The sequence below is a fragment of the Callithrix jacchus genome, chromosome 21 (assembly GCF_049354715.1).
Source record: "Callithrix jacchus isolate 240 chromosome 21, calJac240_pri, whole genome shotgun sequence".
NCBI lineage: Eukaryota > Metazoa > Chordata > Mammalia > Primates > Cebidae > Callithrix > Callithrix jacchus.
Window position 1 is genome coordinate 47,368,320 of NC_133522.1, and position 72,089 is coordinate 47,440,408.

At 48.8% G+C, this 72,089-nt stretch overlaps 1 long non-coding RNA gene across 1 annotated transcript; it reads left to right on the forward strand.

Moving 5' to 3' along the window:
- Positions 1 to 2,897: 2,897 nt before the first annotated feature.
- On the forward strand, positions 2,898 to 39,060 carry LOC118149882 (uncharacterized). Its single transcript, XR_004737624.3, has 4 exons — positions 2,898 to 2,968; positions 29,758 to 32,242; positions 33,364 to 33,543; positions 33,911 to 39,060. It is a non-coding gene; the product is annotated as an uncharacterized LOC118149882 (long non-coding RNA).
- The last annotated feature ends 33,029 nt before the right edge of the window (positions 39,061 to 72,089 follow it).

Consider the following 72,089-nt stretch of genomic DNA (forward strand, 5'->3'; position numbering starts at 1 on the left):
TTCTGACTGTCGGAAAGCTGGTTTTCATGCTTTTTAAACAGCAAGTGGCTGATGTCAGATTGCTGTGCTATTTAGATTCCACTGGATACATTTTGAAAGATGGTGTGCATCTTATCTGAAATGTCAGTATTCAAAATGTGCTGATACCCTTCTTGACTAACTAAATGTATGACGGAAGTGTTTAGATGTCAGCTTTAGAAGTACAAAAGGGCTGTGGCCTTTTGAAACATTTTAGAAATTCTGTAAGTAAAGATCTGAAAACTGCTGCCCCACGAGTGGGTGCAAGCGTGTCCTCAAGGTGATTCTCAAAGGCTGCTAGCCACGGGAGGTTGCGCGTGATCCCATCGGCAGCCCAGTCCAGGCAGAACTGGAGGACAAGAGGCACCCCTCAGCCTGGTGGTCAGCCCTCTGGCCGGGAGGCTGCAGGTGACTCCTGTGGACTGACAGGCTTAGTACCCACGCCTCTGCCCCTCCTGCTAATGGAGGTGCCTGCCGCTCAGGTCCCAATCCCTGGGTGGGGGACTATTGCAGTGGGGGAGGAGGACTGTTGGGGGATCCGGGCCTCAGGAGGATTTTCACCTCCAGGTGATTCCCAGGTAAGCCAAGTTTGAAAGCCTCCACTGGTAAAAAGGCCCAGAGCACCAATGAGCAAAGTGTTTTGTTTCTTGGTTTTGTTTTTGGTTTTGACTTTTATTTTAGGTTCAGGGATACGTGTGTAGGCTTGTTACATAGGGAAATTGCGAGGGAGGGGGTTGATGTGCAGATTATTTCACCACCCAGGTAATAAGCATAGTATCTGACAGCTTTTCCGTCCTCACCCTCCTCCTTTCCTCCACCCTCAGGTAGACTCTGCTGTCCGTTTTTCCCTTCTTTGCGTCTGTGTGTAATCCATGTCCAGCTCCCCCTTATAAGTGAAAACATGTGGTATTTGGTTTTCCATTCCTGTGTTAGTTCTCATAGGATTATGGCTTCCAGCCCCACACATGTTGCTGCAAAGGATACAACCTTGTTCTTTTTCCTGGCTACATAATATTCCGTGGTGTATATGTATAACATTTTCTTTATCCAATCTACCGTTGATAGGCATTTAGATTGATTAATAGAGACTGTTCAAAAGGAGACATACACATGGCCAACAAGCATATGAAAAAATGTTCAGCATCACCACTCATTAGAGAAATGCAAATCAATACCACAGTGAGATACCATCTCACGCCAGTCAGAATGGCTATTATTAAAAAGTCAAAAACAGGGCTGGGCGCGGTGGCTCAAGCCTGTAATCCCAGCACTTTGGGAGGCCGAGGCGGGTGGATCACGAGGTCAAGAGATCAAGACCATCCTGGTCAACACGGTGAAACCCCATCTCTACTAAAAATACAAAACATTAGCTGGGCATGGTGGCGCGTGCCTGTAGTTCCAGCTACTCAGGAAACTGAGGCAGGAGAATTGTCTGAACCCAGGAGGCGGAGGTTGCGGTGAGCCGAGATCCCACCATTGCACTCCAGCCTGGGTAACAAGAGCAAAACTCTGTCTCAAAAAAAAAAAAAAAAGAAAAGTAAAAAACAATAACAGATGCTGGTAAGGTTCCAGAGAAAAGGGAACGTAAATTAGTTCCATAAATTGGTTGTGGAAAGCAGTTTGGCAGATTCTCAAAGAACTTAAATCAGAATTACTGTTTGACCCAACAATCCGTTATTGGGCAGATACCCAAAGGAAAGTAAATCATACACCCAGAGGAACATGAATCACAAGCACAATTCACAGAAGTGTTTCATTTTGCGTTGTTTTTGCCACACTGTAGACGGTCGGCCTGAGAAAAAAAGAGGGGTCACTTTTCGTTACTAAGTGAACCCAAACCCTCAGTTGCCTCAAGTTTCCCCTTTTCCTACTTTTCTTTCTTAAGATGGAGTTTCACTCTTGTTGCCCAGGCTGGAGTACAATGGCGCGATCTCAGCTCACCGCAACTTCTGCCTCCCGGGTTCAAGAGATTCTCCTGCCTCAGCCTCCCTAGTAGCTGGGATTGCAGGCGCCTGCCACCACACCCAGATTTTTTTTTTTTGTTTTTTTTTGTATTTTTTAGTAGAGATGGGGTTTCTCCATTGTTGGTCAGGCTGGTCTCGATCTCCTGACTTCAGGTGATTCACCTGCTTCAGCCTCCCAAAGTGCTGGGATTACAGGCATGAGCCACGGCACTAGGCCCCATTTCCTACTTTTCTCAGGTAGTTTCTCTCCTTTAGCTCATTCTGTCCCGAGAGTGACGTCACTCCCCAGATGTTGACCCATCTGTAGCAGGAATTCTCCAAGTGGGGCCCCTCCCCCGCCTGCCGGCACAGATCTGGGAGGAAGCCCGCAGGAAGAACCAGGCTGCTTTGGGTTTTCACCTGAAAAAGAGGCAGAGTTATTTTGATTGTAGTTTGTGTAAAGCAATGAGCTATGTGCCTATGGCCTGTGAAATAAATTATTAAAGATTGCTACGAATGCTATGTATTCCCTAGCTAAAATGAGCAACCTTCCACTCTACAAAAAGTTCCCAACAAATGCCCTGACAATGCCCCAGAGTGCTTCCCGCTTCCCCTGTGTTCATGGAGCTGCCTCACATCCTTGGAACTTGGCCACACTGGCCTTTAAAGAGACTGTCCTGTGAGAAAATCCACAGCCAACGTAACAATGTGGATGAGTCCAATCTTTACTTAAAATATAAAATGCATTAATTCCATGACACACATTAAAAAGGTCAGATGCCACGTGTGCATATAAACTCCAATTTGACACATTGTTTATACATTGTTTTTTTCCCCAAGCTCTCACCTGATGAAGCCATTCCATTCTAACTCTCCTTCCCTCTGTGACGTACAGTCTCCCTGTCACAGACGTCCCTTTTGAGCTAATCTTTTCCCAGAGAACATTGTAAGGTCTTCAGTTTCCTCCAATTTCTTTGAGTTCTGCTGACTCCAAGACACTGTCACCGGTAAGTCCTATTTATATAACATAGAACGTTGTTTCTTTTTCATTCTTCTTGGAAGAGGATTCACACAACATAGACAACCTATTGCTCCTAATGTGGTCTTTACATGGCTTTTTTTCTTTTTGAGATGGAGTCTCACTCTGCCACGGAGGCTGGAGTGCAGTGGCGCAATCTCAGCTCACTGCAGCCTCCAATAAGGCTTCTTTGTAACACCCTACACCTCTGAATATGAGGTCATACCTCCTGGAATCATTCAGTCCGTGTTGAATATCTTTCCTTCTTTATCTGCTGGTAGTGATTCACCCCCCTGGCCACTCTGAATGTCCGCAGCAAGTGCAAATTGGGGTCAATCCAGGCTACTGTGCCTCCTGAAAAAAGAAACTGGCTTTTTGTAGAAAACCAATTGATGTTATGTGTCACAATAAAAACATTAGTTTAAAGAGCAAGTGTAAGAATGCCTTATAAAAAACTTCCTGAGAATTTAAGTGGAAAGCAACCTAATGGTTTCGGTGAGGGAGGCTATTGAGGACCACATTCAGTGATTGTGATTGTTGAAGGTTTTGAATTCGTGATATCGTTAGTGTGGTTTTGAGTTGGCTGTGGTTTCCATTGCTGCTTCATGCTTTCTGCTTATAAATTACTCAATATCAGCCTTGGTATCGTCATATAAATTACTCAATATCAGCCTTGATATCGTCAATTTGATTTTACTCTTGAGTTAATTAATTATTCATCAACTTGTGTTGTTTGGTTAACTCAAGAGTAATATGTTAATAGAATTGTCTAGGATTTTCCAGTAACTAAACCTGAAGCCTTATATCATTGCAGGTCACGTGTGTTACCCAGACTCTCTCTGCCAGATTAACACGTGTGGATGCGGCCCAATCCCACAGACCTTACTGAGGCATGAACGAAGTGCTACCTGTAAAACCACAGATGAAACTATTCGCAACATTTTCTCACAATAAGTATATTAAAATTATCAGAGTATTTGTAACTGTATAGAGTGTTGTTCATAATTCAAGAATTATATATAAGTCGATATTCTCTTCTAATAGAAAGCACAAATAAGCCATTCATATCATTTCTAGGGAAAGCTGAATATTTCCTTCTCTCCATTTTGTTATCACCAAATTATTATTCTGATGCAGCATGGGCAGATGTTGGCAGACCTCTGGGCCTTTTGCTCTAAGTTCAGAGAAGGTGATTTGAACTTCTTTGAAACGTGTTCTATTTTCTGGCCGCATAATATTCCATAGCATATATGTACAACATTTTCTGTATCAAATCTACTGCTGATAGCCAATTAGGTCGATTAACAGACACTATTCAAAAGAAGACGTACACGGAGCCAATAAGCAAAAAAGATGCTGCATTAGTTGACCTCTAAATTATATCTAGTTTTGATTTCTAGGCACTCAGGGGATGTATGCAGTTGGGTGTGTACGACTGTGCACTCCCATGCACACAAGCTCACACACTCAAGTCACATGTATACATATCAATCAGGAAGTCACAAGGACACACATGAACATGTAGACACACACCTTCATAAAGCCTCTGTCATCCTTTGTTTTCTTCTCAACAATTCCATTCTCCAGGTCAAGATTCACTTCAGTCTCTACTGATGGTAGAAGGGAAGGAAAGGGGGTGAAGAATCATTGCAAGTTTCATGTGCTACATTAAATATTCATGTTTTTATAGTTTTGTAATCACAGAATGATCTGAAATGATTCATATAATCTCTCATTTCTCTTCTCAGGAAATGAAAATGACTTAATAATGAAGTCTGAAATAAAAACTGTCTGAGATGGGCTCACGCCTATAATCCCAGCCCTTTGGGAAGCTGAGGCAGGTGGATAATTTGAGGTCAGAAATTTAAGACCAGTCTCACCAGCATGGTGAAACTTCGTCCTACTAAAAATACAAAACTTAGCTGGGTATGGTGGCATGTGCCTGTAGTCTCAGGTACTTGGGAGGCTGAGATGGGAGAATTGCTTGAACCCAGGAAGTGTTGCAATGAGCAGAGATCGTGCCACTGCACTCCAGCCTGGGTGAAGGAAGGGAGACTCCATCTCAAAAAACAAACAAAAAACACATCTGAGAGCCACATTGCACAGAAAGCGGAAAGGGAGGGTGTGGTACTTGACCCTCAGTTGACCCTCAGTTGGTATCTGACCCATCCTGAGCAATCCCCCAGCCCTCACAATGGCCCTCTGGAGTGTGGTCAGACTTTGGCTCATGGACAAAGCAGGTTGGGAGGAGCTGGTCACAGAGCTGCGTGTGCCTAAACCAGGCCAGCTGCCTCCCCACTTGGGGTGAATGACACACGATCTCATTTAATGCTCTTTTAGTGCTGGTTCAGGTAAGGGAACTGAGGGCATTTGGGGTCTGGATAATTGTCTTGGGTTGTCTTGGACGAAGGTTTTAGGGGCCGTTACTTTCAAATAACAAATGCCTTTTGCATTGTAACAAGTGCCTTCTGAATGTCTGTAGACTGCCAAGCAACACGGCAAAGGGAAATGCACAGCAATCATCAAATCCACGCTCAGGTTCACCACGTCATCCTCTGTCCTCCCAAACGTAGCAGAAAGGACAAGGTTTCCCTAGAGGATGGATCTCAGCACCAACGAATTTAAACCAACCATTGAAATTCCAGCTTCCTTGAATGTAATTACTCAGAGGCCCCAGGTCTAAGCCAATCAACACAAGGCATTTCTCTGGTAGCTAGGAATAGACTCAGAAATGGACAGGTGACCAGTTAAAGCCAATGAAACATCAGGGAGGTTGTCTGGAAGCTGCTGGAAAAAAAATCCCTTGCTCTGTAAAGGGATGGCGTGTTTCTCCGTCACTGGATATTACCATGTGTATCGCCCATTCCTACTGCGGCCATCTGTCAACCGACCACTTCTTGGATGAAGCTTAGAGACACAAAAATACCTTGATATTTGGTGGCCTTTTAAATTAATCAAAGTCCCAGTAAATGGCACATTGAGATTGGGAAAAATTGGGAAAAGTTTAATAAAGTGACTATTTTAAAAGGTATAAAACAGATAAGGGCAGTACTTGCTTGAAATTAGTGACTGTGGGAAGAGATGTCCACATCCTGTTCTGTGGTTCAGAACCACAAAGTTCTGAACGAGAGGTTGGGAGGTACCTTCCCAGAACCTGGAGACTGAGAGCCTCATGGATAGGCCTTCTGGGAGGAGGCTGCAGCAGCCTAGTGGTGGGGTGCCTGCAAGGAGACAGCTGGGGAAATAAACACCCAACCTCACTTTGCTTTCTGCTGTGATCACCTGCTGATGTTCCCCATTTGCCGAATTCAAATGGAACTCACCAGCTTGCTGGTGTGGAAAGTAGAAGAGTTCCTTTTTAAAGTTTCCTTTCTTGTTAAAGAGTAAGTGTGGTAATAACTTCGTGAAGCCCTATCCTACGTAGCTGTTAGACATGCCGTGCTTACAGGCACGTAGTCCATTCTATGTCCGTGTACATTAACCAAGATATCTGTGCTGGACGTGCTCACAGGCATGTCCCAGATCTCCATTGCTTTCACCTGTTTAGAAAAGTGCTAAGTCTTTATAGCCAGTAGGGTTTTCGTTTAGATTGTGAGGTCTGGCTCCAGCCAATGGAGATCAGACACAGCAGTGAGGACGGCCCCAAATATGTAAGAAATAGATTTGTGTGTTTTCCTTTGTTCATTGTACTCTCGTGGCAAGATGGCTGGTGAGGGTGCCCTTCCTGCAGTCCAGGAAGTAAATATTGCGTTGCCGGAAGATCCTTTGTCTCAGTGCTGATTTTTCTCTGCAGCACTGAGCATCTGTTTCCAACACCAGGACAGAGAGGGCTGCAGAGGCAGCTGGAAGGATGAGTGCCAGCTAGGCGCGCCGCCTCCTAGAGAGACCACACATGGCTGGATGTGCAGCTGCATGACACCATCGATTGCTTTATTTTAAAGTCACTTTGAATTGCAATGTGTTTCTTGCACTCGAAAGTATCCTACTGTGCATACAGAAAACATTCTAGGCCGGGCGCAGTGGCTCAAGCCTGTAATCCCAGCACTTTGGGAGGCCAAGGCAGGCAGATTACCAGGTCAAGAGATCGAGACCATCCTGGCCAACATGGTGAAACCCCATCTCTACTCAAAATACAAAAATTAGCTGGGCATGGTGGTGCGTGCCTGTAGTCCCAGCTACTCGGGAGGCTGAGGCAGGAGAATTGCTTGAACCTGGGAAGTGGAGGTTGCAGTGAGCCGCGATTGTGCCACTGCACTCCAGCCTGGTGCCTGGCAACAGAGTGAGACTCTGTCTCAAAAAAAAAAAAAAAAAGAAAGAAAAAGAAAACATTCTAATACGAAGCCATCCTAAAAATAAAAAATGTTACAGGCTAGGAAGGGAATGGATATGCACAGAAGGGGCAGAGAAAACCCACAGGACTATTGGTCTCCAGACGTAGAAATGGGCAGAGCCACCAGGATTCCCGCTTCTGAATGGGAAGGGGCACCCTTGTGTGTGCTTCAGGAGCCTGGAGTCAACCTCCTTAGGAAACAAAGACACGAGGCAGGAGGCGGGACTTTGCTCCCGGGAGGAAAACGCCAGGTCGCTTTGATAAGGACTGCTTGTCTGACCTTGGAAGGGGATCAGGTTAGAGGTGGAGTTAAACACAGGCCTGCCAGCCACAGGGAGGTGAGAGGAGAAGGATCGCTAAACAAACCGAGCACTGGGAACTTACAGAATAGCATTTCAAAGCCGGGGAAAATAAACAGCCTGAAAAAATTTACAGTGAATGTGGCAAGTTGAAGAACGCTTCTGAGGAAATCTGAATAATAGACCAATCATCAGAGGATTTATTTAACTGTGTGTGATCTTCAAAAAGGCCAAGGAAGGGGACGAGTGCACGAAAAACAAATAATCAGGTGCTGTGAGGAGCTGGAGCAGCCGTCAGTAAGAAGACGTGGCTAAGATCAGTGAGAAACTGGAGGTCCCGAAAACACAAAACTATACATGTTGAGATGAACAATCAGCGAGCAAACGCAGTTAACGAGAGAAAGAGCAGATCGCACCGAGGAATTGATGCTGACGGGACAGAGAGACAAAGAAGTGGAAACGTGAAAGACACAAAACAATATGGAAAACAAGATGAGACACTCCCACATGCACCTAATAGGAGCTCCAGAACTGGAGAATACGGGAAACGCTGGAGGAAATATCCAAATTATAATACCCGACTGTTTTCTAAAATTGAAGAAAGACATGATTTTTCACATAGAAAGATAACACTGAGAAGCAAGCAGAATAAATGAAGATAAATTCATAGTCAGATGCAGTGCATTAAAAATGCAGGCTATCAAGGAAAAGGAGAAAATCTACAGGCCACGAGGGTGAAAAAGATAAGAAAAAAAAAACCTACGCAAAGCCTGGGAGGTTAGACTGAGAGCTCACATCTCAACACTACAAATGGAAGGTGGCTCTTCAGGAGGCTGAGGCAAGAGGATGGCTGAGTCCCAGGAGTTCAAGTCCAGCCTGGGAACACAGTGAAACTGTGTCTTAAAAAAAAAAAGAGAGAGGAAGGTGGTGAGTGAAAACATTCAGAAGTCAGAAGAAAATGACTTTCAACCTAGAATTCTGTAAACCACCACATTTTTATTAAGAGTGAATTCAGAATAAAGACTTCAGACTGAAAAACACTGAAGAGTTTACCATATGGACTTTTGATAAAAACTATTTACTCTTGTTGAGAGTAAATCAGTTGCTCTCAACCTTGCATGCCCATTAAAGCCACCAGGAACGTCAAAAAATTCCGGTGCCCAGACCACACCTGGATGCAGGTGGTAGAGGCTTTTAATCTTCCCAGGTGATTCCAAGGATCCGCCGGGGTTGGCATCACGGCTTCACCTAATAACTCGGGAAGAAGAAACCTAAATTCAGGAGAGGCTTCCAACAGCACCTGGATCAGCCACCTGCCAGTTAACAAGGAGCTGTTCTCTGGGGAGGGGTCCTCTGTGTGACACTTTCATTGCTTGGCGTGAGAGGTTTTATACAATTTGAATTTCATTTGTCTTGTTCTTTCCCAAGTGAGTTTTTCCCATTCGTCTTTCAAATCACTTAGGTTTGCTTTGGGGAGAAGGGCTGGTTGGTAGCCTAATGTTGTTCACAGCAATGGACTGCAGTCTCGCTGCTGGGGAATTCTTTTAAACTACTGACCCCCGGGGCTCAGTCCCTGTGGTTCTACTGTAATCTGTAAGCAATGAGGCTCACCTGCAGGGCCAGCCTGGGGCCGCTGAGTTTGAGAACCACCGAATTCGTTCTCTGAGTCAAGGACACCAGGAGAAGCAAGGAGGAGGAGGAAGCGTTGAGTCTACCGCGCTGCTGGGGAGACCGCTCAGAAAGAGCAGCGCTGAGTCCTTTAGAAGGCACGGATTTGCTCATTTTCACAACTGTCTGAGATAAGGAATCCATGCATTAAAGAAATCAGTGTTTTCTGAACAAACTGGCAATATCAAGAGTGTGTCAGTAATTTCGAAAATTGCTTCTCTTTATTTCTTCTTGGCCTATTTCTACTCCTCGCATCTGGAATGCTCAGCTCATCGGAGGGTGCTGCTGGTTCAGAAATCTAGTCTCAGCCAGGCTTTTACTGGGGGGACTTTGGCCAAGTCAGTTAATAGTTGGGTGGGGTTACTTCCTCAACGGCGGTGGGGAAACCCAACCAATCTCGTGCGTACGCATGTTTTACGATTTGATACCGCGCTCTGGGCAAGGCACTGGGCGGTTATTGGAAGATAAGGTAATTGCATGGGGCCTCCTGGAAAGCCTAGTGACCTTCATTCAAGTATTTCATTTTTGTTCATTTCGACAAACATTACCTGGAGCAGCTGTTACACGTTCGCCCGGAAGCCCAGGATGAGTCAGACACCATCCCTGCCCCGAAACTTGAAAACTGTCTTAAATAATTATTCTTGGAACGGGAGTTGCAAATGTAGACCCCTAGGGAACAAGATGGTGATGCTGTAAGTCCAGAAGGCACTGAACAGGAAGAGAGTGATTTATGTGAGCACAGAAAACCAGGCCACCTGTTGCTCATTAAGCCACCTGTCTAAACAAGGCCATCTGAAGTCCACTGGGTGAGACCTTATCACTGAAATAAAAGCTGGCCAGCTCTGGAGGAATTAAAGTATTCCCTTCTATAAGCAAGCTGCTGCCCAGCCTCTCAGGGTTTTCCACACTTTCATATGCATGAAACCCACTGGCACGCTTGGTGTAAAATGCAGATTCCCTGGTCCTAGCCACACAGATGCTGTGTCAGTGGGTCTGAGGCAGGGCCTGGGCATCAGCATTTTAAATCAGCTCCCAGGAAAACGGTTGCAGGGGTGAGGTCACCCATTGTTAAACCTGGCGGGTGTGGGCACTTCTTCCCGCAGCCCCTTCCTCTAACCGCCGGGTGTCTCTTCAGGGTCCCTTCTGGCCCACCTCCTCCGGGCAGAGCCACTTCTCTACTGACCTGCAGTCCACCGCACAGCTCAGTAATGGCCCTGAGAAACTGGGAATTCTCATCTATTGATTCTTTCCTGGAAAACGTTATGATCATCAGTGAGTTGTCACTGTGAAGGCTCATTCTGTCACAAGGCAGGAAGCCTCCCCGGCCGTCAGCAGAGGCTCAGGGACCCATTTAGCAGTGTCCTGCTGGCAGGGCCAGGTGACTAGTGACCTGCAGAGTGTCTAGGTAGGTGGGCTTTAGAGAGCCTCTGGTTTGATTCTCTCATTTTACATATGGGGAAACAGAGGCTGTAGAAAGGCCATGTGCTTCCCGGGGTCCCAGCACTGAGGCAGAACCAGGCTCCACTCAGGCTTCCTGCTCCCCCCGTCTCTGTTCCATCCTGCTCCAGCCCCTTTATTCTCTCGCTTTACCAGATTCTGCCACGTTTGGGGGTGTTTGAAGAGTGCCACATTTTGCGGGCTTCTCTGTCACCATAGAATTCCTTTGTGTGTTGTCTCAGGACAGCTCCCCTGCCCAGTGCCGTGCACCTCGATGCTCAGCTCCCTAAGAACAAGAGAGCCCTGGCTTAGGCTCCCGAAGCTGAGCAGCTCATTAGTTCTTCTGTTTCACAGAAAAAGGTTCTCTGTTTCTCTCTCCCAAGCACACGACGCCCGGTATTGAGCTGGTGGCAAGCATTTGATAACTATTTCATTGGTATTAATGATTGGAAGATGCATTTTCACATGGGAAGCAAGTGAGAGTGTCTGGGCTCACATGGCAGACTCAGGTTGATGCTGCTTGGCTGCTCTCTGTTAATACCTCATGGTGCAAAATCCTGAGCACACCCTGAACGGGATGCGGCGTGGTCTTTATTAATATTACTTCACATCATCGTTGCTAAGCCCCACAATGCTATAAGATTGTCAATATTATTTCCCATTTTACAGGTGATGGAATTGTGTCTTAGACGGTAAAAATTCATCAGTCACATAGCCAAAAAAATAAAAAAGGAATTCCTTTGTGTGTCAGCTCTCAAGGCCAGCACACCTGCACCACTAGAGATGGGCCTGGAGCCTGGCTCTGTGGCCCTAGAGCAGAGTGGAGGGGACCCCAGCTTTCTCCCCACCTGGGGAAGAATCACTCGTCTGACTTGCAAGGGGGATAGAGGGCTGGTGCTCTCTCTCTCACTCTCTCTCTCTCACACACACACAGACACATGCACGTGCACACACACACACATACACACATGCACGCATACACACACACACACACACACACACAGCCCTCACAGATTAGGCGCACCATTAGGTTGGTCTGCTCAGGCCCAGGTCACAGTCAGAGGAGGGGAGGAGACATGACTGGTGACAGCATCACCATCAACAGCTCGTCCACCGTGTGGCACCATCACCGCCCCCAAAATGACAGACAAGGGAGGGCCAGGACTTGGCTTTGGGGTTACCACTCTAGGGGCCAGAATGAGCCTTCATCACCCAGGTTTGCGAGGTGTGGGGCAGAGGAGAGGCGGCAGGAAGGGCTGCAGTAGGACCATGCAGGGGGCAGTGGCTTGAGCTGCCCAGACGCAGAGACACGTGGCAGGCAGCATGTTGAATTTTAACCAGAATTTAACATAGGCACGTTTTGTTTTTTGCCTTAGAAGTAAGAAAATAAAAGAAATGAAAACGAAACAAAACAAACTACCACTCAACAGGATGAGAGAAGTGCCAAACGGGGCTTTGGGCTTCACCTTCGTGACCTGGCCCAGGCCCTCCAGCTTCCCAGAGGTGGGCAGCTGGCAGGCAGATCCTGGCCTGGAAGGCTCTGGAGGCAGGTCTCATGAAGGAGTCACCTGTTCTGCCACTGAGTGTCTGTGCAATGCTCCTCAGTGCTCCCCAGCTCTGCCATCGCCCGGGGACATCCCCAGGACAGAGCTGCGGCCACTGGTCCCCTTTGGCCTGGAGTTAGCCCAGCTTGGGGCAGCATTGGGTAAATGGCCTGGAACCCGAATGTCCAGAGGCCTCACTCAGCTGTACTTCCTCCTGTCACGTGGCCTCTCTAAGGAGTGAATTATGAAGTCATCCTCAGTCCGGCTCCTCCACCACCCCAGCTCCTAAAGGGCTGGCTTGGTCAAGCTGCCTGGGAGGGTCACCAGCCAGGGGATATGACACCTACAGGTGGCGGGCACTGCCCTGGAGCCACACCATTCCATCCGCTCTGACTCTGTCTCACACAGTCTCCTTCCTCCCTTTCCTGGCTAAACTTCTCAAAATAGCACCTGCTGCTGAAAGCTTCTCACTGCCTCCTCATCTGCAGTGCCCTGAGGCCTGGAGTCCACCTAGAACCCTGCAGCCGCTGCTCTAAGAAGGCCCACGCCCTCCCGTTTTCGCCACTGGCCCTGGAGTTGCTCTCACCTTCAGATTTGGTAGCGCATACCCCTTCTTCAGATCGTTGCCTTCTTTTCCACCGGGACACTCATTCCCCCTCCATGCCCCCAAGTGCAGGCACCTGAGAAGTTTCCAGCTCTTTGCTCCTCATCTCCTCCCCCTGGGCACTCTGCGTGCTGGTGTCTGCCCCTCTGAGGTGTCTGGATGAGTGACGCTCCATCCACCCTCTCTCCTAAGCTCCATCAAGCCACCTTGGGACCGGGAAGTTTGTCCTGCTGGATCTTTTGCTGAGTTGCTGGGGCGAAAAACGAGATGGCACGGGGACCAGCAGCAGCAGCACAGCCCAGTCTTTGGGTGACGGTGCTGAACAGGGATCTCAGGGGAGCTGGAAGAAAGGCCAACCAGAGGGGGCCTGCCTCTACCTCCTCTTCTTCATCCTCCTCTTTGCTTCTCGGCCTGCCTAAAAAAGACCCCTGGGTCTATGGCCCCTGGGTCTGGACAGCTGGGCCTCTGGCTGCCCTAGCAGGAAGCTTGTGGCCCTGGAGTCCGAGGAGTCCAGACTGGAAGATGTTTACCCTCCAGCTGTCAAGCACCCTGGGTGTGTCCAGGTGGCAGAGAAGGAACTGGTTCTTGAAGGAAGATGTCCTTCCAGTCTCTTCCATCCCAAGCAATTTCCGCTGAGTTCTAGGTAGATGCCAGATGGCAAGACGCAGCGTACAGGGGGGCAGTGATAAGCTGCAATAGCGGATGTGATTCCGAGCAGTTAGACAGGGAAAGGTAGGAAAGAGACCCTACAAGGACTGGAGGGAGCCATGAGTATGAGAAGGGTGTGTGGAGAGATTGAAGGGGATGGAAGAGCCCGGAGGACAGAGAGCCCAGAAGGTCCCGGGTGCTTCCCCTACAATCCGAGCGAGAGCCATGGAGGGGCTGCGGCCGCAGCTCAGGGTTGTGTTTAAAATTAGCTGGCAGAGGACAGTGAAACCCCTCTCTATGGAAAATACAAAAAATTAGCCATGCATGGTGATGCACACCTGAAACCCCAGGTACTCGGGAGGCTGGGGCAGGAGAATCGCTTGAACCCGGGAGGCGGAGGTTGCAGTGAGCCAAGATCGCACCGCTGCACTCCAGCATGGGCAACAGAGCAAGACTCCATCTAAATAATAAACTTAGCTGGCAGAGTTCCCTGCTGGGCACTGGATGTCCTGCGAGTGGCTCGTGATGCAGGATGCAGAGGCTTTTCCACAGCACTGTCTGGAGCCGTGTGCCTCTCTCCCTCCTGAAATGAAAGATTAGGGAAAGGTGACGATGCCAAATGTTCTTCTTCCTCTCTAGATATTCGTTCTCCTACATTTGATGGAGCTTCCAGGACAAAGTAGAAAGTGTCTAATATTCTCTTTGATTTCAGCTTGAGGATCCTGATTTCTCTCTGTAAGTGAAACGTGGCTGGGCACAGTAGCTCATGCTTATAACCCCAGCACTTTGGGAGACTGAGGTGGGCAGATTGCCTGACCTCAGGAGTTTGAGACCAGCCTGGCCAACATCTAAGTTGGCCATTTCTACTAAAATGACAAAAATTAGCTGGGCACTGTGGCAGGTGACTATAATCCCAGCTACTTGGGAGGCTGAGGCAGGAGAATTGCTTGAACCCGAGAGGCTGAGGTTTCGGTGAGCCAAGGTGGCACCAGTGCACCCCAGCCTGGGCAACAGAGTGAGACTCTGTTGCAAAAAATAAGATAAAATAAATAAATAAAACATGTAAGAAAGTGCACTTAGGTATACCAGGGAATGGTTCACGGTTGCCCTTTAGAAAGCAGCAAGGCAGAAAGGCATACGGAGTTTGCAGTCAGATGGACCAGACTGGGTTTGAACTAGGGGTCTGGTCGTTACCCAGAGGTGACCCCGTTGCCTTCATTTCTCTGAGTCTCAGTTTCTTCCTGAGCATCATTAATCTTTCCAGGTTGGGCATAGTGGCTCATGCCTGTATTCCCAGCACTTTGGGAGGCCACAGCAGAAAGATCACTTGAGCCCAGGAGTTCAAGGCCAGCCTGGGTAATAGAAAAGCCCCATCTCTACAAAAATGTACAAAAAAATTAGCTGGGCATCGTGGTGCAGCAGTAGTCCCGGCTACTCAGGAGGCTGCGGTGGGAGAACCGCCTGAGCCCGGGTGGGCGGAGGCTGCAGTGAGCCTTGATCCCACCACTGCACTCCAGCCTGGGCGACAGAGTGGGACCTCTCTCAAAATAATAATGATTGTTCCAATAGTGCGGGAGCTGCCGAGAATCGCACTTGCCCATCTGTAACACCTTCCTGCATTCCCGCTGCGTTTAGCAAAAGGCTCGGTTTCCAGTGAAGCTTGTGAGTCACTTTTTCCTGAAAACTACAGCGAAGCGTTGCTCCCATATGCTTGGTTGTTTCCTTGTTGTGTGTTTTGGTTTTTTACATCTTTCTTCTCAAACAACGTCTGGAGGATATTGAGGGCTGCATACGCTTCCTGCAGGCTGCCCCTCTGTTCTCTCACCCCCCTTATCTCTTGTGATCTATCACCTGACAAGCTACTGAGATTTCCTAGTGTCCCAGAGTTCCCTTCAACCAACACACACCACGTGCCCACATAGAACCTTCACCTAGTGTTCATTTCTTCCATTATAGAAAATCTTATTATCCTCCTGTCCCCAAAACTTTTCTGTAAAGCCCCCTGACATTCTATTCAAATGTCATTCATGAGACTGCTAGCTTTCACAAGACTGTGTGAGTTCCCCCAAAAATAGTCAAACCGAATTGTATTATGTGAGATCTCCTATAGTCCTTCACGCAATTGCCAGTGTATCTTTTCAGTTATGGTTACCAAAGGTTGTGTTTAAAATTAGCTGGCAGGATTCACTGCTGGGCGTTGGGATGTCCCACAAATGACTCAAGATTCAGTGTTGTTTAAAGTATGTGTGTTCTGGAATGGGAGTCACTTCGTCTACTTTAGAAGTGATTTACTAATGTTGCCGTGTGATAAAAGTGATGACAATCTAGGCTGGGTACAGTCCCAGGTCTTTGGGAGGCTGAGGTGGGAGAATCACTTGGGCTCAGGAGTTTGAGACCTCCCTAGGTGACATGGTGAAACACCATCTCTACTAAACTACAAAAAAAAAAATTAGTAGGGCTTGGTGGCGCCTGCCTGTAGTCCCAGCTACTCAGGAGGCTGAGGCAGGAGAATCTCTTGAGCACAGGAGCCAGGACTGCGCCTCTGCACTTCAGCTTGGGTTACAGAGTGAGACTCTGTCTCAAAAAAAAAAATCACAATCTAATGAAAATAGTTGGGAAAATCTCGATTTTAGGTTGATTTTTAGATTTAAAGAGGGAAGACAGCAGCATGGGGGGAATGAATGAACTCTGATATCTAAACAAGTCTCCTTGTTAAAGCTCAACAGTGGTTAGGAATGGGATAAAGCCCCTGCCTTGAGTACATGCCTGAGCTCGCCCAGCTCTCCCTCACTCTGCCTCCTGCCTGCGGAACGTGGCACACTTGTTCCTTTTACGTGGATGCTTTTGCCTCCTCTTTGCCTGGTTAATGCTGCCGAATCCCCCTCAACTCTGGCCTCAAAGCTCTCCTTCCTCCATGGAGCTTTCCCTGACCTCTCTGATGGGCTCACATCCCAGAGCTCATGTTTTATAGCACCCCACATCCCTGCAGTCGCTCTGAGGAATGAGCTGATGTCTGCCTGGTACCTCCAGGAGCCTGTCTCAGTGCCTGCTCTGTCCGCCTGCTCCTGCCCAGGTGACCCAGGCGTGGGTTGTGCCGAGTGAAGGACTTGCCATCCTAAGCACTTTGCAAGTGTATCACAGTGAGTTTACATGACCAGCCTGCAGAGGAGGCGCCGCCACCATCTCATTTTATGGAATGAGGAAATTAAAGCTTATGGAGCTTAAATACGTTGTCCAAAGGCCAGTGGCTAGTAAAGGATAGGTTTATCATCAAGCTAAATATTTTTTAATATTTCCAGAAAATTGTCCCAGACTTGACTTCCCTGGGGGCAGCTTGAACCCTAATTTGTAATCCAGAGGGCAAAGGGGCCACAGAGCCCTCCAGGGAAGCTCCTGGAGATGAGGAGCCCAAGAGCTGACTTCCGGTTTCCTCTTCAGTCACCTGGGTGGGGCTTGGCTGGGGGAGTTGGAGAACAGCAATCAGGTCCCCCCGCCACCAGGAAGCCTTGCAGAGGGTAGGGCAATGGAGAAACCCGTCCCACTCAGAGGGAAAGCATGGCCCGTGTCCTGCACAGGAAGGCAGCAGCTGATGGCCAGGAAAGGACAGGAGTTTCCTTTGCGTCTCCAGCCAAACAGAATAAATGAACGAATTATGAATGGATGGGTGGATTCTATCAGCCTTGCCAGTCATGGCTTGAGCACTGCTTTTAGAGACTGGTTTCCATGTTCACTGGGGCTCTCTCATGAGTTACTACTCTCCTTGTCAGTCTTTCGTGCCTGAGTGATGTAGGTGTCAGCTCACCCCTGTCCTGACTGCTAAGACAGTTATATAGAAAGAAGGGTCTTTATCAGCTGAGGGCTTAAAGTGCCAGGACAGAGCAGAAGAGCCCTGCAGACAACCTGTGTCCAGGGTCTAAACTTTTCTGTCAGCCCTGCCCCAGTTGCAAGCCTCAGAGCAGCAACCTGGGAGAGCAGAGCCATAAAGAGGAGGGGCTCCTAGAAGGGACCGAGCCTGGCCTCAGGATCAACTCCTCTGCTGGGGCAGACAGTGGCAGTGGCTGAGGTCCTAGCGCATCGCCGTGGGTGTGTGTGAGAGGTCCTCCTGGGGACCCGGAGGGGCTTTGTGAATGTCTGAGCTCTGCTCCTCTCTGAGGTCTCTTCCTGGAGGGAGAAGGACACACCTGCAGTTTGTCGCCCCAGGCCAGGCTGGTTCTGTCGGCCTTGCTCCCTGTCCCACTTCCTCATGATGGAGTACCAAAGGCATGGGCCACTTGTGCCATCAGCAGTTGTTTACATGCCAGGCACTGTCTGGGCAGCAGGATGTTGCCATGAGCCCTCTCCAAACACCTGCCAAGGGTGTGCGGTGCCCTCATCCTCTCAGTGGCTCAGTGGGTGGGTCCAGTCCTTCCAGCCCTCACCATCATCCCCACCACAGATTCTGCCTCCTGGCACCTTTGCCTTGCCCAGGAGGCTGCGAGGTTTGGCATAGACGCTGTCACCCACCCACATCCTCCTAATGTGACTGTACATTGCCTCAAGCAAAGCTTTAAGAACACACACCCTCTTTGGTTCTTGGACCAAATACTTGCTCACTTGGTCTGGATTTGGGATATAAATTCTTTGGTTTTGAGCATTCTGGGACCACAAGCCCGTTGTAAATGCTGATGACAGCCAAAAAAGCCCAAAACAGGAGGAACACAAAGAACAGGAGAGGGGACAAGTGGCAGGCGGCTGGCAGGCCCTCCAGGCGAGGCTGGACAGGGCACTGCATGGGTGCTGCAGGTGTGGAGCAGAGCCAAGACCTGGGAAGGCACAGGAGGGACCAGAGCCCTTTGGGAGAAGTGGAAGCAGTTTGGCATCGCTGGCATTTTCTGGGTATCTCCAGATGAGATGCAAGCTGACATGATAAGACAGAATTTGAATTGTAGCTGGGAGTTCAGATATTTTACGATGCTTTAAAAGTCTAGCTTTGTTTCGCAATGTTCCTACAAGCAGACAGGGAGCACTATTTTCATTTTATGCACTGAGGCCAACCACACAACCAGCTCACTCCCAGTCACGTAGCGTTAGAGAATCAGCAGAGATGCAAACTCCGCAGCTGCTGCTTCCCGGCATTGGCAAAATTCACAGGATGGGCTCTTCTAGCCTGGGCCCTTGGGCTTGTCACATCCTCCTCTCCAGACCCCACCCCAGCCTTGTGTCCCCTAGGATGCGAGGGGGATGAGCAGAGGGGCCCAAGGAAGTGGGCGACACAGCTAAACAAGAGGAGCCGACAGAGCCGATGGAGGCGGGAGAGGAAAAGGCTCAGCCTTAGCCCAGGAAGCATCGGAGGCTCCCAGACTGCAGGGACAACATCTTCCAGGCCACTCTCGCTGGCCACCCACCCCTCAGGTGCACCTCCCTGCCACTGATATGAAGCTGGAACAAACAGATATCCATATATTCCACATAAGAAGATACACAAAAAAATGAGACTCCTCTCCCTTATACCAGATATGAAATTTAAGCAAGTGAATTATTGACTTAAATGTAATAATGAAAACTATAAATGCCAACATTTGCACAGGCAGCACAGAGAAAGCACTAGACTTTATCAAATAAAAATTAAGACAATTAGGCCGGGTGTGGTGGCTCATGTCCCCAGCACACTGGGAGGCCAAGGAAGGAAGACTGCTTGAGGCCAGGGTTTGAGACCAGCCTGGGAAAGATGGCGAGATCCTGACTCTACAGAATTTTTTTTTTAATTAGCCAAATGCAGTAGTGCACTCCTTTAGTCTCAGTTACTTGGGAGGCTGAGGCAGGACGATCCCTTAAACTCAGGATCATACTACTGTACTCTACCCTGGGCAACAAAGAGAGATCCTGCCTCTACAAAAGAGAAGAAAGCAGCCAAGCGCAGTGACTCATGCCTGTAATCCCAACATTTTGGGAAGCCAGGAGTTCGAGACCAGCCTGGCCAACATGGCAAAACCCTGTCTCTACTAAAAATACAAAAAATTAGCTGGGTATGGTAGTGGATGCCTGTAATCCCAGCTACTTGGGAGGCTGAGGCAGGAGAATTGCTTGAACCCAGGAGGCGGAGGTTGCGGTGAGCCGAGATTGCACCATTGCACTCCAGCCTGGGCAACAGGAGCAAAACTCCATCTCAAAAAAAAAAAGAAGAAGAAGGAGAAGAAGAAAGAAACTTAACAGGCAACACAAAGACTGGGAGAAAACATGTGCAATACATATAGCTGACAAAAGAATTGTATCCAGAATATGTAACACACTGCTACAACTCGAAAATAAACAAAATAACTTAAAACTTAAAAACACAAGTGACCCCGTGAAACTATGGGCCACAGGACAGTATTCCACATAAAAACATACACAAATGGTCAATATGTGAAAAAGCGGTCTTGGAAGAACAATTTCGTCTTTCCAAGCTTCAGTTTTCATATCTCCAAAATGAAGATAAAAATAGCCACATTGTTCAGCTCGTAGTTTTTGTTTGTTTGTTTGTTTGAGATGGAGTCTCACTCTGTCGCCCAGGCTGGAGTGCAGTGGTACGATCTCAGCTCACTGCAACCTCCACTCCCCAGGTTCAAGCAATTCTCCTGCCTCTGCCTCCCTAGTAGCTGGGATTACAGGCGCCCACCACTGTGCCCGGCTAATTTTTGTGTTTTTATTTTGTTATTTAGGAGTTTGAGACCAGGCGATCTCCTCTTGACCAGGCTGGTCTCAAACTCCTGACCTTGTGGCCTACCTCGGCCTCCTAAAGTGCTAGGATTACAGGCGTGAGCCACCACACCTGGACAGTTTTTTTTAAATTGTGGTACTAAACACACGACATAAAATGTACCATGTTAATCATTTTTAGATGCACACTTTGATAGCGTTCTGTTCACATTGTTGTACAACAGATCTCTAGAGCTTTATCATGCCGTGAACTGGAGCTCTACATTAAACATGGACTCCTCACCCCCCTCTCCATTCTGCTTCTGTTTCTGTGGGGTTGGCTACTTTAGATCCCTCATGTAAGCAGAATCGTAACAGTATTTGTCCTCCCGTGGCTGGGTTATTTCACTTAGCGTCATGCACACAAGGTTTGTCCATGCCGTAGCATGGGACGTGATTCCTTCTTTAAGACTGAATAGTATTCTCTCCTATGCGTATGTCACAGTTGGTCTATCCATTTATCTCTGCATAGACAAATGGGTTGCTTCCACATTTTACTGTTGTGAATAATGACGGGATGGATGTGGATGTGCAAATATCTCTTCAGGACCCTCATTTCTGTTCTTCTGGGTAGAATTGCTGGACCCTATGGTAATTCTGCTTTTTAAGTTTTGAAGGAAACTCCATACTCTTTTCAGTAGTTGCATCATTTTACATTCCCAAGAGGGCACAAGGGCTCCAATTTCTGCACATCCTCACCGACATTCGTTATTTGCTGTCGTTTTGATAGTAACCATCCCAGTGAGTGTGAGGTAACATCTCACTGTGGCTTTTGGTTTTTATTTCACTTGATAAGTAATGTTAAGTGTCTTTTCATATGCTTCTTGGCCGTTTGTATATATTCTTTGAAGAAATGTCTATTGAAGTCCTTTGCTCATTTTTAAATCAAGTTATTTGGGGCTTTTTTGTTGTTGCTGAGTCGTAGCGATTCTTTACATGTTCTGGATTTTAACCACTTCTCACATATGCCATTTGAAAATATTTTCTCCCATTCCACAGGTTACCTTTTCACTCTATTGATTTTACCTCATAGGATTTTTTAAATGGCTGTATCGAGGTATTATCAGCTCACAGTAAACTGTGCACATCAGAGGCACACAGTTTTGTAAGTTTTGACATATGCATGTTTCGACATAAAGGTTCTTTTGATGACAGGACACAACCCAGTGACACTCAGATAGATGAAAGCAGCAATCTTTGCAACTTCCAAATGAAAGAAGCCTGTTAGGCAGGGCCACATCGAAGGTTGCCTTGGGACAGGGTAACAGCAGGCTGGAGCTGTGGGGGCAGTTTCCGTATTACATCAAAGTGGGGGTAGATGGTGTTAAAAGAAAACCTTCAGACAAATTAAACATAGCAGAGCTATGGGAGCAAAGAACAATTCATGAACTGGGCAGCACTCAGAACCAGAGGGGGTTCACAGGGCTCTGCCCGGCAGTGTGAGCAGCAAGATTCTATCGGCTGAGCTTTTATAGGCTGAACATGGAAGCAAAGTAAGGAAATCACCTGATTGGCTATAGCTAGGCATCTACCTTTTGTGGGCATGGTTGCAGGAGTTGGCTGCCCATGACTGGCTGAGCCTCAGCTGTTATACTCCTAAGTTAGGTTTCAGTTTGTTTATGTAGTAAGTTAGGTTGTAATACATTATGCAAGAACTCTAAGTATGAAACAGCCTCAGGCAGTGGCCTCCTACTTATGTAATTTCACACTAGGGTTTGGGTGCTCCTTGTGGACTGGCTAATTTGAACAGTTCTGCAGACTCTAAGGCACAGGGGCTCTCCCCAGTTGTCTGGTACCTGGCTCTGGGGTGATAAGGGCAGATATACAGCAGGACCTGAGGGTGAGAGCCTAATCAGTTGCTTAAGAAGGGGAACTGACTGGCCTCTGGCCAGAGCCTCAAAACTGGGGCAAGACAGCATTTTTCCAAACACATGCATATATGTTATACAAAATATATATCAATGTATTTATATGTAAAACTCTCACTGTAGTCAAGATAACGAGCATATCCACCAACCCCAGCAGTTCCTTGTGCCCCTTTGCGATGCTCCCCTGCCGGCTCACACCTTCTCATCCCTCATCCACTTCCTGTCACTGCAGGTGAGTGTGCATTCCCTATCATCTTGTGCACACAAAACCAGACAGTAGGTGCTCTCTTTCTGCTGGCTCCTTTCACTCACCACAATTGCTTTGAGACTTGTCCACGTCATCTGCTGCATCAGGGATTCATTTCTTTCCATTGCTGAATAGATTTCACCGAATGGAGACATCATGTTTTTATTCACTTGTTTAAGAACATTGTAGTTTGCCTATAAGACTTTGCATGAACGTGTGCTTTCACTTCTCTTGGATGGATGCCTGGAGTGGAGTGGCTGGATCATATGGTTGGAGTATGTTTATTTTTTCATGGTACAGTCTCTAGATATGAAGTATGTTTTTGTTTTTAAGTTATTATACAGTAACATTGAATTTGGGGGGTGACATACACCCCTACACATATTAACAGCTGTATAAATTAATGTCACTACCACCCCATTCAGGATATAGAACATTCCCATCATTCCAAAAACTCCCAAATTATTCCCCTCTGATAGTCGATTTTTTTCCTTTCCCCAAACTCTGGCAGCCACTGATATGTTCTCCATCACTATCCTTTTGTCTTTTTGAGAATTTCTCTTTAAATTTTTTCACCACTGATCTGAAGGCAGAGAATTTTATTTAAAGGTAATTGGGGTCATGTGTGGTGGCTCACACTTGTAATTCCAACCCTGGGAGGCCAAGGTGGGCGGATCACCTAAGGTCAAGAGTTTGAGACCAGCCTGATCCAACATGGTGAAAGCCTGTGTCTACTAAAAATAGAAGAATTAGCTAGGCGTGGTGGTGCATGCCTGTAATCCCAACTATATGAAAAACCTGCACATGTACTCCTGAATCTAAAATAAAAGTAAAAATAAAGCACACACACAGTTTCTTATCAGCTTTGCTTAAAAATTAGCTTTTAAATTAGCTGGGTGTGGTGGTGGGTGCCTGTATTCCCTGCTACTCTGAAGGCTGAGGCAGAAGAATTGCTTGAACCCAGGAGGCAGAGGTTGCAGTGAGCCAAGATTGTCCCATTGCACTCCAGCCTGGGCGACAGAGAAAAACTCCATCTCAAAAATAAATAAATAAATAAAAATACAGGGAATTGGGCAGCACGCGGCATTTAACAGGCTTATTTCACTAATTCTTTGACGTTCAGCTTGGTTGGTGGGTGCACCAACAGTTTGTTCTTTTTTATTGCTGGGTAGTATTTCACAGTGTGGATGGACCACAGATTGTTTGGGTTGGTCCAGCTTTTGGCAATTGTGAATAGAGCTGCTATAATAAACTTTCATGTTCAGGCATTTGTGTGAACAGAAGTTTTTAATTTTATGGGGTAAATTTCAGCAGTGAGGTTGCTGGATCATGAAGGATGTGTATGTTTAACTTTTTTAACAGACTTTATATTTTGGACAGATTTAGGTTCACAGCAAAATGGAGCAGAAAGTACAGAGACTTCCTGTATACTCTCTCCCCATCTCCTCCCTGACATGCACAGCCTCCCCCACTATCAATGTCCTGTGGCAGAGCATGCATTGTCACCAACTATGGCCTACATTTATACTTCATAATCATCCAAAGTCCATAGTTTAGGGTTCACACTTGTTATTTGCATTTTATGAGTTTTGACAAATGGATCATGATGTGTCCACCTGGATACCATTACACATTCACTGCCCTAAAATCCACTGTGCTTCACCGATTCATCCCTCCCTCCCCACTCTTGGCAACCACCAAGCTTTTTACTGTCTCTGTAGTTTTGCCTTTCCCAGAACGTCATGAAGTTGGAATCACACAGTATACCACCTTTCAGACTGCCTTCTTTCACTGAGTAATATGCATTTAAGTTTCTTCCATGTCTTTTTATGGCTTGATAGCTCATTTCTTTTTAGTGCTGAGTAATATTTCATTGTATGGATGTACCACAGTATATTTATCATTTACCACCAAAGGACATCCTGGTTGCTTTCAAGTTTTAGCAATTAGGAATAAAGCTGCTATAAATGTCTGCATGAAGGGTTTTATGTGATCATAACTTTTTTTATTTTTGAGATGGAGTCTCACTCTGTTGACCTCACTAGAGTGGAATGGCACGATCTTGGCTCATTGCAACCTTCACCTCCTGGGTTCAAGTGATTCTCCTGCCTCAGCCTCCAGAGTAGCAGGGATTACAGGCACCCGCCACCACACCCAGCTAATTTTTGTATTTTAGAAGAGATGGGGTTCAAGGCCAGGCTGGTCTCAAACTCCTTCTCTCAAGTGATCTGTCCACCTAGGCCTCTCAAAGTGCTTGGATTACGGATGTGAGCCACCATGCCCAGGTCATCATACATTTTTAACTCATTTGGGTAAATACCAAGGTAAATACCATGAATGTTGGATTGCATGGTAAGAGTATGCTTAGTTTTAGAAGAAATTGCCAATCTTTTTCCAAATTGGTTGTAGTATTTTGCATTCCCACCTCCTCATCAGTGTTTGGTGGTGTTGGTGTTTCAGATTTTGGACATTCTAATACATTTGTAATAACACCTCATTTCGTTGTAATGTCTGACTCTTTAAGGACCTATGAAACTGTCTTCCAGAGTGGCTATACCACAAGCAATGCCCAAGAGCTGCAGGTGCACCACATCCTTGCCAATATCTTGTGTGGTTGCTCTTTTTAAATTAGTTTCTGTCCATTTGACCCAGCAATCCCATTACTCGGTATATACTCAAAAGAATATAAATTATTCTACCATAAATATACATGCACATGTTATGTCCATTGCAGCTCTAGTCACAATAACGAAGACATGGAATCAACCTAAATGTCCATAAATGATAGAGTAGATAAAGAAACTGTGGTACATATACACCAGGGAATACTATGCAGCCATAAAAAAGAACAAGACTGTGTCTTTTGCAGGAACATGGATGGAGGCCATTATTCTTAACAAGTTAATGCAGGAACAGAAAACCCAATTCCTCATATTCTCACTTATATGTGGGAGATAAATAATGAGAACATATGGACACATAGAGGGGAATGACACACATTAGAACCTACCTGATGATGGAGGGTGGGAGACAGTAGAGAATTGAAGAATAACTATTGAGTACTGCGCTTTTGTACCTGGGTGATGAAATAACCTGTACAATAAACCCTGTGACCTGAGTTTACCTATATAAAATACCTGCACATGTACTCCTGAACCTAAAATAAAAGTAAAAAAATGAAAAAGAAACACAGTTTCTGATCAGCTTTTTAATGCTTAAATAATAAATAGAGCTCAGGCATGTTTCACTGAGTCTTCTGCCTGGGTCTCAGCCAGCTGTAATCCAGGTGTCTGGCTGGCTAAGTTCTCAGCAAGCTTTAATCAGAGAGATCTACTTCTGAGCTCATCCATCTTGCGGGCAAGAGTCAGTTGTTTGCAGCTGTTGGACTGAAGTCTTCAATTTCCTGTGGGCCAGAAGCCACCTCAGCACCTCTTATGAACTCCCCATAAAATAAAGACATACATTATGTTCTCAGCTGCTAGCCCCTCGAGTATTGCTTCTATCCATTTTCTTTCTTCTCTCCTTCTGAAACACTGGTCCTTTCACCACGTCTTCCAAATCTAATATTTTCTCTTGTCTTTCTCATCTTTAGTCTCTGCTTGCCTCAATCTAGCTATTTTCCTGTGGTCTATCTTCCAGTTTAATAATCCTCTCTTCAGCTGTTTCCATTCTGCTGTAAAACATGGTTCTTGTGTTTTTAATTTGTCATTGTATTTTTCAGTTCTGAATTTTTTTTTCCCCAAGCTGCCGTAATTTTCACAGATGAATGTGTTTGGTATTGTAATGATATTTTAAATCTTGTTTTTCATATCCTTGAACCCATAAACACAGTTATTTTAGGGACCATGTCTGATATTTCTTTTATTTTGGGTGCATATGTGCCAGTTCTTTCTGCTAGTTCTAAGTTAGATTGTCATGTCACCTGTGCTTCTGGCTATCTTTGATAAAATGCCAAGCAAATATTTAAGAGATTGCTCAGAAACGATTTGTGGCCTGGTAGGATGTTGTTTCTCCAAAGATAATTTTCTCTTACTTCAGCCAGGAGCCTGGAGAGACCATCAATCTGGGATTACCTTAACACAATTTCAGTGATGGTGTTTCTTAGGGCCACGCAGGTGACTTGAAGCTGAGACGAGTATATGTGAGAACAGGTTTACTTTTTGCTCCTCCTTACTCCTCACTCAAAGGAGTTGGGCTCCCAACTCAGTTTCAGGGCGTTATGAAGGCCTTAATCTTGGCAAGACTTAGACTCCTGCACTTGACTTTTTGCCTCATGACGCAGCCAAAAGTGTTTCTCGGCTTCCCATTCCAAATCTCATGTTGAAATGCCCCCTCCAGTGTTGGAGGTGGACCTCCTGAGAGGTGCCTGGATGGTGGTGGCAAATCCCTCGTGAATGCCTGGTGTGGGCCTCCTCTTCCTGAAAGAGCAGAAACCCCCCCGGATGCAGTCAGCACTTGGTGCCAGCTGCACTTCTCTATATTTCTTTCTTTTCTTAAATCTTCGTCCAGACAGTTTTACCACCTTGTTACGGCTCCGATCCCTTTAAACACTTTTAAAAGACGTTTTATCCAGCTTCAGTCCAAATAGCTAGAGGTGGAAATCACTTTAAACTCTGATGAATAAAGATGAGTTGGGCCGGGTGCGGTGGCTCACGCCTGTAATCCCAGCACTTTGAGAGGCCGAGGCAGGTGGATCACGAGGTCAAGAGATCGAGACCATCCTGGTCATCATGGTGAAACCCCATCTCTACTAAAAATACAAAAAAATTAGCTGGGCATGGTGGCGCGTGCCTATAGTCCCAGCTACTCAGGAGGCTGAGGTAGGAGAATTGCTTGAACCCAGGAGGCGGAGGTTGCGATGAGCCGAGATCACGCCATTGCACTCCAGCCTGGGCAACAAGAGGGAAACTCCATCTCAAAAAAAAAAGAAGAGTTATCATATGTCCTTTTTCCATGAATATATTTCTCCCAAGTCTCAGTTTTAAAATGTTCCATACTTTAGGCCAGGCGCAGTGGCTCATGCCTGTAATCCCAGCACTTTGGGAGGCCAAGGCGGGCAGATCACGGGGTCAAGAGATCGAGACCATCCTGGCCAACATGGTGAAACTCTGTCTCTACTAAAAAATATAAAAATTATCTGGGCGTGGTGGTGTGTGCCTGTAGTCCCAGCTACTCAGCAGGCTGAGACAGGAGAATTGCTGGAACCCAGGAGGAGGAGATTGCAGTGAGCTGAGATTGGGCCACTGCACTCCAGCCTGGTGTCTGGTGATAGAGCAAGACTCTGTCTCAAAAAAAAAAAATCCTTACTTTAAATATGTACACTTCCATTTACAATCTATAACCATCCACTTTAACAAGCTCAGAGTCCCAAGTGTTAATTAGGACTCACGCCACAGCAATTGTTCTTCTAATTTTATTCTTTGCCATCCATTCAGCATCATTGCCCATAACCTGCATGTCCTCAAACAAGAAATGAGGTTCATTCCAACCCAGAAAAACACTGAGACGGATAAACAGTTGTGACACAGCTGGGACACAGCTCAGAGTTTTAAGGGAGGGTCTGTAACGTGAACACACCCATGCACAGCTCTGCTGTTAGATGTGAGTTGTGTAGAATCACAAGGAGGTTCTGGCTTTTGGCATGGCACAGGCAGTCTTCACCAGGTATGGGGAGTGGGGAAAAGAGGGCTTGAAGTGGATGTATCTGACGGTAATCGACAGTCTCAGGCCGTGCCCCTCCCTCATCTCTCTCTTCTCTGCTCACAGAAAACCCGTGCCTGCCCCATGAACCCAGCGTTTCTTCCCCAGCCATTGGCAGCGCGAATTCATGGCACGCAAAGCTAAAGGCGGTCAGAGGTTGGAACTGAGGTCTGGGGTGGGGTACAATAAAAGGGCCTGGCTGCCAGAGCAAATGCTCTTCTGAAGTGGTGAACTGACATGAGGAGGCAGCGATCTGTTTCTGCGATGTGGGGAGAGTGGCTTTGGCAGCTGTGATTGTGCAGTCAGACAAGGCGAGGAGAGAGTCCTGTATTCAACAGCATTTCATTTTGCAACAGTAAGGTGTGGGTCCCTAAAGGGAAAATATAAAAATGTGGGATTCCCGTTCAATTCAAGGGTCTTTAGAACTAGTGCTAAAGCAAAGCCCCATCTAGTCCAAGAAGCGCAGTGCAGGTGGAGACTCAGACTTCTGCAAGAAGATGGCGAAACCAATGAACAAGTCTCTTTCCTGAGGACTCTGGCTGATGACTTGCCCTTTGCATGACTTTTGGGATCCATGGCATGGTGCCTCCATGAAGAGGTTTACAGGAAGGCCAGCATGGCCAGCAGCTGGGGATTTCGGGGAGTCTTCAAGCCAGGTGCTGAGAGGGAGGAAGAAAATGATGAGGCTTTTAAGTAGTTTTTCTGTGTGCTATGGGATACTTGTTTTATGAGAAGGTACAAGGACATACGGAGTGTCTTCCTTTCTTCCTGTTTACTTTCAGTCACCCGCCAGTGCCTTCTGAATACCAAACCTTGCAAAGATGAGTGTAAGGAAAGGACTAGGAAGGTTCTAATTTGGAATTTTAACATTATCGTAAAAGGCCTGGATGCCGCAAATGAGTCCCCTGGAGGGTACTGTGTAAAGACCTCAGGACTGCAGCAGACAAATAGATCATAAAAGTCAAGACCTATGAGAGGAAAATGATTAAAAGGCCATCATAACAGTCTAGAAAGAGGTGACAAGCTTGGATGGGCAGGGCAGGAGGGGTGCAGAGAGGGGACGATGTGAGAGTCCGTAGGAAGATGCCTTCTAATTGCAAAGGTGCTCGGCTGTGGGCATGAGGGACAGAAAGGGGTCGAGCCTGTCACTGAGATCCTCGGTTTTAGCATGGTGCCTTCATTTACGCAAGAACATGAAAGAGGCGCAGGTTTGGGGGATGATAAGAAGCCCCATTGCAGAAATCCGGGATCTGAAGAGTGCCTGGTCTTCGGCTGGCGCTGCCCAGGAGAGCACTGGAAGAGCAGACATGGCTTCTCAGAGATGCTGGACCAGGGTTGAGGACACTTCCAGTAGCAGGGCAGGGCTCTGCTGCACTCAGGGTTTTCTAGTGACTACACGTGACATTGGAGCCCATCACTCCATCTTTAACTCCCACGGTGTCAGCTAAGTTTGCTTGTAGATGAGTGAGAGATAGTCAGAGCAGGGCAGGCTCCGGAGAGCAGGTGCACGTGTGCCGTGAGCTCCCCTTGGCGGGCAGGGCCCTGCAATCCACATTCTGCCGTTTCCCTGTGACCTCCGAAACTCACCTGTGACACTGCTCAAAGTACTATTTGCAATTCCTTTCCTTATAGAAAAGGTTTACAGTTCATATGTTTTCATAGCTCGTGTCACTGCAGTGTTCAAAACCTAAAAAACTGGTTCATTCTTTCATGTAGAGTCACTTGTTCTTCAAGAAAGTGCCCAGGCTCACCTCCTCTGCTGTGTTGAGATGAATTCTCGGTGGAACCACCCAGCTGGGGAGCCCAAGTACCTCCGGATGGGAGCCCCATATGGCAGGGAAGTACCTGTTTTTTCCGAGTTCCTGTCGCTGTCTCGGGGACGGGAACAAGGCTCAGCACTTGCAGCCTTTGCAGAATTCTGGAACAGAGGCCAGCCACACCCCAGGTCTGTTCATGGGTGGCTTCTCTGGGACAGGGGTGGCAGAAGCCAGAGGCACTTGGGCTGTGGGGGCCTCTGGGGATCGAGGTCGAGGAGCAGCTGCTCCCCGGTTGCTGCCTTTCCCCAAGGACATGACTCGGGGAAGAGGCTGGGTCATTCCTCCTGCAGTTGTGCCAGTTGGGCTCAGCAAACCCCACCATAAAATCTTGGCCTGAGTCCAGATGATATTACTTGGACATGTTTCGCCTCCAAATCTCATGCTGAAATGCCCCTCCGGTGTTGGAGGTGGGCCTCCTGAGAGGTGCCTGGATCATGGTGGTGAATCCCTCATGAATGCTTGGTGTGTCTTGTTGTAATGAGTGAATTCTTGCTCTGCGCTCACACGAGATCTGGTTCTTTAAAGAGTCCAGGCTGGGCACAGTGGTTTATGCCTGTGATCCCAGCACCGGGAGGTTGAGGCAGGCAGATCACTTGAGGTCAATTGTTCAAGACCAGCCTGGCCAACATGGTGAAACTCCATCTCTATCAAAAATATAAAAATTAGCTGGGCTTGGTGGTGCACGCTTGTAGTCCCAGCTACTTGGGAGGCTGAGGCAGGAGAATCACTTGAAACCAGGAAGCGGAGGCTGTAGTGAACCAAGATTGTGTCACTGCACTACAGCCTCAACAACAGAGAGAGACTGTGCCACACACACACACACACACACACACACATACACATATACACATACACACAAAGACATATACACACATACATATATACACACAAACACACATGCATGCACACATACACACATACATATACACATACACACATACACATCTACACACATACATACACATACACACACATATACACATACACACACATACACATATACACATACACACAAAGACATATACACACACATACATATATACACACAAACACACATGCATGCACACATACACACATACATATACACATACACACATACACATCTACACACATACATACACATACACACACATATACACATACACACACATACACATATACACATACACACAAAGACATATACACACACATACATATATACACACAAACACACATGCATGCACACATACACACATACATATACACATACACACATACACAAACACATATACACACATACATGTATACACACAAACACGCACATGCATACACTCAAACACACATACACACACACAAAGACAGAAAACAAAGTCTGGGACTGCCTCCCCGTCTTGCTCCCGCTCTAACCCTGTGCCATGCCCGCTCCCACTTCGCCTTCTGCCTTGATTGTTGGCTTCCTGAGGCCTCCCTGAAGCCAAGCAGATGCTGGCACCTGCTTCCTGTGCAGCCCACAGAACCATGAGTCAATGAGACCTCTTTCCTTATAAATTACCCAGCCTCAGGTATTCCATTACAGCAAGGAAAGAACAGACTAACACAACATGTTGGTGACTTCTGAGGCTCCCCTTCCTGCTGTCTGTGGGGACCGGTCCCTCCTTTGACCACCTGCAGAAATTCATCCTAACCACTGCTCTGGTGCCAGCGCGTTGCCACCACAGGTGCTGGGGTTTTTGGTTTTCTTGAGAGCACACTAGCAGGCTCTGTGGGCCGCGGGACACCAGAGGACCCTCTTTTAGGAAGGAGCTGTGGGCCGCGGGACACCAGAGGACCCTCTTTTAGGAAGGAGCTGTGGGCCGCGGGACACCAGAGGACCCTCTTTTAGGAAGGAGCTATGCAGAACAGCTTGGGCCACCGCCAGCCAGGACGTCCCCCTTAGGAGCTGGGCTAGCACGGCAGGCATGAGATGTGCAGGGAAGGGGCCCCTCCCACCAGGTCAGAGGAGAGGCAGGGAGGCCAGCCCCACCAAAGCCAGGCCTCCATTTATTTGTAAAGTGAGAGCTGGAACTTCACAATCACAAAAGGTTTTTCCCAAGAACCAAAAGGACGTAGTTTCTAACAGTTCTCCTCCCTCTCCTTTGTGGCTGACAATGAATGACCTAATCCGCTTCCTTTCTGAGTAATTCTCCTGCCCAGTGACTCACCCAGGTGCAGCTGAGACACACGGGCGCAGGGCTGCCACCTGCAAAGTGCAGAAACGATGGAGCAGACGGGTCCAAGAGCCTTCGGCATCCCAAATGAATCAGGAGGGACACGCAGGCTGCGTGACGTCTGCCCCTGAACCAGGAAAGTGTGGCTGCTTCCTCCACACCCCGCCCGCCGCCCCGGACCCAGGGCCCTTCTCAAAAGTGAGCAATGTGTGGTTCTTTAGATTAATTTTATATGAAAGTGCATCATGCTCTAAGAAGAGTCACCAGACTTTCTGTTCTCTAATGGAGCCTCCCCACACCCCACATCCACACACTGTGGCTGTTTCCCAAGACACAGCAGGAGGCAAATAACCACTGGGAGCCAGGGAGTCACAGGGAAAGGACGCAGATGCTTCTTGTCCTGGAACTCCACGGGAGCTGTTTGAAATCATCAGGAATTGACACCCAAGAGTCTATAAGGGACCCCGGAGCAGGGGGCTGGATGAGAGCGGGTAGGCAGCCACAAAACAGGATGGCGAAGGCCGGAGGCCAAGGCAACTGGGGTAGCACTCGGTCACCAGGAAGAAGCAAACAAGTTCCCTCCCTCCCTCCCTCTCTCTGTCTGTCTGTGTGTTTTTGTCTCTCAATCTCTGTTCTCTCTCTCTTTCTCTGTCTGTCTCCATCTCCCTCTCCATTCACACCCTCTGATGGTGGTTGAGTTTTGAACCGAAGATGCCAGGTAAGGCAGGGGGAAGCGAGGCGAGGCCTGGAACATACCAGGCAAGGGCCTCAGGAGGATAGCACAGATGTGGCGCACTCAGCAGACCAACCGCAGACACCCTCCCACACCACGGGGCCCACCCCTCTGTGCAAAGATGCCCCCACTTGACATTCTCAATTCTTTGAGGTTAAAATTTTATTAGCATTCCCTGAAAAGTGGGAGAGCTTAGCAACAAGACTCTATCATTTTTGCAAGATACAAAGAAAGCGCTGCTGGATGGCATGTGCCAGCTCCCTCGCCACGCTGGGCGCTTTTACTCACATCTCATCCTGCAGAGATGCAAGTCTCCTCACCCACTCACTGGGGCAGACATTATTAGATGCCAATGCAATACCCATTCCCCACGTCCTAATAGAACTCCAGTTGTGTCCAGGCAGGTGACGTGCCCAGCTAAAAATGCTCACCTTTTCAGACTCCCTTGAAACTAGCAGTGGCCACATGATACTTCCAGCAGAGAAGACATAGACAGAGATCTTCTGGGGCTTCTGGGAAAACTTTTACTTCCCTGAAACAGGTATCACCTTCCTTCTCCCATTCTTTCTTCTGTTTTGAACTGTAGAAGCAATGCCCGGAGCTGCAGCAGTCATTTTGTGATTGTGAAGCCATGAACTGGGGAATGAAGACCAGCATCAAAGATGGCAAAACAGAGAGAGGTAAAGAGCAATCATTCCCTGATGGCATGGCTGGGCCACTGCTCCAACCCTGTGAGGCCACATGTCTCCATATTACATGAGCCAAGGTTAGTCAAAGTTTGTGTTATCTGCAGGTGAATGCTCAGAGATTGTACAAAAGGTTATAGGGGAGGCTTTGGAATGCAACAGAAATAGACCCGGGTTAAAGTCAGGAGGATCTTCTGGCTCTTGCTGGCATCATTGCCGATAAGGACACAAGAGGCCACCACTAATGGGGCCTCCAGAGCAGAGCCGTGTTGGGAGTTTTCGCTTGTCCAGAGCCTACACTTGTGGCTGCCACAATCATGAAAGAGAAATGGTCATGGAGCTCTGTGGGGTTTGCTGATGAGTAGGGCGCCACGGAGGCAGAATCTCAGCTTCTCTGGACCCCAGCTGTCCTCCGTTTGATGCTCTTTTGTTTTTACTAAACATTAGGCTGTCTTCCGCATCTAAACTTCTCTACACCCAGCTCGGGGTGGCACCGTGGCCTGGAGATGCAGTTGGAACGAGGAAGAGATATCCCACTGGAAAACTTTTTCTGACTCTGATGAGGTGACCTTGTATCATTGGGGTTGTGGGGAGGGCTTGCACATACACAGAACACTATTTTGATCAGAGAAGTGTTTTGTTTTTCTTCCTGTTTTACAAGAACACACACTAAGTATATCTGGTATTTGTATGGACTCAGTCACCCTGAACCCAAATATTGACATTCCAGGTGAATTAGTCCTACACTTGGGTCTGCTGGCTCACCTCAGGTGCCAGCATGTTTTCGGGAAAGAGTGCCAGGCCCAGGCAGAGAGGCCCAGGGCTCCCGTGGATGGCTGCACAATGCCTGGCCCTACCCAGTGGGGCCCTGGAGAAATTACCGGTGATTCTGTCCACGGTCCTCGCTCTGCCAGCACTCAGCCCCGGGCCAGCCCCACTGCTGCATTCCAGCTGATGGAACAGCAGGACAGGTGGCCACTGCTCACCTGGACAGCTGTGGCTGCTCTCATGGTCTTGCTGTAGGGCAGGAGACAGGGCAGAGAGACTGGGGTTTGCACCTCTAATGCCAGAGAACCAGACTGGCTGTGTCTCACCCCGGGTCTGGCTCAGCCCTGCCGGGTTGTCCACCCTGAGGAGGTCAGAGCTGAAGTGTTAATTTTGTATGTCTGGCTAGAGGCACAGTGCTTGCATACAGTAGGTGCTCAGGGTTTGTTTTATTGAGATATTTTTTACTATTTGAAATATGTACACACTTTTGTCTTTGAAGAAAAGAGTTCTTTTTGTTAATGAAATGCAAACAGATACCTGGTGAAGTTAAAGCATTTTAGGCACTTGGTTTAACGTCAGGTTTTTAAACTGTTCACATCACCTGGTGTTCGGTGTTCACGGTGCGCACATTTGCAGCAGAGTCTGATACACACAACACACACATCCACCCCACACACACATACACACACAGCACACACACCACACACATCCACCCCCCACACACATATACACACACCACACACCACACATATACACACACCCCACATACCACACACACCACACACCACACATATACACACACACACCATACACATCCATGCCACACACACATATACACACACCCCACACACACATATACACACACCCCACATCACACATATACACACACACACCACACACATCCACCCCCCACACACATATACACACACCACACACCACACATATACACACACCCCACACACATCCACCCCACACACACATATACACACACCCACCACATACCACACACATACCACACACATCCACCCCCCACACATATACACACACCCCACACACACATATACACACACCCTACATACTACACACACCATACACCACACATATACACACACACCACATACCACACACACCACACACCACACATATACACACACACCACACACATCCACACCACACACACATATACACACACCCACCACATACCACACACATACCACACACATCCACCCCCACACACATATACACACACCCCACATACCACACACACCACACACACCACACATATACACACACACATACCCACACATCCACCCCACACTCACATATACACACACACACCACATACCACACACATCCACGCCACACACACATATACACACACCACACACCACACATATACACACATACCACACACACCACACACCACACATATACACACACCTACCACATACCACACACATATACCCCCATATATGTACACACATCTCACACCACACACACCACATATCACACACACACCCCACACACACATACCACACACATCCACCCCACACACACATATACACACACCCACCACATACCACACATATATACACACACCACACATATACACACACACAACAAACACATCCACGCCACACACACATATACACACACCCACCACATACCACACACATCCACCCCCACACACATATACACACACCACACACCACACATATACACACACACCACATACCACAAACATATACACCCATATATGTACACACACCTCACACCACACACACCACATATCACACACATGCATGCACCCCACACCACACATACTCACATGTATATACACCACAAACCACACACACCACACATACACACACACCACATATCATGCACACACCCCACACACATATACATGCACCCCACACCACACACACTCACATGTATATACACCACAAACCACACACATCACACATATACGCATATACCATACACACCATACATATGCACACACACCCCACACCACACAAATACACCCCCCACACACATACATATACCCCACACCACACACACCACACAAGCCACACACATGCCATAAACACAGCCTGCACAACACACACTCCAGACACTCCTCACACACATACACACACACACCATAAATATACCACACACACACCCACATGTCACACACAAACACATATACTGCACACAAACCACATACCCCATATGCACACCCACACACCCCACCATACACAAACATACACATGCCACACACACCAGACACACACAAACACCACACATACAAACCACACACACACATGCCATACACACAACACACAGGCACATATAGACACACCACACACTCACACATCACATACCCAACACACACAAACACCATGTAAACTACACTCACATACCCCAAACATATTATCTATAAACACAGCACACACATATCACACATGCAGACACCACACACACATCATATACAGCACACATGACACACATGCACTCACCACACACACATCACATGTAGCACATGCGACACACACACACCACACACCCAACACACAAAAACACCACATACACTACATGGACATACCCCAAACATACCACATATAAACACACCACACTTGCACACACCACACACACATCACATATACATATGCCATACACACACCATGTGCACACGCGCTCCCCACACACACATACAACTCACACACAACATATACAACACACACATCCTCACATACACCATACAAACATACATACCACACACACCCATGCATACACACATTACACTTGTGTGCCACACCCACATACATACCCCATACACACAAACATACGATATGTACATATACCACACAAACCTTGCACACACATCCCACACACACCACACACACGCATGTGAGACAGGTCACACATGACCAAGACTGACGTCGTGTGTGGTCAGATCTCCATTATTTGATGCACCTCTCAGCAAAAACGGCAGCCGCCAGCTGAGCTACTGTACATTCTTGCTTAGAAGATGTAGCCCTGGGGCTGGGCTCAGTGGCTCCGCCCATAATCCCAACACTTTGGGAGGCCAAGGTGGGCGGACTGCTTGACCCCATGAGTTCCATACCAGCCTTGACAACATGGGGAAACCCCTTTTTTACCAAAAACACAAAAAATTAGCTGGGCGTGGCGGCACACCTTAATTCCAACTACGCGGAAGGCTGAGGCGGGAGGAGCTCCTGAGCCCAGGAGGCAGAGGTTGCCGTGAGCCGAGATTATACCACTGCCCTCCAGCCTGGGCAACAAAGTGAGACCCCGTCTCAAAATAAAAATAAAAAAAATAGAAGATGTATCCCAGTTTCAGACATGTTAAAATACAACCTTGAGTCAATGAAATATGGTATTTCTTTATCTTGCATTTATGGGTGATGTCATTTTGGAGAGATTAGAGTTATACACTGAAATACATTTTAAAACCCAGACGATTCATAACAATGAATTCATAACGGCGATACATGTCACAGGAGCTCTGGAGGGAGAAAGGTCAGCTGGTGCTAAGGGTCAGGGAAGTTTTCAAACAAAGTTGATCTTACCAGATCCCGAAGATGAAGTTCCGGACTAGAGGAGAGCAAGGAAATGGCATCATGGAAAATATCCTGAAGGATGTTTCGTGGGGGGCGACCTGGGAGGCACCATGCTCCTGGGCATGCTGCTCCCCTGGACAGGTCACCTGGCAGGTGGGCAGCTCTGCACACACCTTATCCCACCCCTCCCGCCGCAGGCCTGGAGTGAGTCGGATTCCCCAGAGGCAGACCTGAGATGGGGACTCATGGACAAGTGATACATTCAGGAAGTGCTTCCAGGGAAAAGCAGTAAAGGAGCAGATGCACAGGGAAGAGGCCAGGTTGGGCCAAGTCCTGGCCTCAGCCTGATCCCACAGTGGGCACTGGAGTATAAGTGATGCCTCGGAGTAAGAAGCCGGGCGCACACCTGTCAGGCTGACACCTGTCGGCACAACTGACGCTGCTGTGAGATTGCGGGGGTGTGAATTCCCAGGCACTTCGGACTCCTGGAGGTACCTGGCCAAATGGCCTCGGCAGCCTGAGAGCTGTCCCCCAAAGGGAGTGGTGGGTAAGGGCTGTCAGAAGCAAACACACGCAGAAGCTGGGCAGGTGTGCAGATCTGGGAAAGGGGATCGGTGTGGAGCCCCACGGGGTCAGCCACTACCCTGTGATAACCCCTTTATAGGTGGAGTATCTGAAATACATGGAGGGTAATTAATGTCCCTAAGGGGGTACACTGTTAGGAGTCAGAGACGGGCTCTCTGGCTCTGAAGAAAGAAAGCAGTTCATGCATGTATCCATTCAGTGAATAATTACCCATTTTCCTTCTCACTCTTCCTTATATCCAACTGCGGAGAAAAGGTTCTGATTGCATAATAAAGAAACATGAATTAAAATGGGAAAAGCAGAATCATCCATGAGTCAAATTTCTCAGCACCCTTTCATTCCCTTTTTTCTACATTTAAAACACACAAACACACACACACACACACACACACACCGGACATGATGGCCCACACCTGTAATCCCTGAGCTTTGGGAGGCTGAAGCAGGAGGATTGGTTGAGCCCAGGAGTTCAAGACCAGCTTGATGAACACAGCAAGACTCTTTTCTCTACAAAATGTAAAAGCTCAGCCAGTCATGGTGGTGTGTGCCCTTAGTCCCAGCTACTCCAGAGGCTGGGGCAGGTGGATCACTCAGCCCAGGAGTTCAAGGCTGCAGTGAGCTGTGATTATGCCACTGCACTCTAGCCTGGGTGACAGAGTGAGACCCTGTCAAACACTCATGCCATCCTACCATGATTTCTTATTTTATTTTACAGAATTTTTAACAATATCTGATACATTGAACTATTTTTGTTTGTTTGTTTAAATTTTTTAAATTTCAGTAGGGTTTGGGGGAGCAGGTGATGTTTGGTTACATGAATAAGTAATTTAGTGGCGATTTCTGAGGATTTGGTATACCCATCACCTGAGTAGTGTACACTGTACCCAATGTGTAGTCTATTCTCCCTCACCACCCCCAGCCCTCCCCCCAAGTCCCCAGAATCCCATGTATCATTCTTAGGCCTTTACATCCTCATAATTAGCTCCTGTATACGAGTGAGAACATACCATGTTTGGTTTTCTGCTCCTGAGTTACTGCATTTAGAATAATAGCTCCCAACTTCATCCAGTTTGCTGGGAATGCCATTATTTTGTTTTTTTGTGGCTGAATATAGTCCAGTGTGTGTGTGTGTTTGTGTGTGTGTGTGTGTGTGTGTGTGTCACATGTTCTTTACCCACTCATTGGTTGATGGGCATTTGGGCTGGTTCCATATTTTTGCAATTGCAAATTGTACTGCTATAAACAAGCATGTGCAAATATCTTTTTCATATAATGACTTCTTTTCCTCTAGATAGATACCTAGTGGTGGGATTGCTGGATCAAATGGCAGATCTACTTTCAGTTCTTTAAGGAACTTCTGCACTGTTTTCCATAGTGGTTTTACCAGTTTACATTCCCGCCAACAGTGTAAAAGTCTTTCCTTTTCACTGCATCTACGTCAACGTCTATTTTTTTAAATTACGGCCATTATTGCAGGAATGAAGCGGTATCACACTGCGGTTCCCTGATAGTGAGTCATGCCGAGCATTTGTCCCTATGCTTGTTGGCCATCTGTGCATCTTCTTTTGAGAACTGTCTATTCATGTCCTTAGCACACTTTTTGATGTGATTGAGTGTTCTTGCTAATTTGTTTGAGTTCCTTGTAGATTGTGGCTATGAGTCCTTTGTCAGATCCATGGATTGTGAAGATTGTCTCCCACTCTGCGGGTTGTCTGTTAACCCCGCTGATTATTTCTTTTGCAGAAGCTCTTTAGTTTAAGTCCCTTCTATTTATCTTCATTTTTGTTGTGTTTACTTTTGAGCTCTTGGTCATGAAGTCTTTGCCTAAGCCAATGTCTAGAAGGGTTTTTCCTATATAATCTTCTAGAATCTTTGTGGTTTTAGGCCTTAGATTTAAGTCTTTGATCCATCTTGAGTTGATTTTTGTATAAGATGAAAGACGAGGATCCAGTTTCGTTCTTCTACATGTGGCTAGCCAGCCATCCCAGCACCATGTGTGAATAGGGTGTCCTTTCCTTACTTCATGTTTTTGTTTGCTTTGTCAGTGATCAGTTGGCTGTAAGTCTTTGATTTATTTCTGGGTTCTCCATTCTGTTCCATTGGTCTATGTGCCTATTTTTATACCAGTGCCATGCTGCTTTAGTGACTATGGCCTTAGAGTGTAGTTCAAAGTTGGATAATGTGATGCCTCTAGATTTGTTCTTTTTGCTCAATCTTGCTTTGACTATGCGGGCTCTATGTCAGTTCCATATGAATTTCAGGATTTTTTTTTTTCTAGTTCTGTGAAGAATGATGGTGGTATTTTGATGAAATTGCATTGAATTTGTAGATTGTTTTTGGCAGTGTGGCCATGTTCACAATATTGATTCTACCCGTCCATAAATATGAGATGTGTTTCCATTCATTTATGTCATGTTCTTTAGTTTTCCTTGTAGAGGTCTTCCATGTCCTTGGTTAGGTATAGTCCTACGTATTTTATTTTATTTCTTTGCAGCTATTGTGAAAGGCTTGATTTGATTCTCTGCTTGGTCGCTGTGGTGTAAAGCAGAGCTACTGATTTGTGTACATTAATTTTGTATCTTGAAACTCTGTTGAATTCATTTACTAGTTCTAGGAACTTTTTGAATGAGTCTTCATGGTTTTCTCGATATACAATCATATCCTCAGCAAACAGCGACAGTTTGGCTTCCTCTTTACCCATTTGGATGCCCTTTATTTCTTTCTCTTGTCTGATTTCTCTGGCTAGGACTTCCAGTACTATGTTGAATAGAAGTGGTGAAAATGAGCATCCTTGAGGCCGGGCGCAGTGGCTCAAGCCTGTAATCCCATCACTTTGGGAGGCCAAGGCGGGTGGATCATGAGGCCAAGAGATCTAGACCATCCTGGTCAACACGGTGAAACCCCGTCTCTACTAAAAATACAAAAAATTAGCTGGGCATGGTGGCTCATGCCTGTAATTCCAGCCACTCAGGAGGCTGAGGCAGGAGAATTGCCTGAACCCAAGAGGCGGAGGTTGCGGTGAGCCGAGATCACGCCATTGCACCCCAGCCTGGGTAACAAGAGCGAAACTCCATCTCAAAAAAAAAAAAAAAAAAACATGAGCATCCTTGAACGTTTTCAACTTTTGCCTATTCAGTATAACGTTGGTTGTGGATTTATTGTACCTTAAGGTATGTTCCTTCTATGCTGGATTTTGCTGAGGGTTTTAATCATAAAGAGATGCTGAATTTCCTCAAATGCTTTTTCTGAATCTTTCGAGATGATCATGTGATTCTTGTTTTTAATTCTGTTTATGTGGTGTATCATGTTTATTGACTTATGTATATTAAACCATCCCTGCCTCCCTGGTATGAAACTCACTTGGTCATGGTAGCTTATCTTTTTGATATGCTGTTGGGTTCAGTTTGCTAGTGGTTTGTTGAGAATTTTTACATCCAGGTTCATCAGGGATATTGTTCTGTAGTTTTTTTTCTTGCTATGTCCTTCCTTGGTGTTAGGGTTAGCATGATACTGGCTTCACAGAGTGATTTAGGGAGGATTCCCTCGTTCTCTATCTTTTGGAATAGTGTCAATAGGATTGGTATCAATTCTTCTTTGAATGTCTGATAGAATTCAGCTATGAATCTGGTCCTGGATTTTTATTTGTTGGCAATTTTTAAATTACCATTTTAATCATGCTACTTATTATTATTTATTATTGGTCTGTCCAGAGATTCTCTGTCTTCCTGGTTCAATACAGGAGGGTTGTATATTTCCAGGCATATACCTGTCTCCTCTTGGTTTTCTAGTTTGTACACATAAAGGTGTTCATAGTAGCCTTGAACGATCACTTGCGTTTCTGTGGTTTCAGTTACATCTTTCATTTCATTTCTAATTAAGTTTATTTTGTTCTTCTCTCTTCTTCTCTTTATCTTTCTAATGGTCTATCAGTTTTATTCATCTTTTCAAAGACCACGCTTTTTGTTTCATTTATCTTTTATGTTATTTTTTCCTGTTTCAATGTCATTTAATTCTGCTCTGATCTTTGTTATTTATTTTCTTCTGCTGGGTTTGGGTTTGGGTTTGGACTGTTCTTGTTTCTCCAGTTCCATGAGGTGTGACTTTAGATTGTCTCTTTGTGCTCTTTCAGATTGTTTTACACAGGCATTTATCGCTACAAACTTTGCTCTAAAGCACCACTTTGCTGTATCTCAGAGGATTTGACAGGTTGCGTCACTATTATTGTTCAGTTCAAAGAATTTTTTAATGTCTCTCTTCACTTCATTGTTGACTCAATGATCATTAAGGAGCAGGTCATTTAATTTGCATGTATTCACACGGTTTTGAGGGTTCCTTTGGGAGTTGATTTCCAATTTTATTCTAGTATGGTCTGAGAGAATGGCTGATATAATTTTGATTTCCTTAAATTTACTGAGACTTGTTTTGAGGCCTACCACATGTTTTATCTGGAGAGTGTCCCATGTGCTGATGAAGAGAATGCACATGCTACAGTTGCTGAGTTGAATGTTCTCCAAAGCTCTGTAAGATCCATTGCTGCAGGGTAGTTTGAGTCCATTGTTTCTTTGTTGACTGTCCGTCTTGATGACCTGTCCAGTGCTGTCGGTGGAGTGTTCAATTTCCCCCTTATTACTGTGTTGCTGTCTGTCTCACTTCTTAGGTTTAGTAGTAACTGTTTCATAAGTTTGGGAGCTCCGGTGTTAGGTGCATATGTATTTAGAATTGTGATATTTTTCTGTTGGACTAGTCCTTTTATCATTATGTAATGTCCCTCTTTGTCTTTTTTAACTGCTGTTGCCTTAAAGTGTGTTTTGTCTGATGTAAAAATAGCTTGCTCCTGCTCACTTTGGATGTCCATTTGCATGGAATATCTTTCTCAACCCCTTAACTTAAGTTTCTGTGAGTCCTTATGTGTTAGGTCTCCTGAAGACAGGAGAAAGTTGGTTGGTGAGTTCTTATCCATTCTGCCATTCTGTGTCTTTCAAGCGGAGCATTTAGACCATTTACCTTCAGTGTTAGTATTGAGAAGTGAGGTGCTGTTTATTGCCTGAATACCTTGGTTTTCTTCCACTGGTTTATTGTTATATAGGTCCTGTGAGATTTATATTTTAAGGAGGCTCTATTTTAGTGTATTTTGAGGATGTGTTTCAAGATTTGGAGCTCCTTTTAGCAGTTTTTGTAGTGCTAGCTTAGTAGTGGCGGATTCTCTCAGCATTTGTTTGTCTGGAGAAGACTGTACCTTTCCTCCATTTATGAAGCTTAGTTTCACTCGATACAAAATTCTTGGCTGATAATGGTTTTGTTGAAGGAGACTAAAAATAGGACTCCAATCTCTTCTAGCTTATAGGGTTTCTGCTGAGAAATCTGCTGTTAATCTGATAGGTTTCCCTTTATAAATTATCTGATGCTTTTGCCTCACAGCTCTTAAGATTCTTTCCTTCATCTTGACTTTAAATAACCCAATGACTATATGCCTAGGTGATGATCTTTTTGCGATGTATTTCCCAGGTGTCATTTGAGCTTCTTGTATTGGAATGTCTAGATCTCTAGCAAGGCCAGGAAAGTTTTCCTCTATTATTCCCTCAAATGTGTGTTCCAAACTTTTAGATTTCTCTTATTCCTCGGGAACACCAATTATTCTTAGGTTTGGACAATCATCACAGTCCCAAACCTCTTGGAGGCTTTGTTCGCTTTTTTTATTCTTTCTTTCTTTGTCTTTGACAAATTGGGTAAATTCAAAAGCCTTGTCTTCAAGCTCTGCGGCTCTTTCTTCTGCATGTTCAATTCTATTGCTGAGACTTTCCACTGCATTTTGCATTTATCTAAGTGTGTCCTTGATTTCCACAAGTCGTGTTTTTTATTTATGCTGCCTATCTCACTGAAGAATCTTCCTTTCACGTCCTGTATCACGTTTTAAATTTCTTCATGTTACACTTCACTTTTCTGTGGGGCCTCCTTGATTAGCTTATCATCGACCTCCTGAATTCCTTTTCTGGCAATTCAGAGATTTCTTCTTGGTTTGAATCCATTGTTGGTGAGCTGGTATGGTCTTTTGGAGTTGTTAAATGACCTTGTTTTGTCATATTACCAGAACTGTTTTTCTGGTTCCTTCTCATTTGGGTAGACTGTGTCAGAGGGAAGAACAGGATTCACGGGCTGCTGCTCAATCCTTTTGTCCCACGAGATGCTCCCTTGAGGTGGTGTTTTCCTCTTCCGCAGGAATGGGGAGAGTTAAACTATAGTGATTGTTATTGCTCTTCTGGGTTTAGGCACACAGCAGAGCTACCAGGCTCCAGGCTGGTACTGAGGAGTGTCTGCAAAGAATCCTGTGATGTGGTCCATCCTCAGGTCTCGCAGCTGTAGATACCCAGCAGCTGCCCTGGTGGAGACAGCAGGGGGATTAGGCGGACTCCATGAGAGACCTTGGTTGTGTTCTCATTTCATGTGCTCGTTTTGTGTTAGTTGACCTCCAGCTGGAAGGTGGTACTTTCAAGAGTGCATCAGCTGCAGTCTTATAGGGAGGATACAAAATAGCCCTAGGGACACCTGGCTATCCCTAAGTATTCAGGTTTCTCAGGTGGTGGGCAGGGCCATAGAGCTCCCAAGAGATTATGATCTTTGTCATCAGCTACCAGGGTGGATAGAGAAAGACCACCAGGTAGAGACAGGGATAGGCATGTCTGAGCTCAGCCTCTCCTTGGGCAGGACTGTGGCTGCTATGGGGGATGGGGGTGTGGTTCCCAGGCTAATGGAGTTATATTCCCAGGGGGATTACGGCTGCCTCTGCTGAGTCATACAGGTCACCAGGGAAGAAGGAGAAAGCCAGCAGTCACAGGCCTCAGCCTGCTCTCACGTAGCCCACAGTCCTAAAGGCTGGTCTCACTCCCTCCCTGCCCTCCCAATAGCACTGAGTCTGTTTCCACACAGCTGGTGACCAGGGCTAAGAACTTGCCCCAGACCAGGAGCCCCCCCACTGAGAAAGCAGGCAGACTCACCATTTTTCCGTGTCCCCTGGAGCCTGCAGCATTGATTCCAAGGATCTGTGGATTCTCCCAGCTTTCCTAGTATGTTCCTCTGGTAGTTCTTGGAGCAAAAGTTTCTGATGTGAGTCTCCTCATGCTGCTCTGTCTGTCGAGTGAGAGCTGCAGGCTAGTCTTGTCTCCTCCCCAGCATCTGAATCCCCTCTATATTGTGGAGTCCCAAAACCTCAGAAGTAGAGAAGCCAACAGGGCAGCCTCCAGTCCAGCTGCAGACCCGAGCCCCTGGCAAACCACTGGTGTAGGTCCAAAAGTCCAAAAGCCCCCATGAGGGAGGCACCCAACGCCTTCTGGGACATCTTCTTGTCCAAAGGATTAAAACTGCATTTCAGCCCATCTGTGGATCCTCCCATTTTACAGAAAATACAGACCGTAGAGGGAAATGTTATACAACACCTTACAGACACAGACGGGCTAGACCAGAATGCGAGAAGCCCATTAGGACAAAGCTTTTGTAGAGACAGGATCTCGCCGTGTTGCCCAGGCTGGTCTCTAACTCCTGGGCTCAAGTGATCTTCCCACCTCAGCCTCCCAAAGTGCTGGAATTACAGGCATGAGCCAACGCACCTGGCCCTGTCTGTTTGTGTGTTTGTCTTTGAGACAGTTTTGCTTTTGCCACCCAGGCTGGAGTACAAAGGCACAATCTCAGCTCACCACAACTTCTGCCTCCCGGGTTCAAGCAATTCTCCTGCCTCAGCCTCCCAAGTGGCTGGGACTACAGGCGCGTACCACCACACCCTGCTAATTTTGTATTTTTAGTAAGGACAGGGTTTCTCCATGTTGGTCAGGCTGGTCTCGAACTCCTAACCTCAGGTGATCTGCCTGCCCTGTGTTATTTCAAATAAGCAAAACCAGTTGAACATAGAGTAGGTATTAGAGCAGCACTGCTCCTGTTGTTAGAGTTTCACACCTGTATAAACCCTGATAGTCCATACGTCACATAAGTGTGATAGGCACATGTCTCTCCACACACACAATTTTTTTTTTTTTTTTTTTTTAGACGAAGTTTCGCTCTTGTTACCCAGGCTGGAGTGCAATGGCGCGATCTCGGCTCACCGCAACCTCTGCCTCCTGGGTTCAGGCAATTCTCCTGCCTCAGCCTCCTGAGTAGCTGGGATTACAGGCACGCGCCACCATGCCCAGCTAATTTTTTGTATTTTTAGTAGAGACGGGGTTTCACCATGTTGACCAGGATGGTCTCTATCTCTTCACCTCATGATCCACCCACCTCGGCCTCCCAAAGTGTTGGGATTACAGGTGTGAGCCACCGTGCCCGGCCCCACACACATATTTTTATCATGTGCTCGTACCTCATCAATTTGCCCATGTCATAAAATACCTTGCCCTCTTCTCGTGTTCACACACAGTTCTGCCTCTGTCTTGTTAATGCCACGTATTATTTCACCACACGGATATGTCACAATAATATCACTGCTCTGTGACTGACCTTCTTGTTTTGTTTTGTTGTGGTTGTGGCTATACAAAGAACCTCATCATAAACACTCTTTTTCATGTATTTGTGTGTGAGCATTTCTGTGGGCTGATTCTGGGAGAAAATACATGCATACTTTTCAAAAGAAGAAGAGATCGGGTCTCTGAATGCTTGACCTGCCCGAAGTGGCTCGATCAGTAAATAGTTGCAGAGCCGGGTCTGTGTGGCGCTGAAAGCCAGCCGTATGTTCTGTCTCTCGCACTGCCTTGGCACTGAAGACTCTTTCAGACACTGCCATGCATGGCCCTCAAAGGCCTTGGCAGGGGCTGCAGCACCCCACTTCACTGACTGCAGATAGCCAGAACCTTCAATCGCTGAATCTGGGGATGATGAGCCTCTCCTATGTTGAGTGATTTTTTTTAAGTTGGCATCCAGTACACTGATGGAGCCCATAAACCCTACTCGGCATCCAAACCAGGTCCCTGGCGGTGGGTCACGAGGTGGCAGCTGCATGAGAGACAGTGGATGGCAGCAGAATTCCTCTCTAGGGATTGCGCTTGGAAACACACACCGGCCACACCTGGGGGCTTCACTGTCGATTCCATTGAATCAAGGACTCTGGAGAAGAGAGGACAATGATGCCACTTGAGTAGGTGGCCCCCAGAGAGGCTCGCCTGTCCTGTCCCCTCCAAGGGGCAGTGGGGCTGACCTGAAATCAGATGCCTTCTTTTCGGTATCTCCCCTGACCTGTTTTGTCCGGCTCAGGTGAAGGAGGTGTTGCCTTGCAACTGGAGAAGGGCAGTGATGTCCTTGGGATAATATGTCATTGCCATACTTACCCTGGTTGATCATTAGCACAAAGACTGAGGAGGCAGCAATCACCTTGCAGAAAAACGAGTTATATACAGTCACCATGAGACCAAGAGGGGACTTCTCGTGTGGCTTTGGGAAGGGGTCTAGCTGGCACCAGATTTTTCAGTTCTCAGAAAGAACCTTTCTGCCTAAGTCGGCAACATTCCTTGGTCAAGTGGACAATCGCTGTTAAGAAACTCTTTGAAATGTGAGCCGGCCATTTACTTTCTAATCTGCAAAACTGCAATGCAAATGTGATATTTGCTGGCATGTCTCCCTGGACGTTTAGTCTTTATACTTTGTAAGTATATTAAGCAACAGCAAATAATATCCGTAGGTCCTATGATATAGCACTAATGGGCTTCCTGTGTCCTTTTCCATAGAATGTGTTAATCATTTACATTTTAACTAAGGGTTACTGCTGACACCGTGAAAGACTTCTCAAAGGGCCATTTCTATTACTGGGTAAACAATCCTAGATAAGCCTTGGCTCACCCTGAGACTCAAGTGGCTTAGAAACTTTAAGGTATGCCCTTGGGAAAGAGCTTGGCTTACCTCCTCCCAGACTAAACCGGCAAAAATAAAAAAGCGCTTGCTCACACAAAAGAGACTCAGGGTGCCTTCGAAGGGCTCGAAAGCTCTTGGTTCTAGGTTTGAGATAGAGCAAGAGTTGTCTTTGCTCAGTGCTGCAGGACAAGCCACAAGGATCTCATCCACGCTACAAGTCACGATCTCTATAAAAAGTGAAGGAAAAGAAGTTACACACATGACCGCTCCCGAGAGAGCCACTGTTGAGACACTGGTGCGATTTCTGTGCATCCTTTTTCTGTAGTGTGTGTGTTGCTGAGTGTTGGGGTAGGGGGAAAAACTTCCTTATTCTTTCGATAAATTTCTGTCCCTGTTATGGGTACAGCTTGGCATCCTGCTTTTTCATATACGAGCCTTGTTTGTGATATAGACCTCTTTGCAAAACAAATTGCAAGGGTGGCAATGATGGGGAGAGAAAGTAGTATCTTCCTCTCCCATTGCCAGGTTCATGGCTGACACCCCATAACAAAAGATAGATTAGCAAGAGAAAAGCATAACAACAAAGGTATTTAACCAGAGCTTTACCTAACACAGGAGTCTTCAGATATAGAGCCATGAAAAGACAAGGAAATCTGTATTTTTGTGCTTAGATTCAATGAAGAAGGGACAGTCATGTAAAAGTGTGATTGGACTAAGAGAAGGCATGATTTTCTTTTTCTTTCTTTTTTTGAGACGGAGGAGTTTCATTCTTGTTACCCAGGCTGGAGTGTAATGGCGTGATCTCGGCTCACTGCAACCTTCGCCTCCTGGGTTCAAGCAATTCTTCTGCCTCAGCCTCCATAGTAGCTGGGATTACAGGTGCCCACCACCATGACTGGTCAATTTTTGTATTTTTAGTAGAGATGGGGTTTCACCATGTTGGCCGGGCTGGTCTTTTGGCCAGGCTGGTCTCGAACTCCTGACCTCGTGATCCACCTGCTTAGGCCTCCCAAAGTGCTGGGATTACAGCCATGAGCCACCGCGCCCGGCAGTGTGATTTCATCATAATGAGCTGGGGGAACTTAGCAAGGCCTGTTTGTTCAGACTCATCCCTGGGTCTCTGGGTCTTCATCCCTTTCTTCTGGGTGCAGGGCAGGACGCTTATCACACGAAGGTCTTCAAGAGAGAAGGAGGGAGAAGGCCACGGAGAGAACTTCCCATTTCTGTGGGCTTCCAGTTTCCTCCAGCGTAAAATACTCAGCATGCCAGGTGCTGTGTCTTTTTAAATTACTATTATGCTTTAAGTTCTGGAGTGCACGTGCAGATCTTGCAGGACTGTTGCATAAGTACACACAGGCCATGGTGGCTTGCTGCCTCCGTCCCCCCATCACCTACATCAGGCATTTCTCCCAACCTCCCCACCCCTGCTATCCCTCCCCTTGCCCCCCACACCCCAACAGACCCCAGTGTGTGATGCTCCCCTCCCTGTGTCCATGTGTTCTCATTGTTCAACACCCACCTATGAGTGAGAACATGCGGTGTTTGGTTTTCTGTTCTTGTGTCAGTTTGCTGAGAATGATGGCTTCCAGCTTCATCCATGTCCCTGCAAAGGACATGAACTCGTTCTTTTTTATGGCTGCATAGTATTCCATGGTGTATATGTGCCACATTTTCTTTATCCACTGTATCACTGATGGGCATTTGGGTTGGTTCCAGGTCTTTGCTATTGTAAACAGTGCCACAATGAATATATGTGTGCATGTGTCTTTAAAACTGGCACTAGACAGGGGTGCCCTCTCTCACCATTTCTGTTCAACATAGTATTGGAAGTTCTAGCCAGAGCAGTCAGGCAAGAAAAAGAAATAAGGGGTATTCAATTAAAGTGCTGTATTTGGGAGCACCGTGCTCTGGGCTCTGACACAGTGAGTCCCTGAGTTCATTTGCACAATGCTTTACTATTTAAAATAATGTGCTATATCGAAAACCAAACACCGCATGTTCTCGCGCATAAGTGAGAGTTGAACAATGAGAACACCTGGACACAGGGAGGGGAACATCACACACTGGGGCCTGTCGGGGGTGGGCGGCAAGGGGAGGGAGATCGTTAGGACAAATATCTAATGCATGTGGGCTTAAAACCCAGGTGCTGGGGTGATGGACTCAGCAAACCGCCACGGCACACGTGTACCATGTAACAAACCTGCACGTTCAGCACATGTATGAGAGAGCTTAAATTAAAATAAATATAGGCCAGGTGCAGCGGCTGGCGCCTGTAATCCCAGCACTTTGGGAGGCTGAGGTGGGAGGATCACCTGAGGTCAGGAGTTTGAGACCAGCCTGACCAACATGAAGAAACCCCCATCTCAACTAAAACTACAAAATTGGCTGGGTGTGATGACGCACGCCTGTAATCCCAGCTACTGGAGAGGCTGAGGCAGGAGAATCACTTGAACCCGGGAGGCGGAGGTTGCTGTGAGCTGAGATTGTGCCATTGCACTCCACCCTGGGCAAGAAGAGCGAAACCCCGTCTCAAAAATAAATAAATAAAATAAAACTAAATAATAATAATTTGCTGTATCAGAGCAGGGAGGAATAAAAACAATGAAAATAGCAAATCAGAGTTTGAATGTAGGCAGCAGTGTGCCTACCTCACCAACACAGCAAAAGCCCCGGCTGTTGAAAAAGGTTTTGCCTCAAGATTACCACGGCTCACTTCTGCTCCCCTGACATTTCGGGTTGGTGCTTCTGATCTCTTTTCTGATATTATTCTAAGATGTCTGAAAGGTGTGGATTTTGACTGCCAAGGTCCAATGACCCCAGCACTGGGTATAGATGGGAATCTCTAAAGTGACTTTCTGGCCTCCTTTTCTCCGGCGGGCTCTGGCTGCCTTCTGGGTGAAATCCTGGCATCTCCATCATGCCATCTCTTTGGAGTTATCAGCAAACAGCTCTTGATTAATAGCTGTGGCCACGATAAGCTTATTCTACAGGGACGAGGACTGGGCTGCCGGCTCCACACCAACGCTTTGGCGTCAGGTCTCACCCACCAGGTTGTTGCGGTTGAGTTGTGTCCCCAAAAAGAAGTGTTCAACTTCCAAGCCCTGGCGCTGTGCGTGTGATTTTATTGGTAACGGGATATTTGCAGGTATATTCAAGGTAAACTGCCGTGAGACCGGATGAAGGCAGGCCCTCGGCCAGGATGACTGCCACCCTTATAGGAAGAAGGAAATCGGGACAGAAACACACAGGGAGAGGCTGTTTGAAGATGGAGGCAAAAGTGGGGGTGATGTGGCCACAAGCCCAGGGGCACTGAGAAGCTGGAAGCAGCAGGAAGGACCCTCCCGCTGTGTCAGAGTGAGCTCAACCCTGCTGACACTTTCACTTTCATCTCGGGCTGGTGACCCCCACACCTGTGGGAGAATAAATGTCTGTTGTGTTCACGTCTCAGATCCTGCTGTGGCATTTGTTACAGCTGCCTCGGGAATTCATACTGGGGTGCTAAAGAGGGAATCTGGGGGCAGCCACTCTGTGACTGCATGCCTTTAACTAGGCGGTGGGAACCCAGACTCCTGTTCTCACGCTTCTAAGGAAGACATACCAGAGACTGAGCAATTTATAAAGAAAAGTTTGTGTCTTTGTAGGGACATGGATGAATCTGGAGAACATCATTCTCAGCAAACTGACACAAGAACAGAAAATGAAATACTGCATGTTCTCACTCATAGGCGGGTGATGAAAAATGAGAACACATGGACACAGGGAGGGGAGCACTATACACTGGGGTCTATTGGGGGGAATAGGGGAGGGACAGTGGTCGGGGGGAGCTGGGGAGGGATAGCATGGGGAGAAATACCAGATGTGGGTGAAGGGGAGGAAGGCAGCAAAACACACTGCCACGTGTGTACCTATGCAACTATCTTGCATGTTCTGCACATGTACCCCAAAACCTAAAATGCAATTAAAAAAAAAAGAAAAGAAGTTTAATGGTCTCACAATTCCACATGGCTGGGGAGGCCCCGTAATCAGGGCGGAAGGTGAAGGCGGAGCACAAGTGCGTGTGCAGGGGAGCTGCCCTTTATAAAACCATCAGATCTGGTGAGACGTAGTCACCATCACAAGAACAGCACTGGAAAAACCCACCCCCAGGATTCAATGACCTCCCACCAGGTCCCTCCCACAATGCGTGGGAATTACTACAATCAGAGGTGAGATTGGGTGGGAACCCAGACCCTGGCCTTTTGGGTCTCCTGGGTGTTGGGGCAACAGAGTAGAGTGAAGTTCACTGCTCAAGAGTGAACTCCTCAGGGCACTGATTCTGGGACCTCCAGCAGGGCGGGCATGGGAGGGTCTCCAAGCTTCCTTCCTCCCAACCCGGTCAACAGCAGTGAGGTGACTGGCCCTCCTACCTTCAGCGACTTCTCTCCACTCATCAGAGCAAACCTGTGGAGGCCAGGGTCCCTGTGTCTCTGGGTTCTGACCCCTGCAGACCCCAGAGAAAGTCTCCACAGCTCAACACCAGCAGAACAATTCCAAAAAAGAGTGGCTTCGGCAGGGAATGGTAACAGCCTGAGCAGCTGGCCTGGCCTGCAGGGCACCGTGTGCATGTGCACATGTGTGTGAGCCTGGCCTGCAGGGCACTGTGTGCATGTGCACGTGTGTGTGAGCCTGGCCTGCAGGGCACCATGTGCATGTGCACGTGTGTGTGAGCCTGGCCTGCAGGGCACCGTGTGCATGTGCACGTGTGTGTGAGCCTGGCCTGCTGGGTACCGTGTGCATGTGCACATGTGTGTAAGCCTGGCCTGCTGGGTATTGTGTGCATGTGCACGTGTGTGTGAGCCTGGCCTGCTGGGTACCATGTGCATGCTGGGTACATGTGTAGATTTTTGTGTGTGTGCATGTGTCTTAGCCTGGCCTGCTGGGCCACGTCCTGTGTGCTGTGGAGCCAGCCATGCCCGGCACCTCCTTCCCAGGCCCCAGCTGCCCCCATTCATGTCCCACTAGGAACCCCCAGGGACAGGACCCAAGACTGATGCACCTGGGATAGAATTCAAACTCACACCTCGAGTCAGGGTCAGGGTGGAGACCTATTGTTGCCATGCCTAGGCTGCGGGAACACGACACACGCTGCTGGTTCTGCCCCAGGATGACAGCCTAGGACGTTCCAGGACTTTGTGTCTTCTGGTTTGGAGGTGGGCATGGTGGTTGGCTTGGCGTCCCATGTAGTTCTGCGGTGTGACAGGAGGAAGGAGAAGATGAAGAGACAACCCTCACCAGGGTGCCCTCTGGGTACCATGGTCATCTATGACCCCAGCATGTTTTCTTACCTTCGCCAGTCTGGAGCTGCCCTCTGTAGGTGTCAGTGGGCCACGCACAGTGCAGGGAGACAGAGGTCAGAGGTGGCCCAGCGCCTAAGAGATGGCCAAGGGCATCTCCTGGTCCTGCAGTCACCAACTGTCAGAGGCTGGATAATGGCTCCCAAAAGATGCTCACATCTGGATACCTGGAACTGTGAATGTGATGTCACATGGCAAAAAAAAAAAGTCATTTGCAGATGTGATGAAGTCAAAGATTTTAATATGGGAAATGACCCCACATTAGCCAGGTGGGGCCTAAATGCCACTGCAAGAGCCCGGGTAAGAGGGAGGCAGAGGAAGACTTCACTGCAGAAGAGGAGATCATGTGACCATGGAGGCAGAGATGGGAGCAGTGTGGCCACGAGCCCCGGACCCCAGCAGCCACCAACAGCTGGGAGGGGTAGGGAAGGACCTTCCCCAGAGTTTCTGTAGGGACCAGCCCCGCCCAGACCCTGGGTTCAGCTAGTGAAACTGATATTGGACTTCTGGCCTCTAGAACTGTGACGGAATCCATTTCTGCCATTTCAAACCACCCAGTCTGTGGTCCTTCAGCAGCGCTGCCCCCAGGAACGCCTGCATCCTCTCCCATCTTGAGGCTGTGAGCCAGCCTAGCTTAGGTCTGCACATGAGGCTCTAGGGGTCCAGCCTGGGGGAGAGCCCACGGACAGAACCGCTGCTGCCACGTCAACCTCCTGGCTTTCTGGCTCCAAATTCTCTCTGCTCTTACTTGTTGAACCAGAGCAAGAAACACAAAGAGAAAACGGACTTTTTTTTTTTTTTTTGAGACGGAGTTTCACTCTTGTTACCCAGGCTGGAGTGCAATGGCGCGATCTCGGCTCACCGCAACCTCCGCCTCCTGGGTTCAGGCAATTCTCCTGCCTCAGCCTCCTGAGTAGCTGGGATTACAGGCACGCGCCACCATGCCCGGCTAATTTTTTGTATTTTTAGTAGAGACGGGGTTTCACCGTGTTGACCAGGGTGGTCTCGATCTCTTGACCTCATGATCTACCCGCCTTGGCCTCCAAAAGTGCTGGGATTACAGGCGTGAGCCACCGAGAAAACGAACTTTTAACAGCATCCACATCCGTGTGAGGCAGGCAGACCCTTGTCCTGGTAACTAACAGAAGAACAGGTCCCCAGATGGGGAAAGAACCGATTTATTTTAGACACACAGGTGGCTGCCAGCATTCACAATCCACTGGTCCCTGGAAGTGCACCAGTCCCTGGAAGTCTCAGCCCGGGGACTGTCTGCTTCATGGGCTGATGCTCACACAGGCACACTTCCTCCTGGCATTGTGCAATGCATGAGTCTTGCACTTGTGGCTGGCGATGCCTGTGTGCAGGGGAAGCCCGGCCAGGGCGCAGGGTCATGGTAGTGCCTCTGAGAGGCAGCTTGGTCGTTGTTTGGCACTTTATCACCTCTAAACCCAGGCCAAGAGTCAACATTGGCTGGGCGGCAATGGGGTTGTTGTCCACAGTACTGATATGGTCTGGTTCTGTGTCCCCACCCAAATCTCACCTTGTAGCTCCCATAATTCCCGTGTGTTGTGGGAGCCACCCAGTGGGAGGTGATTGAATTGTGAAGGCAGGTCTTTCCCGTGCTGTTCTCGTGATTGTGAACGCGTCTCACGAGAGCTGATGGTTTTAAAAATGGGAGTTCTCTGCACAAGCTCTCTCTTTGCCTGCTGCCATCCGGGTAAGATGTGACCTGCTCCTCCTTGACTTCTGCCATGATTGTGAGGCCTCCCCAGCCAATGTGGACTCTAAGTCCAAAAAATCTCCTTCCTTTGTAAATTGCCCAGTCTTGGGTATGTCTTTATCAGCAGCGTGAAGACAAACTAATGCAAATACCAAGGGCAGCAGCGTCCAGAATGTGCAAATGGAGTTAGCCTCAAGCTGTATCACTGCCTCCACAGCCCAGCATCAGGGAGCTGCGTCTTGGCACAGGCCATTTCCCCAGAGAGAACATCCTTCATCCAGGTCACCAGGTCACCATCCTCTCCTTCCTTCATAATTACACCCAATGCCACCTCCTTCAGGAAGCCAACTTAGAGCAAGTCACTGCACTTTGAGACAGGCCAAGAACATGGCTTTTCTCAAAATGGCTAGTGATCAGATTGAGCCTATGGTTTCAAGAGGACGGGGGTTAGTGCCAGGCTCTGCCCTCATCAGCCCCTTACCTTCTCTCTGCTACCAAATGCGAGCAGGGAGACCAAAAGGGTGCATGTCCTGGAGTCAGAGGGAATTCACAGAAAGCCTGGTACACAGGCCTGGCACATAAGCAGGGCACAGCGGCATCAGTCATCACCGGGGGATGACTGTCCAGCTAACTCCACCCTGAATGCTCGGGGCTAGCCGGGTAGCTGCCAGGGTGACCCTCAGTGACCCCACCTCTCCAGATTGGCTTCCTTGTGTGACTCCTTCCCCACGAGTGGGGCTGGACCTGGTGACGCTTCTGACGGACAGAGTGCAGCAAGGGTGATAGAACGTCTCTACTGATCAGGCTTCAAAACCCTCTGACTTCCTTCTTGCGGGACTCTCTCTCTCTGGCCTTCTCAGCTTCCTCACTTTGGTAAAGCAAGAGGCTGTGTTAGACCCACATGTCAAGAAACTACAGACAGCCTCTGGTCAACAGCCAGCAAGGAACTGAGACCCTCAGACCCTCAGGCTCACAGAGCTGGATCCGCCAGCAGCCACGAAGGCGCTCACAGGGGCCCCTGCCTGCTTGACCCTCCAGAAGACTGAGGCCCCCACCCACACCCTGACTTCAAGCTGCAGAGAGGCCCTGAAGAAGATTCAGCCCAGGCCGGGCACAGTGGCTCAGTGGCTCATGCCTGTAATCCAAGCATTTATGAGGCAGAGGCGGGGAGACTGCTTGGGCCTGGTGCAACATGGTGAAACACCATCTCTACAAAAGATACAAAAATTAGCCAGGCGTGGTGGTGCACACCTGTAGTCCCAGCTACTCAGGAGGCTGAGGAGGGAGAGTCACCTGAGCCTGGGAGGCTGAGGCTACAATGGGCCAAGATTGAGCTGAGGACGGAGACAGTAGGGCTATGCTATTTATGCCTGCAATACAACTGGGCCTGTTTGTAAAAGCTGCTTTACCAAGACCCTCCAAGGGCTCCCCATGGGGACCTTCCCACCTTCCAGCAGCTGGAGAGGGAGGTCCCAGCCCACAGCTGTCCCTGCGAGCCTGCTCCAGCACATGGCAGTGTTCATCTGGCTGGTCAGTGCAGGGTGCCACAAGAGGTGAGTTATTATACATCCTCCCCCAGTTAACCAAAACAGCCACAGAGACACCAGCACTCTGCCAGCCTGCGGTGGCCCCCACCCATGTTGGACACAGCCAGTTTGAGAATATCCCGTGTGTGTGCAGGTTCAGTCTGACTCCTGCTCTACACGTGGTGCCATTAAATCTATTGTCAAATGGGCGAAGACAGCCCTCCAGGGTACACGTTCAAGCTGGTTAGAAGGCAAAGGGCAGGACCTTGGGCAGGGCTGGGGAGCCACACATGGGTGTATGTGGGCTCTGTGGTTTCCCTGCCCAGCCAAGTAAGCGATCAGGGCGCCGTGGTGCTGGCTGCAGGGTCACGGACTTGGCATCTTGCTCCACTGGTCTAATACCAGACAAGCCCACTGGAGGCTGCCTAGAGCGGCTGAATATTTGAGAAAAGGAAAATCTGGCTTCTCTCCCAGCTCTGCCAGTCACATTGGTATTTGGGAAAGTCCCTGAAGATCACCCAGCAGAGCTCCTGCCACTGTGAAATGAAGACAGTGAGCTGGCCAGCACCTCGCAAGCCCTTCCCAGACCAGAGACCCACCTGAGGCAAGGGGAAGACAAGTCGCATCCTGAGCTCTCCTCAGAGTTGAAACTGTCTTCGAAGACGTCCGTGTTACCTCTAAAGGCTGTGGAATATTGTTGTTCTGTTCCATACACTGTCCATGTTTGCTTTAAAATAAAAAGAAAACCTTGTCCCCATGACGTTGACACTGAGACGATGTTGGTTTGGTGGCTCGTGGTGGGGTTTCCCAGGCCGGGCCCACACTGCCCCAGGCTTACTCTTTGCTTTCTTTCTTCCTTCCTTCCTCCCCTTCCTCCCTTCCTCCCTCCCTCTCTCCCTCCCTTCCTTTCTTTCGACAGAATCTTGTTCAGTTTCCCAGGCTGAAGTGCAGTAGTGTGATCTCGGCTTACTGCAACCTCCACCTCCCGGGTTCAAGCAGTTCTCTGCTTCAGCCTCCCAAGTAGCTGGGATTACAGGCAACCACTACCACGCCTAGCTATTTTTTGTGTTTTTAGTACAGACAGGGGTTCCACATGTTGGTCAGGGTGGTCTTGAACTCCTGACCTTTTAATCCACCTGTGTCGGCCTCCCAAAGTGCTGGCATTACAGCATGAGCCACCGGGCCTGGCCCCCTCTGGCTCTTTCAGTACTTCTGTCCCTCCCCTAGGGACAAAGGGTAAAGGGGAGGGTAGAGCACTCCACAAATGTCCCATCCTCCACACTAGTCTGTAACTTAGGGGTCAAGGGGATGACTCCCTGGGTAGGAGTCCCAGCTCTGTTGCCACTGGCTATGTGCCCTCAGGCAAGTCGCTTAACCTCTCTGTGCCTCTCTTTCCTCCCACAGGAAACAGAGACAATAATGACATCCACGTAGAGAGCTGCTGGGAAGCAGAACTGCAGTTCTGAGAAGCTGCAACGCCCTTAGAACCAAGCCGGCCGGGAGAACGTTCAGTAAGTGTGATGCGCGTTTCGGCTCCTTCTTCCTCCAGAATCTCTTCCCTCTTTCCTCCTCTGCCTTTAAGCTCAGGCATGGCTCTTCCATTTTTATTTCACTTTTCCCCAGTTTTCTTCTCTCCTTACTGTCTCTCCATCTTTTTTGTTCTATTTGTGATCTGAAAATGCCCCCCCGCCCGGGGCTGGCGCTCCCTATGGAAAGCCGTAGGGTCACACACCCTTGACAGCTGGCCCCGAGTCCAGGAACACGGCCTTCCTGTCATCAGGAGTGAACCTCAAACACTGCGTGCAGCATGGGGGTGCATGGGTGAGAGGGAGAGGGCAGAGGGAGGGGTGGGCACATTGGTGAGAAGAAGGGGTGACCTCCCCTGGGGAGTTCTTTTCTAGGGAGATGCAGGGAATTGGGGCGGGCAATACTCAGAATCATCAAAATATACCATAAGTAATGTACATGTTCACATGTAGTGTGGCTCGTATCTCAAGGATGACCTGTGCCATGGAGCCTTGCACACTTGTCCCTAAGTGAGCCGCACTACATACAAACATCTACATTAAAACATTATTTTAGCTCTGAAAATCCTTATCTATATATGTAAAATATCCCTACCCCGGGGAGCCTGGAGAGCCCCTCCCTTCACCGTCCCCCAGCAGCCCCTCAGCGCCCCAGCCCCAACAGAGACTAAGGGATGGTGTGGGGGGGCGGATGTTCATGCTGTGCTGTCAGGTGAGGGGCGCCAGACCCCAACCTGGACACTTTGTCGCATGCCTTAAAACAGCGCGTGCTGCCCGCAGCCAACGTTTTCACAACGTGGAAAAGGTGCCCGTTGTGAGGGAGTGTCCCTGGATGGTGGGATCACAGCGTGCTCAAGCTTTTCTCTGTCATTTGACGTTTCGGGACAGAGTATGCATACACAGGTTTTGTATAAAGAACCAGAGCTGGTGAGCGGGGACGCCGTAACCGGGGTGGGCCTGGGGTCTGTTGGCCGTCTTGGAGCACCACAGGCTGGGGGCACGGAGGCAGACAATATGCAGAGCCTGGGCCCCAGGGTAGAAATGGTGGACTTTATCGCAGGGGCCGGGGGCCAGTGGGGGTGACACAGAGGGCTGGCCATCCCCTCAGGCACATAGTGGCTGCATGGTCAGCAGCACTCAAGAGCCAAGAAAGGAAGACCAGGAGAAGGGGCGGGAATGGGGCTCTTGGCCCAAACCACAGTGGGCATCCCTCCAGGGCAGCATGGCCAGCCTGCGTGGGGTGACGTCAGAGACCCAGCTGTGGGGGCTCTTGAGGCCTGCCCTACCGTGACGGCCTTTGAGCACAGTGTGCCCAGCAGTTCCCCTAAGGAGCTGGCGAAGTGGCTTTAGTGACTGCCCCAGTGTGAGAGGTTCCCACGCAGCTCCAACCTGGGGTCTTTACCCCAGCCCAATCCCACCTCTCCAAGAACCTCCTTCTTCCCCCGGAGCCAAAACTCCCGAAGACGCCATCCGTGCTCCTTGTTTCATGCGTTCCCCAGTGCAAAAAACCGAGCAACAGCCCAGGTTTCGGAGCCTGCCCTGTTTGAGTCTTTCCTTTTCCCTTTTTTCTTTCTTTTTTTTGAGACAGAGTCTTGCCCTGTCACCCAGGCTGGAGTGCAGTGATGTGATCTGCAAACTCCCCCTCCCGGGTTCAAGCAACACTTCAGCCTCAGCCTCCTGAGTAGCTGAAATTACAGGTGTGCGCCACCAGTCCCAGCTAATTTTGGCATTTTTAGTAGAGATGGGGTTCCGCCATGTTGGCCATGCTGGCCTTGAACTCCTGACCTCAGATTATCCACCCTTCTCTGCTTCCCCAACTGCTGGGCTTACAGGTGTGAGCCACTGCGCCCAGCCTGAGGCTTTTCTTTCTTCTCGTTTCTTCTTTCTCATGTCGGACAGGTGATGTGCCCAACAGCAACGTGTGAGGGAGGCACAGCCCGCCCAGGAGCAGGAAAGCCCCGCTGTCCTGTGGATGTGCCGGGGGATCTGTTCCAGCCTTCCCATCCCCAGCTTCCGGCTCTCCACTCTGCAGTCCCCTCCCTGGGAGCTGGGGCGTCCTTCCTCATTTCTCGTCTCCTTCCACCCCACCACGGTCCTGGCTTCTGAGAGAGGGAAGCTCTAGAATCCCTTGGGCCAGCGCAGGACGAGCCGTATGATTCAAGGGGACTCAGTGCCACATGAACATGCGGGTCCCTTGTTCAAAAAACATCAAGACTGCAGACGGTGACAGCCTCACATTGAGCCCCGTGTCCTGGGCCGGGTCCCAGCCCAGGAGGCTGACTCAGGCCAGGGACTGTTCCTGGAGGAACAGGGAAGAGAGGGGCTCACCTGCCCTGGGGACTGGGGTGTCCCAAATGAGTGAGGACAAGCTGTGCCCACCAGTTCAGGGCAGGCCCCGCATAAGGGTCCCGGGAGTGGAGGCAGCAGCGGGGTCTGGACGGGGTCTGGACGTTATTTTCCTCAATCTACAAATGAGGAATGTGAGGCCAAGAAGAAAGTTAAGTTGGTGCAAAAGGAATTGCGGTTTTTGCCGTTACTTTCTATGCCAAAAACCGCAATTACTTTTGCACCAAGCTAACAAAAAGTCACAGCCATCACGGGCTGACAGCTGGGCCTTGCGTTTTCTTTCTAACCCCCCCACCAACCCCACCCACAACCCTATGGAGGCTGCTCTCATTACCCCATTTTACAGATTAGGAAGCGGAGCTGCTGCGAGGTCCCACTCCCACAAAGAGACAGAGCTGGGTTAGAACCCAGCTCAAGGCTGACTCTGAAGCTGGTGGTGCCACCTCCCACTGCGGTGACCTACCAGACCCCCTGGGACTCCGATTCACAAACTTCCCCTCTTCAGCCCAGCCCCTTCCCCCGGCTATGAGCAGCCTCGGGCTGCCCACTCAAGGCCTGCGGGCAAAGGCGGGAGGTGCCAGGCTCCACTCAGCAGTGAGGACGGGATGGACCTGTGTGCAGTGGGAGGGGCCAGTCTCAGGCCGGGCAGGCCGGGGATGAGCAGGGCAGCCTGCTTTTGCAAAAAGTGCCCTATAACCTGAGCCTGGACGTCAGGGAACCCAGGGGAGCCCAGCCTTCAGGCGCACACACCTGGCAGGGGTTAAAGGCAGCTGGCCCGGATCCGAAGCGTGTTGAAGCCTGACCTGAGATATGGGAGAAGACACCAGTGGCCCTGGGCATTGTTCTCAGGATGTTTTGGGTCGGGATTTCTCACTGTCTCAAGTTAAGGAAGTGAGGGGCTCTGCATTCCTGAGGTTTCCCAGCTATTCCCTGGGAGGGTGTCCGCTTTCCTTTCCCTGGGAACACGGCTGGGTTGTGTGTTCCCCATGTGCTGAGGGGCGAGGCGGGCGCTGACTCTCTCCCTGTGTGCAGGCGTCCTCCCCACTGCTGTGGGCTGAATGGTGGCCCCCAAAAAGACACATCCAAGTCCTGAGCCCCGGCACCTGTGGAGGTGACCTTATTTGGGAATAGGGACTTTGCAGATGAAGTCATGGTAAGGTGAGGTCTGACCTGAGTAGGGTGGGTGCTAAATCCAAAGAGTCTGGAGAAGCCACAGACATGGAGACAGAAGAAAGGCACGTGACAGTGGTGGCAGAGACTGGGGCCAGGAAGCCCTAGGAATAATGCTGGCAGCACCTGCAGCTGGGAGAGGCATCCTCCCTTGGGGCTCCTGGGAGGGAGCAGGGCCTGCTCACACCTTGGCCTTGGACTTTGGTCTCCAGAGCCATGTGGCAGTGACATTTGTAAAGTCCACTGTCCACAGCGCAGCTGCCCCAGGGTGGGAGTGCCCCCATCTCCACTGTCTCTTTGCAGGTGCTTTTCCCTATCCTCACACCCTGGTGACGTCCAGTGACAGGATGAATGCTTCGTGGGCCATGGTGGTGACGAGCCCCCTCCAGTGAGGGTCAGGCCCAGAGCATGTGGAGGATTCTCATGGAGTCCACAGGTTACATGGGCACAGGACACTCGGGCGGCACATTCCCATAAATGTCCTGAATTCCTGAGCAGGTGCAGCATAACAGGGAACAGGGCAACCTGGCTGTTGACCTTAACCTTGAGGCAAGAGGGCAGAGGTTAAAGAGCAAGAGACGTGAGAGAGGAAGAGGAAAAGCCGCTGGGAGTGGAAGCTGCATGCATCTGCCTCGAGGCAGGGACAACCCGGAGAGGCCCGTGGTGGGAGCCAGGAGAGTGGAGAAGCCGACCCTGATGGGATGGGCAGAGTGGCTGGTGGAACGGCCCATGAGTAACATCCAAGCAATGGGGTGGGGACAGAGGCAGGGGCCATGTGCTCTGCCACCCAGGAGAGAATCAGGCTCAACTCTGCTCCAATCCTCCCCTGTCCCTCCAGGGCGCTGCGTATCCCCTCCCAACCCTAATGGGGTGTCCCCAGGACCCTCTTCCGTGGCCTGCTGGACATTTCCACAGAGGCACCCAGGCATCGTCTCAAACTCCACAACTGCGGCCAGGTGCGGTGGCTCACCCCTGTAATCCCAGCACTTTGGGAGGCTGAGGCGGGTAGATCACAAGGTCAGGTGTTCGATACCACCCTGGCCAACATGGTGAGACTCAGTCTCTACTAAAAATACAATCATTAGTCAGGCATGGTTGTGCCTGCCTGTAATCCAGCTACTGAGGAGGCTGAGGCAGAAGAATTACTAGAACCTGGGAGGCAGAGGTGGCAGCAAGCCGAGATTGTGTGACTGTGCTCCGGCCTGGGTGACAGAGCAAGGCTCCATAAAAAACAAAAACAAAACAGAAAAAACCTCCTCAAGTGCCAGGCCACTCCCCTCACTCTCCTCCCACTGTGGGTGGTGGCAAGATCCCCTGCCTGGTCTGCCCTTGTCCTGGGCCATCACCAGGGTAGAACAGGGAGGGCTTCCCCTCCAGAGCTCTGAAGCGCCCCACACCAGCTGGGCCTTCCTCCTCCTGACCACAAGCCTTCTCCTGCCCACTCACTCCCACCCAGCCCTGACTGTGGCTGCAGAATAAAGCCCACTGCCATCCATAACTCCCTCGTGCCTTCAGGATACATCCAACCTCACTCAGCCTTCACCCCCACCTCCTGTTCCTCTCCCAAGGGAGTGTCGTCCAGCCAGAGCAATGCCAGTCTGCAAATCCTTGCAACCCACCCCTTAGCCTACTCTCCACTCTGGCTATATGCCACCGCCTCCAGGAAGCCTTCCAGGAAGCCCATGTTGAGGAAGGCACAGTCCTGCTAGTGTTTCCCTAGACTGTTGGGGTCACTACCTTTCCTGCATCTGTGTTCACTGCTGGAGGACGGGCTTCCTGCAGGGAAGGGCTGTGTTTATACACTAAAAAGAGCATAGAAATCAGGACCCCAAACTCACTATGCCAAAGTTAAGTTAAAAGTAAAGCTTCAGCAGTGAGTCACACAATACTGCCTTCCTTCCGTTCCCAGACAGCTGGAATTTCACATGCTTTACTTCATCTGCTGTAAAATGTAGATTTACTGAGCTACTTTATTGGCTGTAAAATGTAGATTGACTGAACGTGAGGTGAATGCATGATTGACTTTTCCTCCACTTCTTTCTTTTCACATGTAAAATGTAGATTTGCTGAAATCAGTGGCTCATACCTGTAATCCCAGAAAGCCTTACAAGAAAATGACCGCTGCCTCACTGCCTAACCCCTCCTTTCTTTCTTCCCCTCCCGCTTGCTCTTTTCTCTTTATTTATTTAATTTATTTTATTTTTTTAGATGGACTTTGGCTCTGTTGCCCAGGCTGGAGTGCAGTGGCATGATCTCAGCTCACTGCAACTTCCACCTCCTGGAATCAAGCAATTCTCCAGCCTCAGCTTTCCGAGTAGCTGGGATTACAGGCCCACACCACCACACCTGGCTAATTTTTGTATTTTTAGTAGAGATGAGGGTTCACCATGTTGGCCAGGCTGGTCTCGAACTCCTGACCTCTGATGATCCGCCCACCTCAGCCTCCCAAAGTGCTGGGATTCTTTCCTCTTTAAATACTGAAGTTCCCCAAACTCTCTTTGGAAAAAGCACAGGTCACAAATCCTGCTGGGACTCTGGAGGTGTAACCCGGTGAGAAAGTCCCCACTTCCTGGGAAATCGGAGTCACCTGCCTCCAGGGCATGCTGGTAAGTGGTAGCTGTTTCCAAGACCTCACAGTGGCAGTCGCTACTGGCTTCTCTCTCCAGAGACCAGATCACTGCCCCTCTCTGAGCCAGACACCCCTGAGCCAGAGGTGCTCAGTGCCATCCATCCCTTCAGCTACCACACTGTAGAAACTGGTGGCTAACGCAAAGGATTTTTCTCCTTTTTCTTTTTCTTTTTTTTTTTTTTGAGACGGAGTTTCGCTCTTGTTACCCAGGCTGGAGTGCAATGGCGTGATCTCGGCTCACCGCAACTTCTGCCTCCTGGGTTCAGGCAATTCTCCTGCCTCAGCCTCCAGGGTAGCTGGGATTACAGGCACGTGCCACCATGCCCAGCTAATTTTTTGTATTTTTAGTAGACGGGGTTTCACCATGATGACCAGGATGGTCTCGATCTCTTGACCTCGTGATCCACCCGTCTTGGCCTCCCAAAGTGCTGGGATTACAGGCGTGAGCCACCGCACCTGGCCCGGAACTTTTCTTTAACGCCCATAATGTATCTAAGAAAAAGAGCATTGGAACACGTCTGGGCAGCACCAAGCGTGTCCATCCATCCTCATGCTGCTATAAAAAAATACCTGGTCAACCATTGTGGAAGGCAGAGCAGCGATTCCTAAAGGATCTAGAAATAGAAATTCCATTTGACCCAGCAATCCCATTACTGGGTATAAATCCAAAGGATTACAAATCATTCTACTATAAGGACACAAGCACACGAATGTTCATTGCAGTACTGTTTATAATAGCAAAGACCTGGAACCAACCCAAATGCCCATCGATGATAGACTGGACAGGGAAAATGTGGCACATATACACCATGGAATATTATGCAGCAATAAAAACCGACAAGTTCGTGTCCTTTGTAGGGACATAGATGAACCTGAAGAACATCATTCTCAGCAAAGTGACACAAGAACAGAAAATCAAACACCACATGTTCTCACTCATAGGTGGGTGTTGAACAATGAGAACACATGGACACAGGGAGGGGAGCATCACACACTGGGGTCTGTTGGGGGGAGTAGGGGAGGGACAGTGGGGGGTGGGGAGTTGGGGAGGGATAACATGGGGAGAAATGCCAGATATAGGTGATGGGGAGGAAGGCAGTAAATCACACTGTCACGTGTGTACCTATGCAACTATCTTGCATGTTCTTCACATGTACCCCAAAACCCAAAATGCAATAATATATATATATATATTTTAAAAAAAACCCTGAGACTGGGTAATTTCTCAAGAAAAGAGGTTTCATGGACTCAGGGTCCCACCGGCTGTACATGAAGCATATGGCGGCCTCTGCACGGCTTCTGGGGAGGCCTCAGGAAACTGACCATCATGGCAGAAGGCAAAGGGAAACCCACGCTTCCCATGGCGGGGCAGGAGGAAGAGAGAGCAGGGGCAGGTGCCACAGACTTTTAAACAACCGGGTCTCAGAAGAACCCTGTCACGAGAACAGCACTTGGGGATGGTGCTAAACCATCCATGAGAAAGCGCCCGTCGATCCAGTCACCTCCCACCAGGCCTCACCTCCAAAACTGGGATTACAGTTCAACATGAGATGTGGGCGGGACACAGATGCAAACCGTATCACCGAGCTGGTCCGACATGCTCAATTACTACATGTTCAAACCAGCCAGGTCCTCACCTTGTTGAACCCGGAATTTTTTCACCCGAAGTCCCACAGTGGGTTCTAGAATTCTGGTTTCTCGATGCTGGTCCACACTGTAACACACTGGGGAAGGAGGGAACACTGGAATGCATATCCAGAAGATCTGAGCTAAAGTCACTTATTTCTTTTTCAGCAAAAGGTGAGCTTCATGCAGTGGTGTATGTTGGAAACAGATGCCCGGTGCCACAGAGAAAAATTAGCACTGAGACAAAGGATCTCTCCGCAAAGCAGTTTTTTTTTAAATTCCTGCACTGCACGAAGGGTAGCCTTGCTAGCCATCTTGCCATGTGAGCACAACAGACTAAGGAAAGCAGACGTGTTTATTTCTTATGGGGCCGTCCTCACTGCTGTGTCTGATCTCCATTGGCCGGAGCTAGACCTCACAACCTAAACTAAAACCCAATTGGCTAATAACTTAAAACTTTTCTAAACAGGTAAGGGGCATAGGCTGTGAGCTGGAACATGCCTGTGAGCACTTCCAGCAGAGATGTCTTGTTAAAGTACAAGGACATAGAATATACCATGTCCCTGTAAGCATGGCATGTTCGACAGCTACATAGGATAGGGCTTAACAAACAGTTATTAGCAGATTTATTCTTTAACAAGAAAGAAAACTTTGAAGAGGTACTTTTTTACTTCCCACAGTATAGGATTTAGATATAGGGAGATGGATATAACGGTCAATGTCATGGCCATTTCTATCCAGAACTGTTTTTCCGGGCACCTGTTATACCTTGGTGGAGTGGCTGACTTTCTAGGCTGGGAAGAGAGAACGCGGCCCCACCAGACCCAGAGCATGGCTGTGCTGCCAGATCCTGGGCCACAAGCCTCTTGTGGCACCCCATATTTGAGACGTGGCTGGTCTGATGGACATGTGCATCAGTGTGAAATGCACACAGGCCTGCAAAGCCTGAGTGCAAAACAAAGGCTGTCAAAGGTCTTATCAATAGTTTCTATATTGTCACATGTCGGGATGATGGTATTTTGGATGTATGTGGTTAAATAAAATACATCATTCAGGTTAATTTTACTCCTTTCTTTTTATTTATTTATTTATTTTTGAGACGGAGTATTGCTCTGTCTGGAGTGTAGTGATGTGTTCTCAGCTCACTGCAGCAACCTCCGCCTCCCAGGTTCAAGCAGTTCTCCCACCTCTGCCTTCCGAGTGGCTGGGATTACAGGCACGCACCACCATGCCTGGCTAATTTTTGTATTTTTAGTCAAGACAGGGTTTCACCACATTGGCCAGCCTGGTCTCAAACTCCTGACCTCAAGTGATCCACCAGCCTCAGCGTCCCAAAGTGCTGGGATTACAGACATGAGTCATGACACCTGGTCTCTTTTGACTTTTTTTTAAGGTGGCTGCTGGGAGTGCAGCCCTGCCTCTGTGGCTGCTGTACATGGCCCCGTCATCTTTTTGTCAGAAGTGCTGTACAGGCTGGACATGGTGGGAAGGTGGGGACTCACCTTGGCACCCTCCAAGGACCCCACCCAGAAGGACAACCTCACCTTGCCCAGCCTGGAAGACTTAAGGTGCACGTTCCCAAGGTGTTTCTGCAGGTGTTCGTGTTTGAGTATGAGGCCTGGAACGGGGCCTCTCAAGAGAGGCAGTTAATTATTGTATCTTCAGTTAAGATGGCCTGGAAGGATGGGGGCAGGTAAGAAACACAATCCCCCTTCCTGTTCTCTGTTCACTCAGACACAGCATGTGAAACCGGCGTGGGCCATGTCAGGTGCAGTACACTGGCAGGGTCTAACGGGTTAAGAGTTTTGTGCGGGACAGCATTCATGGCCCATAGAAGCTTTGGGGTAACAACCTTGGGGGAACAAGTCTCATTAATCTTCCCGCCTCCTCCAACTGGTGGAAGCAGGTCTGTGTGCTGTACTTGGTGTGTAGCAGGCTGTCGAGCCATTGAAGGACATGGCTAGCTTCAGGCTGTTGAGGCCCCTCGCTGGCCCCGTGCAGCACGGAGCGTGTAGTAAGGGGTCCCCAAATGCCTGCTGATAGGAGGCATCCTGCCAGGTGTTTCATAGGCTAGAACAAGCTCTGCTTAGAGCCTGTGCAACCTCACTTGCTGCCTGAAAAGCCTGGGGATAAGTTGAGAGCCTCCTGTGATTGCAAGCCAACCTTCTTTAATGAAGTAAGACCTTTTCTTGAGCTGTCAAAGATTTAGGCGCACAGCCCTGTCCAGCCAACACCAGCTGCTAGGAGGCAGGGCAATGAGAACAGAAAGGGGACACGTAGCACTTTCAGCCAGCAGGGGGCAGCGTGGCACAGGTCTCTGCGCCCGGTGGACCGTGGTGCTCCTCCCTCCCCTGGGAAATGGACCAGCCCACGTCCACGGTTGTGTGTCGAGAAAATCTGGGGTAGCGCTTAGGGAGTTTTATTGCTCCTTTCTTAGGGGCAGTGGGAGGAACACAAGGACCGAAGGTGATTTAAATCCTATTTTCTGAAAAGGATGGATTCCCTGTTTCACAGTCCAAATTACAGGAACGTGCTGAGAACTGCTCATGGGAGGGTGTTAACATACTCGTGCAATGTGAGGGGTCATTAGAAAGTACAGGAGAAGAGAAAACGGCGGAGGGAGTAAGCCAGGAGCAATGGGAAAAAATGAGAATGGGGTTCAGGAGGTAAGGAGGGAGTTAAGGTGCATGACATAAATCATCAGTTACCCAGTAGTATGTGCTGTCGCGAGCCTCTTCCAGGAGCAGGGTCGTAAGTGTGATTGCAGGTCGTGAGAGCTGGTCTGTCTGTCAGCTCTGCGCGGGTGGATGTCTGCTGGGACACCTCAGAAACTTCCCTGAGCTCTGTCTACTTTTGTTTCTATTTTCCTAATTATCTTGTTTAGTGAGTATTGCAAAAGTACGAACGACAAGGCCATGTCTTCACTCCTCTCCCAGGGCATCTGTCCCTGCAGGCTTTGTGGGCAGCCCAGGTTCAGCTGGCTGCTGCGGACGGCCCATCTCCCACGCAGAACATTCCTGAGCGAAACGATGCAGCCAGTGACGCCCGTGCCAGATCCAGAGAGTTTTTTAAAGAGAAGCCCAGAATTCCCACTCACCTTTCAGATGCCGTCGTCTCAGATACAGTGTGACAGCTTCATCCTTTCTTTTCTCTCGGCTTCTCCGTCTGAGCAGCCCCTGGTGCTGGTGCTGAAGCTGGAGAATGACCTCTGGAGGGTGCTCGCAGGGCTTCCTTCTGCTGAGGGATTCCACCTGTGCCTGGGTGCTCGCAGGGCTTCCTTCTGCTGATGGATTCCACCTGTGCCTGGGTGCTCACAGGGCTTCCTTCTGCTGAGGGATTCCACCTGTGCCTGGGTGCTCGCAGGGCTTCCTTCTGCTGAGGGATTCCACCTGTGCCTTAAGGGAGTTAAATGTATATTACAGTGCGTTGTATTGCACTGCGTTTTATATCACCGTAATTTTTCAATCACATCTAGTTTTATAAAAGAGGGAGGAAATCCAATACGGTACGTGCCTCATGGCACAAGCACTGCCGGGTAGTCAAAGATGGCCGAGCTCTTGTATTATGCTGTCAGCCTCAGCTGAATACGCTTCATTCAGTAGAGGCGCAGCTGCGTCCTGTGCCAAGGGGATTGGAGCCTCAGTGTAAGGCGGCAGGTGCAGTGCCACAGGCAAGAGGGAGGCCCTCAGCACAGCACCTTCTCCAGCTTTGGCAACAAGTGCTCGCCCCTCAAGACCGTGGGGTGCAGCCCAGCACATGGGCCCCATCGCACGCATTACACATGGCAGCTGGAGCCCCGCCACACACACACATGAGTGGCCTGGTCTGGGTCTCTGCGCTGGGAAGATGCACCCATGACCACTCCCATCATCAGGAAAAGAAGGGCCTCTCTGTGACTCCTGTTTGCTGGAAACCAGCATATCCTAAGTGCAAGACAAACACCCAGGCTCAGAACCGAAGTTTCCAGAGGAGGGAGCTCTCTCCCCGTCTTGACTGATGTAGCCAGGCCTGCCGTGTCTGCCTGAGGAGGCCATGCCACCCCCTGCAGACGTCCAGAATCACAGATCCTGAAGGCAAGGCAGCACCCCTTCCCAGGGAATAAGGGGGTTGGGTGGAAGAGCTCCCGACATCCACCTCTCATCCCATTTAAACACGCACTCAGTATCTTCAAGTATTCCTGAAAGTGACGTGAACTACTCCCTTTATCTGGGGCATCTCAACAATAAGAGGCGTTTTCTTTTCTTTTCTTAGCAAAACTGGCCCCTGCTACATGCCTTGAGTTCAGTTGCTCAAATCCCTGCCTTCCTGTAGTGCTGAAGGGGCTGAGTGTGAGCAAAGCAAGGATTGGAGGTTGAGCTCTCTAGGGGTAGGGATATTTGGGGAATATTGGGGTGGCAGGAATGGACAGCGTCACTCAGAACTGACGGCAGGGGGCACTGCAGCCTTACAGCCCATCCCGAGAGCCCACCTCTGACCCTGACAGTGCCCACAGCCCCTGGTATCCAACCGGGGCTGGGCCTCATCCTGGGGGACAGCGTCTGCGTAGTTTGGTTCAGAATGTGTCCTTGTAAGAAAGGCAGCACCTCCCAGATTCCTTTCCTGCCCTCTGCCAAGAAGTCTTACTGCCAAAACACACAGGAATGTGTGTCTGCCTCCAGCGACTTTACCTGCAGGGGCTGGACTCGGCTTTGATGCTGGGGCAGCTGATGGCATCCTGGAGCACAGTGTGGGAAGCTGGCTCCTTGGGCCTGGGAACAAGCCCAGGCAACTGGGCTCAGCCTCACTCTGCCTGGCTGCCTCCCCTGCGGAGCACGTGAACGGGAGGCCAGAACAGCCGGAGGCCCCAGGAAGCGCAGATCTCATGGAAGGAGGTGGCAGTTTCACCTCCTGACTGCGGATGCTCTGGGCGATTTCATGCGTTTCCATGAGTTCAGAGAATGGAAGTTCCCTGGCCCCTCTCTATGATTCCTTGTGAATCAGTTCACACCTACTGTTCATTCATTCATTCATTCATCCATTCCACAGACGTGCTTTGTGGACTCCCTGCTCTGTCCAGGCACAGGGCTAGATTCTCCATGGAGACCGGACCAGTCTTACTCTCTGCACTGATGAACTCAATCCAGAAGACACACGGAAAGATAAGCCATGATGTGACGGACAGATGACAGAGCCTGCGTGGAGACGTGGGCACCCCAGCTTGTTATGTGGAGACCATCGGGTGCAAGCCTCCCTGGTTTCTGCCACCAGGAGCATGCTAAGATGGCCTGATTACATTGGGGAAAGTTCAAATGGGCCATTGAAATATGTGGTGTGATTGTCGCCATGGATTTTACTGTCCGGTGGGCTGTTCCATGCTGGACAGGCTGACGTCTGTGCTGGGCACAGCACAGTGGGAGACAGGCAGGTGTGGTTGATGCCTCCGGGAGGGAGCATGTGACCCAGGAAACAGGGATCAGAGAGGGGCGGTGGGAGGAGGGAGGCCTGAAACTGGAGAAGGAGCAGAGCCCTTTCCGGGGCAGCAGAGGACAGTGGAGACGACACCCTGAGTGGGGAAGAGCTGGGCTCCTTCCAGTCCCCCAGGGACCCTGATTGGGACGGAGGGGCCACCAGGCCTGTAACCTCCGAGCGCCATGATAGCCCTGGGTAGAGTTTGGTTTTTATTCTAGGAATCTCTTTCCCGGGTGGCAGGCAGAGTGAAGACCCCACCACCCCACCAAGATGCCCCACCTTAGCCCTTATATCACATTGCAGAGGGGAGCTGGGTTGCAGGTGGAACTGGACTGGTGAACCCACCCTTACCTAAGGAGGAGATCCCAGTTACCCCGCAGGCCCAGAGTCCCCGAGGAGTCCTTCAAGGGGACCTAGAGGCCAGAAGTGTGGCAGTGAGGACCTGATCCAACGTCACTGGCTTCGAAGAGGGAGGAAGGGCCCATGGGTCTAGAAATGAGGGCAGCCCCTGGAAACTGGAAGAGGCGAGGAGCAGATTCTCCCCTGTGGCCTCCA